The sequence below is a fragment of the Urocitellus parryii genome, chromosome Y (genome assembly GCF_045843805.1).
Source record: "Urocitellus parryii isolate mUroPar1 chromosome Y, mUroPar1.hap1, whole genome shotgun sequence".
Taxonomy (NCBI): Eukaryota; Metazoa; Chordata; class Mammalia; order Rodentia; family Sciuridae; genus Urocitellus; species Urocitellus parryii.
In genome coordinates this window covers 33,141,415-33,213,503 of record NC_135548.1, presented here as the reverse complement: position 1 = coordinate 33,213,503, position 72,089 = coordinate 33,141,415, and the positions used below count along the sequence as shown (strand labels likewise).

General features: G+C 45.0%; 1 pseudogene; it reads left to right on the top strand.

The window, feature by feature from the left end:
- The first annotated feature begins 13,854 nt into the window (after positions 1-13,854).
- LOC144251016 (ruvB-like 1) lies at positions 13,855-35,208 on the top strand (annotated as a pseudogene).
- The last annotated feature ends 36,881 nt before the right edge of the window (positions 35,209-72,089 follow it).

The following is a 72,089-nucleotide window of genomic DNA, read 5'->3' as shown; positions in this document are numbered from 1 at the left end:
TCAACCAAGGAGCGTTAGATCCATGGTATGACCAGCTCTCCCCTCCTCTGGGCAGGCCTGACACTCTTCTTCCTCTTGGCTACATGCTCTACAACCTGGAATGCACCTTCTAGGAGTGTCTGTCCTCCTGCCCACTCTTCTCGGGGCTCAAGAGACACCTCCTCCCCTGGCGTGGGCTGCAATGCTACCTCATTCTCTGTGAGCTCTCACTGAGTCCCCCTAAGTAGCGGTGGACCTCTCTTTTCCCATGAGTACAGACCACATCTCTGTGGCCCTGGGGGAGGACAGGGAGGTGTAGTGTGGGGGGATCCATTGTCCCAGGTGCTTTCCCAGAGGACCATGACTACCTACAACTCCCTGCATTACCCCTCCTACTAATGAAGCCCCACACCTTACACTTCAGGCAGAACACAGAATTGGGGAGAGCAGCCTTTCCTCAGCCTTCCCAAGTCAAATCACCTTGCAGGTCCCTATTCTGGAAACAGGAGCCCACCCTCTTGACTCCAAGCCCATTCCATGTTGAAGTTGGTCCAGGGGTCCACCATAGTCACTGAAGAGGACAAAGTGCAGTTATGCCTCATGGAGTCAGGGATGCAGTCACATGTAGGATATGTACTCATGGCACCTGCGGTTTTAGGCTGACCTCCACGAAAAGGGACACAATGGCAGTCATTTGCACCCCATTTTTCACTGAATTATGAAACGTGACTGGAAACGTGTCTTCACACAGTGGGTGCTTTCTCCATGTTCATCAGTGAATGAGCCCAAACTGCTGATTCCCACATATCTCGGGGGGTGGGTGCTGCCATGTCCAAAGCCCCTGTCCAGCTATGTCCCAGCTAGGACGCTCTGTCCCACTATGTATACTAACATGTCTTTATTAACCCAAAAGTGTTTTTCCCAAGACCCGAGTTTTGAGACGCCTCTGGCACAGATCTACGTTCTTCACAAAGCCAACATCAACCAGAAAGACCACCTGGCCTCGCTGAGTCCACCTGGGAATGAGCTCAGTGCACACCATTGAGCTGTGGTGCCCAGTGTGTGGGGACTGCTCCACGGACCTCTGTGGATCAGCTGGAGTCAGGATGGTTTCTCTGCCTGAGAGGGAAAGTTCACTCCCCTTGCAAGGCTGTGGCAGGCACCTCCAGGACTCATCCCATTCGGGGCTGACATTCCACTATGAGTGTGGTCCTCTATCTCATTAGGTATCACAAAACTTTGGGTCCCTGAGAGGTACATGGCAGCCCCAAGACCCAGGCATGAGGGGGCTACACACTTGGGCTTGGTGGTCTGGTGCTTACCTTGGGAACAAGAGATCCAGCACCTGCTGGGTGGGGATGGAATCCCAGGAGATTAACCCCATGTTGCTGCTGAAATGTAGGTTCCTCCCACCAATGACAGGCAGGAGCTCATTCCTAAGCTGGTCCTGCCTGTAAGGTTCAAGGCTCTGTACCCTGATGGGCTCCTCCATGTTCTCATCATTTTCACCCTGGGTTGGGACCAAGAATGGTGGGTTCAAAATGGAAATGTTAACAAACATAAAAATGACTTGTGCCAATACACTAGAGTCAAAGCACAATGGGACAGTTCCCATCAGTACAAACACACACACACACACACACACACACACACACACACACAGTCAGAATAGGAGTCCTTTGCCATTCATCAGGGATCAGACTAGAGGGCCTGCTGGGGTCACCTGCCCTGTGCTACTCACTGTTACTCTTGAGCTCCTCTGCGACAATCGCCAGAGGCTCTGGCATCTAAGTTAAAGCCTCACCCAGTGTAACCACAAAAGTGCTAGTTGGCCCCTCTGAGATTCCTGGGAGCCTGAGGCTCGGCATTGTTTGCAAGGACAGGGGAACATCCTTCTCACTCCAGTGTCTCCAACCAAGTGAGCTCGGATGGCTTGGTCAGTGAAGTGGGTGCCTGGATACCAGGGTTCCATGTTCTGTTTGATCCATTGTCAAGGCAATGATGTCATTTCCTGTGCCCATACCTGAGCCTCTTTTCACATAAGACCACTTTCAAAAGCCCTATGGGCTGCTGATTTCTCCTCCATGCCTACCCATCTCAGGTGCGCAGGTGTTCACCAACAACTACCCAAATATACCCACCAGCATCTGCCCTGCTTGGTGCCACTAGAGTTCCAGCTTGGCGCCTTCAAAAATGCATTCACAACCAGTCCTTCCCTCTCAGCAGCTTTTGGACCCTGGTCCCATCATTGTGAAACTCATGGTGTGCCCAGTCTTTTCTGGAAAGTAGGGTAGCATCTAATCTCTAGGATTTATTGTGTCTATTGGCCCATAACACCCTCTATTCTCTCTGAAACCAGGGATGGGACTCACAGGTGGCTAAAGCACAAATGTAGAGATGGGACAATCACAAGAAGGGGAGAGACAAAGAATGCACCCTAACTCAATCAGGCCTGTGTCCCACACAGGGACATGGCCAATGTCCGTCCCATCGTGGCTGCAGTTCCCACTCTATACCATGGCAAGTTGGAGGGGACTGAGATGGAGAGGCTGCTCCCCTCTGCCATACAACTTCCCAAGGCTTCTCCTAAGATTTCAAAAGGGCCAAGTGTGTCTAGTGTTGGGGTCTCACAGAGACTCAGAGGTACCACAGCATCCTGCTGCCCAGAACCAGTTCACCCCTCACCTCAAGGGGGCTCAGCCTCTGGATTCATGGGAATTGAAGTGGGTACAGGTGATGGGATATCACCTCCAAGACTGAGTTATGCCAAGTCCATGACCCCTGTCTGCATCCCTGTCTCCAGCACCACTCCCCCCTCTCTCTTTCCTCCTCAGAGCAAACAAATCCATTTAGCAAGTGTGTCCTGTGATAAAGACATACAGTCACCCATCCTCTCATTACAAAAACACTGACGCTCAGCCAACATGGATCCTACCAGGAACACAGGCATGAACTCAGACTCCGATCCTCCCAGCCGAGCCTCAGTGGAGCCTGGACTCCCAGCCTCCTGAGTCAAGGAAACAGAGGTGCCTAGCCGAGCCACCTTGGATGCAGCCGCACACAAACTGAACTTATCAATGCCTCTTGCTCTCAGTTGTGAGTAAGAGGGGAAGTGGTGTTTCACAACCCTGGACATCAAGTGCAGCCTCCAGGCTTTGGGGTGTGCCCTGGCCTCTCTCTGTCTGCCCAGGCCCTCCAACTCACACTGGCCTTTTACCCAACCTCCTCCTAGGGCCAAACTCAATCCTGCCTCTCAATTTCTGCTGCCTTCCCCAACACACTGCTCCCCAAAATGAGCAGGGCTGGCTCTCGGCTATCATGCTGATGCCAGCAGCAATGCCACCCCACTGACATAATTCTGAGTCCCAACCTAGGCACTCCAGCTGTCTTTGCCACACCTGGCCTGTCTGGGCTCTGGCTCTTGCTCTTTTCTTTCATGTGCATGTGTTTTGAGGTTTTGAGTTTCTCCCACTGCAGAATTGCAGCTGTAGCAGGGTAGAGCTCACGAGGGTGACATTCTGAGCCACATCCAATCCCATCAGGACTGTTGACTGGGGTGATGCTGGAACACAGTGATGAGTGAACACATGGGAGGTGGTTGGACCCACCTTGTCTCTGAGTGGCTTCCTTTCAGGACAGGAATGTAGGGATGGGAGCCCCTGGCGTGGGATGCTTTGGACAAGGCGTGACCATGGGCTCTTTCCTGGCAAAAATGGCTCCACTAAGCATGGAAAGCACTGTCATTCCTGGTGGCTAACAACAGCCCTGGATCCCAGAAAGGAACCCACACTCAAGACCTACACCTGAGTGTACGTGTCCTCGAGGAAATGAGGTCTCCTGATCCCAGGTGCAAAGGGGTAAGTCCTCTAACTCCAGGGGCCATGAACGGACATCTGAGTTTCCCTTGTCCTTCTTTCCCTCTCTGAACCCATGGTGTCCTCACACTAACCACAGTTAGGACCCTGGCTTCATTCCCCAATGAGGATCATTAGGCTCCATAAAGGACAGTCTCTAAGATGCTCAGTGGACCAACACCCTCTGCACAATGCATAACCCTATTCATCCAAGATGCAAGAGGATTTCTATTCAGAAAACCAGGAAAGGGAGAGCCTTTCTCAAGGACACAAGGACATTAGTGAGTGAGGGAGTGATTAATGGATGGAGAACTATTTCCACCACCAACTTCCAAGAGCATATATGGCCCTTTGGGCACAGGTCCGAACCCATTTTTTCCAATCAAGTTTTTCAGAGAAGTGAGGCTGCCTTCTAGATGGCACCTCCACACTAAGGGGGCCTCCTACTTCTTCCACAGGTACGTAGTGGGCAATGGGCCTCCCACTATGTGCATCCTAGAACACTCTGTGGGCATCTGTAGCCTTTCAAGACCCCAGAAACCATGCGGGCACCCCAGCACCAGCAGAGCATTTGTGCACATCACAACAATCACCCCGAGTGAGAACTCTCCATTCCACTCTGTACTATGCCCTGCCATCTGTACTGATCAGTCCAACCCCTCTCCTTCCTGTTTGTTGATTATACTACCATGGTTCCCACACATGGATGCCAGGGTGCTTGTGGCCCCCCCAACCATTTGAGTTCCAGGAACAGTGGAATGTGTTTGGGAACTTCTGGATGACGGGAAGTTCCACCCTCCAGGTTTTCATCTTCAATGTAATGAGTGCAGAGGGAGCCAGGAGGGCTCTGTCAGGTAGAGAGAGGTGGGAGCTCATGGAGCCTCAACTAAGTGCCCAGGACTCTGGGTTCAGAGCTGGCGTTATGTGGAATTGTTGAGAGACATGAAGAAAACCCAGCTCACTGTACGCAGAGACAGCAGATGCCCTCATGTGGTCAGGCTGCTGTGCTTCTCAGAGCCCCAAGATGTTCCACAGATGTGGAGGTGGGGAACCCACGTGCCAGCCAGGCTGCTCCCGAGCACCTCTACCTGGATTCGAAAAACGTGACTCTGCATCAGAGTCATCACATCAATGTATCCCGGCCCCCCACCCCAAAAGTTCTCTCAGAGACACTGAGGTTCCACTGGCTCTGGACTTGCCCTTTTCTCTAGGATTCTGGGGGCACATTAATTAGGAGGTCACAACAATTCTCAGCACACAGGCTGAGCCCACTGAGATCCCAGGAGTATCCAGGCATTGCTTCTGTTTATAGTCCATCATGACCCACAACACTGTGGACATATATTGCACTCACCTAAAGAAACCACCAGGCCCAGGGCCTTCGTGCCACTGGCCTGCAGAGACCTGGAGGAGCAGGCAACCTATAGGCTGCGTGGAACCAAAGACCCTAGATCCTGGGATCTGAGCTGGACACACAGCTCATCTGCACACAGTCACCACTGTCACTGAGAGTGCAATTGAAATACCCGCAGAGTTGGCAGTGGACCTGGTATGCCCATGAGTGGGGGTGAACTGCATCCCTTGAAAATGATCGTATCCAGAGAAAGGCAAATTTTGTAGGATTTCACTTTTCTCAGATTCTTAATTATCAGGTTCGTAAAAAGATAAAGTACAATGTTCTTTTCCTGGGCCTCAAGGGCACTATAATTCAGCATTGATGGCAAGAGTATGTCCACGTTAGTTCTGGAGATGCATGGTGGTGATGCCTATACACCAACATGAACATGCTTAATGCCACTCAACTGTGTACTCCAAAATGTTTTAATTACAAAACGGATGTTTGGTGTCAATTACCACAATGTAAACACTTGGGAGACTGCTGATTGACTTATCTTAGCATAGTTTGTGTTGTGATGGCAGAATATAAGACACTGGGTAATTTATAGCACAGATTTTATTTCTCAAACTTGGGAGACTGGAAGACCAAGACCGGGGGCCAACTTGTAAGAACGTTCTTGTTGTGTCCTCCTGGGGAAGTAGGTGAAACAGGGACAAGGGCTGATTTGAGAAGCCCTTTCCCAGGGAAGGAGAATCCATGGCCTAAGCAAGTCTTCAAGTTCCCACCCACTAACACATCATAATGCAGAGACAGAATAGAATGACAGCCCATGCTTCCCAGAACATCCCAACTTTTGGCATGAGTCCATTTCTGCAACATTTCACAACTCATGATTTTGGATAAGACAAGAGTTAAGCTGAACACATGGGGAGAGGGCTCCCTTCTCGTTTGCTGCTTACAGTGTTGCAGGTGGCCTTACAAGGCATCACTGAGGTTCTGCACAACAGCTCCGACTGCCCCCCATCACATCCCCATGAAGCTGACTCACACACAAGTCCTGAACACTTCTAAGACCAGAAAACAGAAATGTTACAAGAAATCCAAGGGAGATTTGTTCATAGTCTGCCCAAAACACCAGTCCACACAGGCTCAAGTCTCTTACAAAAGTGCCCAAGATTTGCATCTAAATGCTCCATATCTTCTTCCTGTACCACTTCCATTATCTCTAGATGACTTCTGACACCTAATACAATGAAAGGGCAGTGTCATTCTCTGTAACACTGTAAGATCCAGGAAACAATGAGGAGAGAAGTATCTGTCCAGAGAGACACAACTCCTTTCCTAATAGTTTGGATTTCCAGCTGGTGGGGATCATGGATGCAGAAGAATGGGTGCAGGGCCAACTGCACTTTCTTGCTTTGCATTGAGGGTAGGAAACACTGCAGCAAGGATGAGGGCTTCTAGGAGCTGATATCCTTCAATTCAACATCTGGACACATCTGACCTTAAGGCTGGAAGACTTTCTAGCAGGGGATCCAAGAACTTGCCTACTGTGGAAGGAATCCAATAGTGTAAGGGTAAAATTTCTAAGCTGATTCTAAACTGCAAAATTAAAATGTAAAAGACCCAGGCATCGCAAAGTTCCTCTGCTACTCCCAGATTCCTGAGATAGATAAGACAACGCCCTACTGGCCATTTAGCATAGGGCCCTGTGCAGTTTGTCACAGGGCCCGAACCAATCAGTTTGAATGTGTAACCTGCTTAGGAATGACCAATCACCCCCGCCCGACCTGTTCCTGCCAAGGAATGCGCTAACCACGTCTCAGAGTTGTTCAATTTTCCTGCGCCTCATGATGATTTGTTCCGATGTATGCAAAGCCCACCGCCCTCTCCAGAAAGTGTACTTAAGCTCTGCTTGACCTCTGCTCTGGGCTCTGGGCTGCTCTCCCTTCTTGAGTGAGCACAGAGCCCCAGCGCGCTGGAATGGATCCCCAATAAATCCCCTTTTGCCAATTGCATGGAGCCAGTCTCTTGTGTGGTCTCTTTCTCCAACGCTCCACCTGACCCTTACAGTAGCCTTGTGAATCCAGCAAGAAGAGCTGACCAGATTCCCTCTAAGAGTGGAGGAATGTAAGAAAAATGTTCTCACATGTGTTGAGAATTAACTTCTGAACTATTTAAGCAAACATTGGCTTATCCTCTCCTCGTATAAGGTGTATCCAGCAAAGAAATGAGAAAATTGGGAGGCTATTATTTTAAATTACATCATGAGGGGGCTTGTTTCTGCTGAAGAGCTCAGAGGGTTCTGTCTGAAAAATCACATCACCATCAGCACACTCAAAGACAGAATTGAGTGCTTTCTTCTGACTGGAAGTTCAGGAATTCACAGGGATGGATAGATTATATATATATATATATATATATATATATATATATATATATATATGAGAGAGAGAGAGAGAAATAGGTAGGTGGATAGGTAGATAGATAGATATATAGAGAGATTGATACATAAACATATATAGATAGATAGATAGATATATAGATAGATAGATATAGATATAGATATAGATAAAGCAAGAGGTATTTTAAAATAGTGTGCATGCATTGCAGGCTGTCTGACCCGAGCCAGGCCTATAGCAAGGATGATTATGGAAAAAGAAATGGTTTGTGTCACCATCACACAGAAGTTTCTAATGGTTCTTCTTTAGGGACATGACCTCTTATTTTTTCCAGAGACCCTGTGTGAAGACTTCCAGAGGTGTTGAGGACCTCCAAGGACATCCTGCCTGCCCCAGCACCCACTTTGAGTGCAGAATTACTTCTTGGCAGGATGGGCCAGGAAGAATTCTAGACAGTTAGGGCTGGCCAGCCAGCTTCCACTGGCAGATCAGAGTTGTTGCAAGGCCACCAGGCATGGACAGAAAAGTTGGGGTCCAGGCTTTGGATGCTGCCAATGGACCCACCTTCTTTCCTGTTCCTCTTCTGACCACCAAAAGATAGAAGCAGGTTCAAAGTCCCTTTCCATGACACAGGTAGGCCCTCTTCCAGTTCCACCCAGGCTGCATTGGAGGTGTCATAAACACTACAGGGAGTTGGAAGTCTTCCATGAATGCCTTCTATGACCCCAATACTAACCTCTTCTTTTTGTGCCTCAGTTTCCACATGGGTCAAAGAAGCTGGATAAGATGATCTTCAAGGCCCTATCAACTCTGCACAAAACAGTGTTTGTTCCTAAGATTCCCTGGATTTTTTTCTTGTCATAGATTTTTTTCAATAAGCAACTTTCCCTTCTTCTCCCAGGGAAATCTTAGCAACATATTTCTGAACTTTTCCACACCACCTTCACTGGACTCGTCTCACTGAATCTTTGCTTTTTTTCAGGTTCCTGGTGGCCAGAGCTAGCCTTGCCTGCCTTCTCCCTGAGACACACTGATCTTATATTTTCATGTAACTTCTTCCGTGGAGGGGGAAAGACAAAGGTGCCCCCTCTATTTGAGCATTGGCTCAGTCCTGGGCCCCAGGCTGGGCTCTTTCATTTGGGTTTGTTAATTCATTAAATTTTCAAAGCATCTCAGAGCCTCAGAGGAGTCAGTTCAGATGAGGAAACTGAGGCTCAGAAACCATGGCTTGTGCAATTTCCCAGATTAAGAAAAGGTGAACCTGGGAATCCAGCTGGGAATCCAACAGCATCTATTTGGACCTAAAGTCAGATTTTATTTTTTGCACCATGTAACCACCTGGCTTCTTCCTGGAGGAAATTCCTGATTCAAGGACAGCGTTGCCAAATAGCAGAGAAGGCAGAGCACAGAATGTTGCTCTGAAGACACAAATACATCTCAGGTAAACAGGAAAGGGAAAAGGAGACACTCAAGTTTCAGAAACTGGCAATAATCCACTTAAAGCCAAAGCTCCTGGCATGTGACATCACACCCAGACTGCTCCTAACCCAGCTTTGTCAATCTGACTCTTTAGAGAGGATTTTGTACCAAATCCTACAAGAGCCCAAATGGCAGAGTGCAATGTGCCATCATTTTCATTACAGAGGAGCTGTGGGAATTTGGATAGGTTCCTCCCATGCTCAGAAAACTTGTTTTATTTTCATGAGTAATGAGTGTGAGACTCTGCACCTATCTAAACAGAATATGGTGGGCAGCAAAACTGAATAGACTTCTCTGACTCAGATGGAAAAATATATTATCCTCTTTCACTCACAACTCCCACACATCTAAAGTATCACCTGTAGCAAAACCCGGCAGACATTTTTGAATCTCTCCCTGTCATCAACTTTGAACAGTCCTTTAAAGCTTCATGAGTATTTCCATACTTTCTAGTCTGTAATTCACCCAACAGACCTGTCTGTAGGCAGGGCTGCTCCTGTCCTTGGCTGTAGTTCACAGATTTAGAAACTAAGGCCCACCATTTATGGTTCCCAGCTTGTTGAAGTGTTGACATGGAGTTGGAGACACTTCTCCATCTTCTTGTCATTTGGAGATAGCAGGCTAGTAAGGATATCTCTACAGCCATCTGTAGTACAGATGTGCCCAAGACCCTCCTTGGCCCCATGTACCTCCACAGCGGCCACATGCCTGAGTTCAAAGCCAGCCTCGGGACTGAGTATGGAGGCTAGAACACAGGTCAGCCCTCCTGAGGCCACCCATGTCCTGAGGGCTGCTGGTCTTCTTTCCTGTATTTTTTTCTTTTTTTCTGTGTACTGGGTACAAAACCCAGGGATGCTTCACCTCTAAGCCCCATCTTCAGCCCAATTTTGTATTTTATTTAGAGACAGGGTCTCGCTGAGTTGCTCAGGGCCTCATTAAGTTGCTGAGGCTGGACTCCAACTTTTGAACCTCCTGCCTTAGCCTCCTGAACCGTTGAGATGACAAAATGCGCTACCCAGCTCTGAGTCTGCATGGACACCTGTAAATATAGCATGACCCCAACTTTAGTAGGACTCACCCCCAGAACACTAGTCTATATAGGCATTTTCCTCTACAGCACACTCCCGAGGTCCCCTTCAGTCCCACACACTGGTCACAGTCCCTGGGGACATTACTGGTGGAAAAATGCCCACAGAACTGGATGATTTGGAATATGTTCTTCATGGTCATAGGATGCTGGCTTATTTCTGTGTCTTCAATGCCATTTTGAAACCGAGGTGGTTCAGAGTTCTTTACAAACAGCCAGTCATGAATTCAACTTCATTAAGGCCAATTAATCCTGGATTCATTATAAATTTGCCCAGAGGAAGTTATTAGACTTTCCCCTTTGATTGTAATTTGTGTTTTAAAGATGCTTTCAGGAGTATAATAGAAATTTCTCTTTTCTCTTTTCTACCTTGCCAGCAATTGCCATTAATGCTGTGTGTTCATTAGTGGGTCATACACCAACCTCAGAGCAGACTGTCAGGCCTCCAGCTGAGCTCCCTGTCACCCCCAGAACTGAACAGATCTGCTAATGCCACACTGAATCAGAGGTGGAGGAAGTCTGATGCAGTGGCAGAATCTCATTCAAACAGGGCACAATGGTGTTCATCTGTCATCCAGTTGGCTCAGAAGGCTGAGGGAGGAGGATGGCAAGCAAGTTGGAGGCCAGCCTTCACACTTAGTAAGACAGTGACTCAAAATAAAAACACCAAAAGAGTGAGGGATACAGTACAATGGTAGAGCATCCCTGGGTTCCCTCCCTAGGACCGCAATCAATGAGCAAACCTGCCGCTGAATTTGGTTTACTAATACCAGATTTTTGTGAGAAATTTTGTGTCTATGTTCATGGGGATATTGACCTGGGTTTTTGTTTTGTTTTGTTTTTCCTTGTAGAATCTTTACTTGATGCTGTTACCAGTATGATACTTGCTTCATGGGAACATATTAGAAAACATTTTTTCTTCTTTATTAATTTATTTATTTATTTATTTATTTAGTAAGAGTTTGAGATGCATTTGGTTTCATTCTTTGTTTTGGCACTGGGATTTGAACCCAGGGGCGCTTATCCACAGAGCCCCATTTCTAGCACTTTTTTATATTTTATTGAAAGACAGGGCCTCACTGAGTTGCTTAGGCCCTCGATTTTGCTGAGGCTGGCCTCTAATTTGTAATCCTCTTGCCTCAGCCTCCCTAGCTGCTGGGATGACAGGAATACACCACCTTGCCTGGCTGGTGTTTATTCTTTAAATATATCATAGAATTCACAGTCGAGTCAAGCCATTGGTTCCTGAACTTTGGTTTTCTTTTTTGGAAATCCCTTGCAGCTAGCCATAACTTTTTTGTTGTTTTTGTTACTGGAGCTTGAACCCAGGTGTGCTTAACTACAGATCCACATCTCCAGCCCTTTTAATGTTTTATTTTGATACTAGGTCTCACTAAGTTACTGAGGCTGGCCTCCAACTGGACATCCCCTGCCTCAGCCTCCTGAGCTCTGTGATTACAAGCATGTGCCAATGTGCCCAACTGAGAAAAATAAATAATTTCTATTTTGCTTTATCCACCATTATTTTGAGTCTCTCTGTTAATGCAGTTATACTAACATTCTAACTAATACAACATTAGATCATCACTTGCACAGTTGTGAGTGTTCAGCTGAGGTTGGGGGCCATGATGACCCAAAGACTCCTGGGGAACCCTGGGTGATTTTCTCCTCCTGAGCACCAGTACAGAAGAAAAGGCAGGCTTGACCCCAGGCTTGGGGGTTCAAAGGTCAGGTGCAACAGAGGTCAAGGCAGGCTGGGAGCAGAAAAGTTGGGAACCAAGTGACTGAGGGCATTAGTCTTGGGCTGGAGAGAAGAGAGGTTGAAGAACTTAAGGTGAAAGTTGCTGGGACTGAGAAACTGAGAGGCGGCAGAGATGGGATTGTCCAGTGCATGGTTCTGGAAGGTAGTTCTTCATAGGATTATTGGTGTATGTTTCATTGTATTGATCTGGAATTTTAGTACCTATTAGTGGATAAAAATATAATTGAAGCCAGGCACAGTGGTGCTGCGCCCCTCCCCTGACTCAGGCAATGGCAAGGCCCTACTGAGGTGGATGGCGCAAGGCGTCCATCCTCTAGAGGAGCACAGTATGTTTCTGGGAATGGGCTGATTTGTTTTTGTATTCCTTTAATAAGTATAGTTGTGATTTCTCATATGACCATTAAGTATGAAGGAAAAATCATGACTTTCCCAATTAATGCAACTACTTCTAAAGCATAGATCTGTTTGCTCTAAATGCAATGATTCAGCTGTGGAGCGTAAATTGTTAATGTCTAATGAAAAACTCCCTGTATTCCTGTCAGGGAAGTTTTTGAGAAATTAAATTAAAATCTAGAGAAGATAGATTAGTGCTTAGTACTGGGCAACTTGTTCTTGTTCCTGTGCACAATGGTTTGTGCTCTTACTTTTGTTTGATTAAAAGTAATAACAAATCAACCACTTGCCATAACCATGGCACCGGTTCCAGTCAATAAGTCAAGAAACAATAGTCAAGGTATAGGCCAATAGTTTGGGACATTTGTAACTATTATTAAAAGTTAACTAAGCAGAAACAGCTCAAAGCAAAACTCAACTGAAAGTACAAATGCTTGCTTATGCATAAGTCAAAATACATTCTTCTATTCTAATTGTAACTATGTAATATTTTGTTTCTTTGAATAATGATTACTGTTTTGTAACCACAAAGTACTGTAAGCCTGCCAAAATGAAAAGTATATATGATCAACTTCACAAGTAAAGATTGGGATCAACACCTTCACTTTGGTGTCTGTGTTGTTTCTCCACCCCCTCTTTCGCCGACTCCTCACCATCCATTCGTCTCCTGAGACCCCCTGTTGGAGCTGGTCTCCGACACAGTGGCATATGCCTGTTATCCTGGTGACTTGGGAGGCTGAGGCAAGAGGATCGCCAGCTGGAGGCCAGCTTCAGCAACTTAGTGAGGCCCTAAGCGACTCAGTGAGACCTTGTCTGTAAATAAAATATAAAAACAAGTGGGGATGGGGCTCAGTGGTAAAGTTCCCCTGGGTTCAACACATAGTATAAAAATAAAGAGCATGGATTCAACAGTGTGTGTGAGTGTGCAGGGGGGAAGGTGTTTCTAGAACCTTCTTTGAATTCATAAAAAGTCTTATCTAGAAACTGGTTTGTAGACTGTGTACCATGTTCCAAAATTAAAATTAAAATGGGAAATATGTGTTCTCCACATTCATAATGTAAAGCAATAGAGGGAAAGAGGCAAACATGGACTCAATAATGATGTCAATGATCAGAATAAAATAATTAGATTTAAAAGTCAGACTGGAGAGGACAAAGAAATCACATGGGCATCAGCAATCCCCGCAGCTGGATTGGACCTCAGGCATGTCTTCACCCTCCTGTGAGCTCGCTTATCTCTGAAAGTTCTGTTTTCCTCTGGATGCCTTTTCTTCATCTGCAAAATGGTAGAATTCCATTTGCTTCTGACAAAGTCTCAGTCATTTATTAAGATTCTGAGTATGTGCCAGGCATGGTGGCACACAACTCTAATTCCAGTGGCTTTGGTGGCTCAGGCAGGAGAATTGCAAGTTTGAGGCCAGCCTTAGCAACTTAGGAAGGCCCTAAGATACTTAGTGTGACACGATCTCTAAATAAAATACAAAAATGGGCTGGGGCTGGGGCTCAGTGATTTAGAGCCCCTAGTTTCAATCCTGGGTACCAAACAAACACCCAGAATAATGCTCATCAGGGCCACCCACCGCCTGGGCTCAGCTCCTCAGCCAGGGAGCAAAACTCCAGGGCTCCATCTTTCTGCATTCACACCCCAGAGCGCCAGAAGTACTATTGCCAGGGAAGTCAATTCAGAGACACAGTGGGAAGTGTGTCGGCAGAGCTCTACCAGCAGCTTCGATGAGCACATGCCTGAGCCAATGGAGAGTGGCGGTGTTCCAATATCTTCCAATGGGGCACCAATGGAGGCCGGTTCTTGTGAGCTTCCCTAGTGATGGCTGCTTGGTAACCCCTGGGCTGAGGCAGGGTAGTGATTTCTGCGTGGGTTGGGCTCCAGCTTGCTCCTTGAAAATTGAGGAGGTGGAGGGCATGACGAAGATGCCCCATATTCCCTCACACAGCCACGAGAATGGGCTGGGGCTTGATGAGAGTGCCCTGGCCAAGCAGGCGACCATGGGGCTCCTTGGCCAGGAGAACACTCGAGAGGGGCGGTGGGCGGGGATGGGGTTCGGGAGCATTGGGGTGTGGAGACTATCCTGGTGTTTGCACCAACTCAGTGTCACTTTGGTTCTCGGAGTTGACCCAGGGGTGCTGTCCGCGAAGCCATACTGAGGCCCTTTTTTGTGTTTATTCTGAAACAGGGTTTGGCTGAGCTGCTGAGATGGTCTTCACCTTGCAGTCCTCCTGCCTCAGCCTCCACGTGCCCTGGGATGACAGACCTGCACCACCGCGCCCAGACCAAGCATCTTTTTACCAGTCAGGTCTGCTTTTGTTAAGTGGAAACTCTACCAAGTCCCAGCATTTATGGTATTATTATTATTATTATTATTATTATTATTATTATTATTACAGAAAAAATGGCACATACATTGGCCAACCAGTTTAGAAATGACAGCTGGGGGTTTGCACTCCATTGCCTCTAAGCTGCTGGACTCTAGAGTCATGGCCTGTGGTCTCCCTGGAGGTTGAGCAGCTACAGAAACCTGCAATTTATATGAGCTTGGGACTGTGGCCTCAGATCCTCCTATTAACAGAAAGTGCCAAAGAAAAGTCTCTGGTTTCATGTCTTTGTCTCATTTTGGAGGGTGGGGGTGCCAGGGATTGAACTCTGGGAGGCCTCGACCCCTGAGCCCCTCCCCAGCTCTATTTTGCATTTTATTTAGAGACAGGGTCTCTCTGTGTTGCTCAGGGCCTCACTTTGGCTGAGGCTGGATTTGAACTGACATCCTCCTGCCTCAGCCTTCTGTGTCCCTGGGATCACAGGTGTGGGCCACTGTGCCCGGCAGTCCAGTCTTTTCTCTCTCACCTCCACTGTCGGGGCATCCAGAGCAGTGCCTGGAGGGCTCTGGCACCCAGGGTTGGTTGGACGTGTCTGTGAATCATTTGGACCAGGGACTGCATTTTTTTCCCCACTGAAACACAGTAATAGTGACCAGGGATGTGACATCATAGAAGAGTTAATCAAAAGCAAGAAGATGGCAGGAAGAGCCATGCTGTGGGCTGGACCGCTGGGAATTGGAAAGGTCCTTGTGTTCTCATTGATTTCTGATGCCCAAGAGCATGAACCTCAGGTCAAAGCCAAATGGAATATACATTTTATACATTTTAACTTGTCTTTGTTTAGTTACATGGTCATATGTGTGTTTAAGAAAAGAATCTGATCTCAAACTCATACTTCTAGAATGAAAATCATACTTGCCAGAGGGAAGGGAAAGTCCTGAGAGGGGTCTGGTAACTGGGGTTGTCCTTGAACTCTTTCAAGTCTCTTTTGCTTGGGAAATGCATCTCTTTTATCTTTTCTTTTCTTTTTATTTTTAAGCAGTGATTTAACTTGGGGGGCACTCAACCACTGAGCCACATCTGTTTTTGCTAAAGGTCTTGCTAAAGTTGCTAAGGGCCTTGCTAAGTTGCTGAGGCTGGCCTCCAACTCATGATCCTCCTGGCTCAACCTCCTGAGCAGTAGGATTATAGGCATGCACCACATGCCCAGCTAAAAATCTGTTTCTTTTGGTCCAGGGCCTAGAAAAATTTTGTGACAGGCTGTAGCTCAGTGGTAGACCACTCACCTCACACGTGCAGGACCCTGGGTTCGATCCTCAGCACCACGTAAAAATAAATAAGTAAAATAAATGTATTGTGTCCAACTACAACTAACAAATAAGTATTAAAAAATAAAAGAAAGATATTGTGTCCATGTACAATTAAAAAAATATTTAAAAATCTTCTGTGGCACATTATTGGAGAAGGAAAATTGAGTCATCCAGTATTTTTTTGAATGCAAACTTTGCCCACCACTATTTTGGCTACATACATGATTGAAAAATAACAGAAACGTCCTTTTGATCTTCAAGGGGCTTCTAGTGTTTTCCAGACAGAGAACCAGGAAGTCTCCTGATGGCACAAAATGGCTCAGTTGAGTGCTGAGCTTCAAACTGTTGACTGATTTTAAATGCTGGAATTGGGCAGAGGGTTTGGTAATTCCCCTTCAGAGTTGGGCTTTCCAGGGGACAAAGGAGGACACCTGGTGGAGCTTGTTGGGATTTGCAAGGGGATTGGCCAGATCCTCAGGCTTCCCAGAGCTCCTGGTCTGGGCGTGGCTTGTTCTCTGGAAGGGCCTCTTGGCATCAGAGAGTAGGAGCCTACGCACTTGTATGTAAAGAAGTGGGCTCTTACCAGGGATGGTGGCCCCTGCCTGTCATCTCAATACACTCTGGAGGCTGAGACAGGAGGATCACATGTGGGAGGCTAGCCTCAGCAGTTTCACCAGGCTCTAAGTGACATAATGTGACCCTGTTCAGAAATAAACAACATAAAGGTCTGAGATGCATCTTGATGGGTATTGACTGATCAGCTGGGAGGCCTGGGGCAGGCTCCTGACCTTTCAGAAGCAGAAACACAATCAGCTGTGAAGTCAAAGCTTGAATTCTTATTTTGAATTTGTACATATGGAGTTGCCAGGGTGTGTTGTGTGGTGTCTGATGATAGATGAAGAAGTTCTGTGTCTGGGGGAAATTTTGTGAGGCTGCCATGCCATACAGTGTGCACTTACAGGAACATTAGCTTGTCCAAGTCATCTTCCATTTTTTTTCTGGAGGGGGGATTTACCAAGAATTGAACCCCAAGAATTGAACCCAGGAGCTCTCAACTCCTGAGCCCCATACTCAGTCCTTTTTACATTTTATTTAGAGACATGGTCTAATTTAGTTTCTTAGGGCTTCACTTTTGCTGATGCTGGCCTCCAACTCATGATCCTCCTGCCTCAGCCTCCTGAGCTGCTGGAATAACAGGCCTGTACCACAGCACCAACATAATAGCTGTTTCCTTCAGTGCTATTTCTCTCAGTGTTATTTAGTACTTTTTGTCTTCCAGTGTTGCTTTTAAGAAGTCTGATTTTCAGGGTTGGAACCTTTGTTTCTGGATGTTTTGGAGGTACTTTTGGATAGGGCACCCTCCCCTGATTTTCCTTTCTTAATGTCCATAGAGCTTTCTGAGTCTCACTGTTTTGTGTCATTGGTGTGGACAGTCGCCAGCTCTGAACCCCTGAGTGGTGACCTGTTCCCGTTCTCTGTGTGGTCTTTCTGGAAGTCCAGCAAGGTGAGATTAGTTCTGCAGTGATTTTCAAACTGGGCTGGTTTTGCCCTCCAGAAGATCTTTGCCAGTATCTGGAGAGTCGTCTCTTGTGGTTTTCAAAACATGATGGGGGGACTCCAATGTTAGAGGCCAGCAATGCTGCCAAAGAACCTGCACTGCAAGGCTGTCCCCAAAAAACAGAGGAAAGAATGAGAAATTCTTTTTTTTGTGTGTGTGTGGGGGGATACCAGGGATCAAACTCAGGGGTGGTTAAGGACTTCAGTCCTTTTTGTATTTTATTTAGAGACAGGGTCTTGCTGAGTTGCTTAGGGCATTGCTAAGTTGCTGAGGCTGGCCTCCAACTAGCCATCCTCCCACCTCAGCATCCCAAGCTGCTGGGATTATAGGCATGCACCCCAACACGCAGCTCTCAGTTTCTTAATCCATACAATACAAGTTAGCGGGCTGGGATTGTGGCTCAGCATTAGAGTGCTCGCCTAGCATAGGCAGGACCTGGTTTGATCCTCAGAACCACATAAAGATAAAAGCATTGTGTTGTGTCCATCTACACCTAAATCAGTTATATCAGTTCAGTCACCTATATCAGTTCAGTATTTATTCCTATGGGGAGGGGAGCTTAACTTTATAATGGCTTGATTTTTGAGCATTTTTATTAATATTTAAATTCTTCCCCTAATTTAGGGTTTGTTTTGAAGAAAAAAATTAAAAATAAAATAAAAAATTAAAAATTAAACTTGTTTTGAAGAAAAAAAATTAAAAATAAATATAAATAGTGTAACCCTGTTTAAAAAACAACATAAAAGTCTGCGATGCATCTTGGTGGGTATTGATTGATCAGTTGGGAGGCCTGATAATATTAACATATAAAAAAGATACAAGTTAGACTTTCAAGATAATAGGCTATGGAAGGATCAGTGATATATATACAGCTCCATAGGAAAGGGTAGGTATATGTGCCTTTCTTCCATGAGTTTTTTTATAATATTATATTTTTTTTAATTGTAGCTGTACGCAATACCTTTGTTTTATTTATTTATTATTATGTGGCGCTGAGGATGGAACCCAGGGCCCTGAACATGCTAGGTGAGTGCTCCACCACTGAGACCCAGTCCCAGCCCAGCCCCTTCCATGAGCTTTTAATTGGAGAAAGCTGGACAGCCATGGAGCTATTCTTAATCAAGTATTGGTACTATTTGAATGGAAGGGTAATGGTCACCCCTTCAGTATTAGGTCAAGTGAGGCAGGGATGCTGTTCAGTGGGACATGGTCACTGTTTTGACACTGGAAACTGATAATGGGGGTTGGGGGCTGGGAAAGAACAGGGAAGAGACATTCTGGGTAGTAGGTGGACATAAAAACCAGGCACAGTAGCTCACAACTGTAAGCCCAGCAACTTGGGAGGCTGAGGCATGAGGATCTCAAGGTGGAGGCCAGCCTCAGCAGCTCAGTGAGACTCTGTCTCTAAATAAAAAAATGCTGGGCCTGAGGCTCAGTGGTGGAGCAGCTGCCTGGCACATACAAGGCTCTGGGTTCCATTCCCAGAACCAGCAAAATAAAACAGGTGGGAAGAGCTGCCTATGGCCTCCCCTGGTTCATGTGGTGTTGGAATCACATCCCTCTGTGTTCTGTTCTAGACATTTTCCCTTTGCTATTAGAACACATGCTTTGGGCTTGCCAACTCAGGTCCCTAAGCATTCAGGCAGTGAGGTAAGCAAAGTGACTGGCTAAAGCCCAAGGATGTGGTGCTTTTTCACTAAAAGAGGGCCACTGGGTCCAGACCTGGTTTCTCAAAAGAAGCCAAATAGTTGAATTTCTACAGGAAAGTTCCTAGTCAAAAAAATGGCAAGAGCCGGGCACAGTGGCATATGCCTTTAATCCCAGTGGCTGGCTCGGGAGGCGGAGACAAGAGGATAGTAAGTTTGAGGCCAGCCTCAACAAAAGTGAGGCCCTCAGCAATTCAGGGAGACCTGTCTCTGAATAAAATACCCAATAGGGCTAGGGATGAGGCTCAGGGTTTGAGAGCCCCTGGGTTCAATTCCCCCACAATAAAAGCCAAGTTTAAAGGCACATCTAAGACTATGTGGTCCAAACCAAACCATCCTGTGGGCAGCTTGTTGTCTCCTTGTAATCTAGGCAGTATTTTAATTTGCCAGATGAGGCCATCCAGCATTAGCACTACTGTGTGCTCAAGACCACACTGGAAAACACATAGAATATCAAAACTAGAACCAGCCTCTGCCCCACGGGCTAGTGGATTTTGCCCAACAGTGTTCACTGATCATCCCCCAGGTCAGCTGCACAGAGGTGAAACCAAAATGGTATTGAAAAGAAAATCTGGGCCATCTTTGAAGAAATAGCTCCACTTTGCCTTGTCCCAGCAGCTTGGGAGGCTGAGGTAGGAGGATCAAAAGTTGGAGGCCAGCCTCAGCAAATTAGTGAGGCCCTCAGAAACTCAGGAGGCTCTGCAGGGCCCACACACTGGGGGTCTGAGCTCATTCTCGTTTCAGAGATGAGGAAGGATGAAATGGCACTCAGAGTCAATGGCATTTCCCAATCCTGGACCCACGTGAGAGCATTTGCTTTCCATAACTTGCTATTTGACGAGATGTCTGTTCCATCTGGTCTCTTTAGCATCTGTCAACCGAAGTTAGGGTACTGAGCATCAATTTATAGTTGACCACAGGGCACGGTCATGAGGAGCTTGTGCAGACCACCCACCACTTCCAGATTTGGCCTCACTTATCATCCACTATTTGCTGGCCTTTTAACATTAAATGAGTGTCATGTAATAAATCCTTCCTGATTTGTTAGTGTTATTTATTTATTTGGTCCCAGGGATTGATCTCAGGGGCACTTAACCCCTAAGACCCATCCCCAATCCTTTTATATTTTATTTAGAGACAAGGTCTCACTGAGTTGCTCAGGGCCTTTCTAAGTGGCTGAGGCTGGCTCCACCTTGCCATCCTTCTGCCTCAGCGTCCTGAGTCTCAGGGATCACAAGTGTGTGACACCATGTTCAGCCTCTTGAATAAAATTTTTATAGATGGCTTTGAATTATATTTTCAAGACTATAAAATGAAAACCTTTCCTTTCTTGCCTCTGTAGACAACCCTGGCCCTTGCAATTGCTCAGGAGCTTGGGAGTAAGTTGCCTTTCTGCCCCATGGTTGGGAGCAAAGTTTACTCCATGGAGATCAAGAACACAGAGGTGCTGATGGAGTACTTCCACAGGGCCATCGTGAGTGTCACGTTGGAGTGACAAATGGCTGTTGCTTCTCCAGTGCTTTGAATCCTTTCATCTTAAAAATGCTTCTGTGGTGTGTTGATTGTACTGCTCCTGTTCTTTTGGTGCTGATGACAAGACAGGCAAGAGCAGCCAGCCATTCCATCAACTTGGGAGGCTAAGGTAGGAGGATCAGAAGTTGGAGACCAGCCTCAGAAACTTAGTGAGGCCCTGAGCAACTCAGCGAGACTCTGTCTGTAAATAATATATAAAAATGGCTGGGGATGGGGCTTGGTGGTCAAGGGCCCCTGGTACCCAAATACATACATACATACATACATACATACATAAAAAGATAAAAAATTCTACTTGGGGAGCTTTTGATTTAATGCTGAAGGAAAGAGAATGCAGTGGAAGTGTGCAGCATTTGGAAGTGGGGAGATGTCATGGGACCCTGTTTCTCCCCCCACAGCCATCTGATTTTCTTGTGGCTGGCACTCTTTCTTCCTGCAGTGCCTCTCTGGGGGACTGACTCTACCCTTGATCTTCCCCAGCAGGTCCTCGTAAGCACTCAACTATGGTCTCTTGCTTTCTCTCTCTCTCCCCCTGTCTCTCTCTCTCTGTCTCTGTCTCTCTCTCTTTTGGGTCCATGGCTGCTGAGCCACCCCCAGCCCCTGTATGACACTAATGCTGAACAGAAGTGTTCTAATTCTGAACTGTGTCCATAAGCTAAGCTTTGTGTCACATTGAACTTAGGCTTTTTATTTTTAATTTTTGGTACCAGATATAGCACCCAGAGGCATTTAACACCTGAGCCCTGTCCTCAGCCCTTTTTCTATTTTCTTTAGAGACAAAGTCTTGCCGAGTTGTCGAGACCTTGTACAACCACACCTGGGTTTTATGTTTAAAATTTTTCTCTCCATTGTTTTTCCTTCATTTCTCCTTTTCCGTTTTTATTTCCTATTTTCAGGGTCTCACTATGTTTCCCAGGCAGTCGTGGAACTCCTGGGTTCAAACCATTCTCTTACCTCAGTATGCTGTGTAACTATGGCTACAGATGTGTGCTATTATTCCTTGTTTAAACATGTGCCAGTGATTTTATTTAACTCATTAATTAAACATATGAACAATATTCCAGCAGCTCAGGAGGCTGAGGCAGGAGGATCACAAGTTGGAGGCCAGCCTCAGCAACTTAGCCAGACCCTGAGCAACTCAGTGAGACCTCGTCTCTAAATAAAATATAAAAAGGGCTGGGGATGGAGCTCAGGGGTTGAGGCCTCCTGAATTCCATTCCTGGTACCAAAAAGAACCAAAAAAAAGTGTGACCAGTAAGATAGGACAACCTTTCGAATTCCTGAATATCATTATTTTTAAGAACCTAAATTAAAAAAAAAACAAAACACCATTTTTTCTGGGCTGGGGCATGGGCTCAGTGGTAGAGCACCCACCTAGCATGTGTGGGGCCCTGGGTTCAATCCTTAGCACCACATAAAAATAAGAATAAAAAATAAAATAAATGTATAGTGCCCATCTACAACTTAAAAAAAATAATAAAAAAAAAAACATTTTTTGTGAGACTGAAACCTGATAAAACTGGCCTTTACACAGTTGCTTGTGTTGCAATTGCTCAGCAGGAACTAAAATGCTTTAAAATTTGAAAAAGTAGAGGTCACCAGGGTCCTTTGTTGGGATTGGACCCTGGGGTTGGGTGGGGAAGGAAAACACAGCAGGGGCTTTTGAGGGCAGCAGTTGAAGAGAAATTTCTAGATTCTGCCACAGAATGAAAAGGCAGGCTGTGACCTCCCCTCAGACATGAGCCTGCTGTCCCTGCACCTTTGACTTCCTGTGAAGCTGAAGAGGGAGGAAGAGAGGGTCATCTGTCCTTGTCTGTGTCGCTCCCTTGACATGATAAAGGTCCCTGTCAGGGACTTAAAACCTGAACCAGCAGATGAAACCCATGTCCTTTGTGCTGTTGTGGCTAGAGACACCACTCTCAGTCCACCCCCTGGCCCACAGCTGGGCCCACTGTCCGTGGGGCCTTCCCCTGTCTGCTGGTCACCACCATGAAACTTCTGGACAAATATGAGTGGCTGAGAGACAGGGAATCCTTTCTTCCCCTCCTGGGGGAATTTCATGTCACTGTCCCCTCACAATGAATATGGGCAGACATTCCATTTGGAGAAATTTCCTCTTTGAAGAATAGAAAAGGTTCTATAAAAAAAATAAAAGTAGACTTGAAAGCCCAGAATTTTCCAAGCAGGACAGTTTTCTGATACCTTCATGTTATCTGGGAAATTTCTTTTTTTTTTTTTTTTGTACCAGGGATTGAATCCAAGGGCCCTCGAACTCTGAGCCCCATCCCTAGCCCTATTTTGCATTTGATTTAGAGACAGAGTCTCCCTGAGTTGCTCAGGGCCTCAGTGTTGTAGAGGGTGGCTTCTAACCAATGATCTGCCTGCCTCAGCCTCCAGAGCTGCTGGGACTTGGGGTGTGCACAGCTTCTCCAGACATTGTTTGGGAAGTTTGTCTTGGGGTTCAGGAGATGGAAATTTGGTTCATCAAACACAAAATGAGGCTTCTCTCTTGTGTGTTTTCCAAAAGCCCCACTTACAGGCTCTCAGGTGGATCACAGGCAGAGGAGAGCTGACCCTTAGCTTCCAGTCTTGAGTGTCCCTGTCCTTGTTGGGTTTCTGGAGAAGAGAAGGCAAGGGATGGTGTGATAAGATAACGCCCCCCTTGAACACTGGGAAGTGGCCTGAGTGTCTGATCCTGTGGCCGTGTGTCTCTGCATTTGGGACATTTCCATATCAGCTCACAAGGAGCCCGATGGCTGCCTGCAAGCAGAAGTCCTCTGTGACCTCCCCATTTGTCAGGAGAGCAGCGACCCTCAGCTCTTCTATTTTTTTTTGAGGAGGGGCACCAGGGATTGAACCTGGGGCACCTAACCACGGAGCCACCTCTCAGCCCTGTTTTGAATTTATTTGGAGACAGGGTCTCATTGAGTTTATCAGGGCCTCACTGGGTTGCTGAGGCTGGCCTCCAGCTTGCCCTCCTGCCTCGCCCTCCCGAGCTGAGATGACAGCCATTGGCCACCACTCCCTGCAGTGTTGCTCTCCAGCCATGATGGTGTCACTGGGTTGTACTGTAAGGTGACTTGTCAGTTCTTGTGCTGTGGTAGTTTTAGGTAAGAAGGTTGTTGGTGGAAAGGAGATGGATGTGGAGAGAAGGATGGTCCCATTTTTCACCATGTCCCCATTGGCCATCCCTCCAAGAGCTGTGTATAAAGGAGGCCAAAGAGGTCTATGAGGGGGAGGTGACCGAGATGATGCCATATGGGACCGAGAACCCCATGGGCGGCTACGGCAAGACCATCAGCCATGTGATCATAGGGCTCAAGACAGCCAAGAGCATCAAGCAAATCAAGGGGAGTCTGTCCTGAGCCCTGTCCTCAGCACTGTGGCATGTGGCAGGTGATGTGACCTCTGTGTCCCTCTTTCCTTGGCCTCTGCATTGTCGATGCCATATGGGACACTCAGGATAACATCGTGTTGTACAAAGGGTCACCTCGTAGAGGGCATGGACGTAGTTCCCTTCATGAGGTAGCTCTTTCTTTTTTTAATACTCCTGGGAGTTGTGTGATTAAGTCAAGAAATTTTTTCTGCCATCTCGTCTGCCACATGATTACTATTGGCCAGCTAGTCACAGTGGAGCACACCTGTCATCCCAGCCACTCAGGAGGCTGAGGCAGGAGGATCACAATGTGATGCCAGCCTCATCAATTTAGTCAAGGCCCTGAGAAGCTCAGGGAGAGCCTGTCTCCAAATAAAATAAAAAATGGGGCTGGGGACGGGCCTCAGGGGTAAGTCACCCCTGGGTTCAGTTCCCAGTACTGCCCCCCCACCTCCCCAAAAAGTCAAAGTGGACTTAATTTTGTGTAGTGAGCCGTTTCTGTGTACTGTGGCTGCCATTACAAGATGGCGCTGATAAGCGCCGTGGCCTGTGATAAACAACTCCTTATTTTGGGAGAGTCGGCATGTAGCTGTAAAACACCCTATGAGAAAGATCCACGTGGCAGTTGTGCATTGGGGCTTTATCTGCTTTATTAGGGCTGGGGCACGTAGCAGGAGGAGTAGTAGTAGGAGTAGCAGTAGAAGTAGCAGTAGGAGTAGAAGTAGAAACTAGAAGACATGTCAAAATAAAGGCCTGAATAAACTGCTGAAGAAAGAATCCTGTGTCGTGTTTCCTTTGCTGGCGAGGGGACGCGGCAATTTTGTTTTATTTTTTCTTTCTTTTTCATAATATTTTTACTCATCCACTGTTGTTATGATTGACTCACACTAGCTCTGTATCTGTCCCCTGCTGCATAGTCAGGTCCCCTGCTGCGGGCTTTTGGAAATATTTTACCTGGGGCTCCTTGAAGCTTTGTGCCTGTGTGTGCAGGTGCCATGAATCTCATTTCCCTGTTTTCCAGATCAAGGCCTTAGGCTCAGAAAGAGGCTCCACAGTCATCCTGCATCCAGTGCTTGCTGAGGGGCAGGGTGACTGTGAGTCCCTTTTTGCTGCGTGACCCTTGTGAGTCCTCTGAGCTCTATGTGGCTCAGTTTCTCATCTCTAGACCACTCTCTGTTCACCATAGAATCTCTCCATCTTTCCCCCTTTTATAATTTGATGGTTCTTTGATTCTCTGAGGTGGTTTCTGGGTCAATACTTTATGGAGATCATGAAAATGTCACTTCTTCCAAGGGCTATTTTTCTGTTTCCTAAAGGGGCCTTAATCTCAGGACCTTAGCTCAGCAAACCTCTCTCTCTCTCTCTTTAATCCCTCACCACATCCTGTTCACCCTGGATTAATGAAGTTCTGAGAAGGTGGCCCCTTCTCAGGAATGACACGTTGAGCCAGTTCATCTGAAAAATCAACCATATGAAAGTGCCTGAGATAAAAAGAGAAAATTTGTCCTCTTCCACGTAGGAGAGAGGACACAGGAACACAGTGGAAATTTGATACATCCATCGGTCTTCATCATCCAGCTTCTCGAAGAAAATAGCCTAATGGAGAAGAGGAAAATTGTGTTCCAAAACAAAGATGGTACCCACTTCTGATCCCAGCAGCTCAGGAGGCTGAAGCACAAAGATCGTGAGTTGAAAGCCAGCCTCAGCCAAAGCAAGGAACTAAGCAACTCAGGGTTACCCTGACTCTAAATAAAATGCCAAACAGGGCTGGGGATAGGGTTTGGTCGTCAAGGACCCCCTGATTCCAATCCCTGGTACCACCAGTCCCCCAAAACCCAAGTCCTTCTGGGCAGTTTTCCCTCATGGATGAGATATTGGGACAGAAGGACCTCAGGTGCATTGTGTGGAGTTGTGAAGTGTCTGAGATTGAAGGAGATTTATGAATCTTGGCCTGGGGACTCCCCAGCCCTGGTCCTGTTTGCACAGAGCCCCAAGGAGGCCAGAGAGGCTGAACCCTGGTGAGCTTCTGGCAGCTCTTTTGGGATGCATTTGGAAACAAGATCCACCCATTTTAAGTGTGTGTGGCCCACAGGATTTTGATGCATGACATAGTTTACACTCCCCATCTTAATTCTAGAACATTATCATTACCTTCCAAGGGACCTCATTCCCAAGAATGGCCACCTGCTCTCCCTCCCCCTGGCCTTTGGCCACCACATACCTACTTTGTTTCTGGATTGGACTTTTGGGTGTCCCCTCCCCCTGAGAGAGCCCTGCAGTGGGTGTTGACTCAGGACTCTGTCTGGAACAGAGCTCAGGTGTGTTTCCACAGGGTGGCCTTCTGTAGAAGCTGCCCTGGAAGCTCAGCCTGAGGGCCTGTCTGCCAGCTGGGGTCTGCAGAGGCTGCTGTCCTTTCCCAGTGCACACCCCTGGGGAAGAGCAAGGCCCTGTAAAGCACTGTCACCCCAAGATTTGTGTGCACAGCCCCAGGGGCCAAAGGGTGCTAGGATTTGCTTTTTTGTGGTCCTGGGGCTCAAACCCAGGGCCGTGGCCATAGTGAACTAGCGCTCTGCCACTTAGCCGTACCCCAGCCCTACGGCCTATCTATGTGGTCTAGACTGGCCTCCACCTTGGTGATCCTCCTTCCTCAGCCTCCTGACCCAGAAAGTTTGTGGGGATTCCAACTTATGTTTCCCCTTCTGGACTCCTCTGTGGGTTCTTCTAGGTGCTGTCACAGAGAGGAGGAGACCGAGGCCCAGAGAGTTGGAATCACGGGCCTCATCAAATGCAGACTCAGGTCGCTAAGCAAGAAGCTCTGATGTCCCAAACCCAAGGACTGGAGCTGTAGTGGTGATCCTGGAGGGTGCCATGGGGCATGGCCAAGGACACATGTCCCCCTCATAGTAGACAGGTCCCTGTGAGAATGCTCCTACCACTTTGAAACCCCTTAAGTCAAGGCAAGGAAGAGTAATGGTGACATTCTCTTGTCTCCTGGAGGCAGACATGGTCACCCTCAGGTTCATCTCCTGGTGTGCTTAGCCCCCACTCCAGGCTCTTGTGCCCTGCCAAATACGCTCATACCACCCACTCCTAGGGTCGCTGGCTACCTCAGGTGTCTGTCTGTCTATCTCTCTCTCATGTTTAGCCCTGTGAACTGAACCCAAAGTGCTTAAGCAAGGAGCCAGAAGCCTGCCCTTTTTATTTTGCTTTGTATTGTTTTGAGAGAGAGTCTCCCCTCGCTAAGTTGCTGAGGCTGGCCTCCAACTTGGTGATCCTCCTGCCTCAGCCTGCTGAGTCCCTGGGATGACAGGTGTGCACCACTGTGCCTGGCCCCCCAGGTCTGTTACAGAAAGGAGCCTTCCCTCGGGGTCAGAAGGAACTGGAACGTGCTTCATGGTTGTCTGAGTCCCCCTTTGTTTCGTTTGGTTTGGTTTTAGGTGGACCCCAGCATTTTTGAAAGTCTGCAGAAGAAGCGAGTTAAGGCCAGGGACATCATCTACATGGAGGCCAACAGTGGGGCTGTGAAGGTATGCTACCCGGGGGACGTTGCCACATCTGAGGGTCTGCCAGAGGGAGACCTGGGTGACCAGGGCATCATATTGCTCAGCGGGTTTGGGTGGGGGAAGGTTAACAGCTGTCCCTTTACCTAACTCATCTTGGCTTTTCTCTGTCTTTATCTCCTGGTGACTTAAAGCAGGCAGAGTGTTCAAGACCCAAACCCTGGGGGGACAGGGACCAGACAGCCTTTGTCCCTTCCCGTTGCACCAGGTGGCATCTTCCATCTTCCCTTGTCTCCCTATGTCCGTCCTTGAATCCTGAGCCTGGGGACTGCACCAGGTGGCTCCTCCTCTATCTGCTGCTGTGTCCTGTGGTGGCCGCGCCTCCAAGGTTGATGGATGAGCCTCAGGCCTCGTGTCACCCATAAATCACCACCTAGAAGAGCCCGGGCCCCCGGCTCCAGTGAGTCCCATGGATGCTCCTTTAACAGGAGTGAAAAGAAAGGGGAGAGAATCTTCCAGAAAGTCTCAGGTGTTGCTCGGGTGAGTCTGGGAACCCAGTGTGGCACCAGGCCGCAGGGTGCAGGTGGAGAGCACCCTTGGGGGCCCTCAGTGGGCAGCAGGCGCATTTCTGTCACTGAGCTCTGTATGGTCCTAGTGCCCAGTGGTCTGCTGGCAGAGGCAGGGAGTTCCTAGGCCATGGAGATTGCCCTGGAGGCCGAGGAGGACATGCCCTGCCCTAGGGTGATGTGAACAAGAAGAAGAAGGTCATCTAGGATGGGACATTGCATGACCTGGAAGTGGCCCACGCCACGCACCAGGGACAGGCCCTGCTGGTCCAGCACATGACCAAGGCTCTGGGAACCAGTGGCCAGGGCCATGCTGTCCTCCTGGAGGCCCTCTGGGATGCTCAGCAATGAGCATGACATGAGCTTTGGCCCCTTTGTCCCAATGTCCAGATGCTGTCACAGCTGATCTCTGGGCATTGTCTGCCCCTGGCCGCCTGCCAGCCTGCTGGGGGCTGCTCTCCAACTCTGGCTGGGGTTTCTTTGTGGGAGCCTTCACAGCACTTCAGACAGCCTCACGGAGGCTCCAGCCACTGCAGAGCCCGAGCCCCAAGTCCTCCAGCTCCCACCTGGTGCTGTTCTGAGCCCCACTGGACAGAGTCAGGTTTGCTCTTCATCTTGAAGGGGGCCTCCTCCTCCCCACCAGGAACGGATTTTCTGCTGGGAACCTGGTTTTGCTTTTTTTTTCTCTTGGGATTGGAGTTTCTTCCTACCTTGCCAGAGTTTTTTTTTTTTTTTTTTTTTTTTTTTGAACTGAAGCTTAAACCCCAGGGGTGCTTACCCATGGAGCCCCGTCTGCAGCCCTTCTTACATTTTATTTAGAGACAGGGTCTTGCTGAGTTGCTCAGGACCTCACTAAGTTTCTGAGGCTGGCCTCCAATTTGCGGTCCTCCTGTCTCAGCCTCCCAAATTGCCAGGATTTTTAAAGACATGTGCCACCATGGACAACTCTGCTTGATTCTTGCAGGTCAGGGAAAACCTCGAGGGGATCCCTCTGAGTTCAGGAGCCCCTCATCCTTCCCAGGGTAGCTGTGCTGAGCATTTCCAACTTAGGCTTTCAAGTTGAGTGACATCAAGGACCCGCAGGAGGCAGGAGCATGGGCCTTGGTAGCAGCCTTAGAAAGTCCTCTCTCCAAAAGGGGGGAAAGACATCATGTCCATGATGGGCCAGTTGATGAAGCCAAAGAAGACAGAGATCACAGGGAGGACAAGTGGTGAAACCTGAGCCCAGAGCCAAGTTGAGGCCCTGCCTCTGACATGCTCCCGGTTCTGAGCGCTCCCCACTGCGCTGCTCTGAGTCTTTACTTCATTTAGAACCCGTGGCCACACTGTATTCTCTTGCCCCACTGAGGTCAGCATCTGCTTCCTTTGAGGTCCCAGAAAGGTGCCGACTTTGACACCAGGCACTGGGTCTCCCTTGCTCCTTTGTGAACTTATTGGTTTTTTTGTTTGTTTGTTTTTTTTTTTTTTTTTTTTTTTTTTTTTGATGCCGGTGATTTAACTCAGGGGCCCTCAACCACTGAGCCCCATCTCAGCACTTTTATTTTTTTATTTAGAGACAGGGTCTGGCTTAGTTTCTTAGGCCATTGCTAGGTTGCTGAGGCTGGCCTTCAACTTGTGATACTCCTGCCTCAGCCTCCCGGTCTGCTGGGATGAGAGGCATGTGCTACTGCGCCTGGCTCTTCCTCAATTTTATGTCCTTATCTGGCCAATTACCTGTTTACTCCCTGAAAACATAAGTTCAACATGAATCCACTATTACCTTGAGGCCTTGCATCAGCCTAAGCTCCTCCATGAGTGGCCAAGAGCAGATCCATCTCTGAACTTGGTTTTGACAGCCCTGCATCATGGCTCTTGGCGAAGACAGGCTTCAGATCCTGGTTCTTGGGAACAGCTCCATCCTGATGATAGGAGGCTCTGGTTTGGAAAGTGAGGGCTGCGACCTGAGGCAGGTCTGCCATTCTGCAGGGGCTAATGGTTCTGGGGCCGAGGCTGGGCCTATTCTGACCCTCTTTGCTCAGGTTTCCTGGGGAGAGGATTCTAACTGCACTTGATGGAAACCTGAGCATTGTCATGCAGGGCCCCCAAAAGGGCTCCTTGACTGAGTGAAGCAGAGTACAATTCATGTATGAAAACCATCTCCCTGGGGCTTCCAAGTGGGGAGTCTCAGCATCAGGCTCGGGGCTCTTTGTGGCAGTTCCTGGATACTGCACCCCACACAGTTCCACAAAAGTCTTTTTGTGGCACATTGGGGCGATGATGCCTGCTTTCTTTTTTTTTAGATGAGGGTACAGGGATTCAATTCAGGGGTTCTTACCCAATAAGCCCTGTCCCTAGTCCTATTCTGTATTTTATTCAGAAACAGGGTCTCAACTGAGTTGCTCAGGGCCTTACTAAGTTGCTGAGGCTGGCCTCCAATTTGTGATCCTCTTGTCTCAGCCTCCTAGGATGCTGGGATTATAGTCATGTACCACCATACCTGGCATGATTCTTGTTTTCAAATGATGACACCAAACTTGGAATGGGTCCTGTACCCAGCCTGGTGTCAGAGAGCTAGTAGGAGAACCAGGCTGCAGGGTTGGGTCTGGAGGGAATTGAGGTGGGGAGAAGAGAGCAGCTGACATTTCTCCCCTGGCAGGGACCCTGGCCGAGGTGAGATCAACTAGGTGGTGAACAAGTACATCAACCAGGGCATGGCTGAGCTGGTCCCAGGTTGCTGTTCATGGATAAGGTGTACATGCTGGACATAGAGTGCTTTACCTTGCTCACTGAGCTCTGGAATCTTCCATTGCCCCCATAGTGATTTTTGCCTCCAACCGAGGCAACTGTGTTATCAGGTAGGTGCTGCCAGCTGTCCCTTCTCCCTGGGTCTGTTACCACCCATGATGTCATAACTCAGGATGGGACTAAGGGAGTGCATGTTGCCCCTGGGAGGAAACAGCAGAGTGACTGAAGGCCACAGCTACCCTGTCCCTGATGGGCAGGGTTTCCACTGGCCTCTGAGGCTCCTTGTTCCTGTGGGGAGCAAAGGCCTGAGGAGGTGGGGCTTCTCTGGTGACCTGGCTCCAGAGGCTCCCTCACACTGGCTCCCAGAGGCCAGAAGAGCCCACTTCATCTTTAATGAGGATACTGAATGAAATTGCACCTTGTCCGTTGTCATAGGTGGGAACACAGGTTTGTCTGTGATTTTGTTCTTCTTAGCTCCCCATGACAGCAGTGTGCAACCTGCCATGTCACTTACATGGGGTGTGACTTTCATTCCTGTAGCTGGCCCTTCTGTGGGGTGTCCCTGGTCGTGTGTTCCTATGTGAACATGGGAAAGGGACGTCCACTCATTTCCCTGTCTCCCAGTCCTGGCTCTCCGTGCCATTTGTCTCGTCGAATGAAATTCTATTCTCTTCCTCCACCTCTGCCCACCATCTCCTGGTCCACTCCGGCCCATGTCCCTATACCCTGACAGCTGATGTCCTGCCCGTGCACACTATGCTCAGCCTATTGGGGAGGAACCTTCTGGACTGGCCAGCTGTCAGGTGCTTCCCCCTCCCACTCACTCAGTGGCCCTCTAACATTGAGGTGCTCAGTGATGGGGACACTCTGAAGGGACCCAGGAGCCAACAGAAGGCTCTCAACTGCCCAGTTGGTCCAGCCTGAGCAACCAGAGAGAGTCATTCTGGGTTTTCACCCAGTGCGCAGTGACATTCTCGAGTCCCGCTGATGTCAGAGGAACTTGGTCAACACAGGGGACTGAGCTCGGCCACCTGCGGGTTCCAACTCACTGAGGTAAATGTGCAGCCATTGAGCCCAGGACACCACCCTTCACAGGTGGACAGGAGAGGAGGGACCGGGTGGGTCTGAAGCATCCCCTCGACCCAGCCAGGAGTTGGCACTCAACGCCAACTGGACGCATCCACAGCAACCCCTCGGCAGACACAAGGGTACGGTGGACTCCCCATACCCAAGGTCCAGGTCAGGCCATGAGCTCAGCTTAGGGACATGAGCACAGCACCTGACCAGTCCTCCCCCAAACTGTTGAGGTCACCAAGAAAAAGGGCCATTGAAGAAAAGGTCACAGCCCAGAGAAGCTTCTAGAGATGGGACAACAAGGTCCCTGGCTGGGATATTAGGACACAAAAAGGGGAATCAGATAAAACAGAAGGTGGTTGGTGCAGGTGGTGACTAGGTGCCAACTACAAAGGATGATGGGTGACACACAGTAACGCACTGCCACCGTAACACTGTTCTGCAAATCTAAAACTGTTCTAAAATTCTATGTTCCCCCCTTGTGGCACTGGGCATCGAACCCAGGGCCTCACATGGTCGTCAAAGTTCCAAGAAGGTGTGCGCAGTGGGGCTGGCCTGACATCCCAGCAGCTCCGGAGGATGAGGCAGGAGGATCGCAATTGGAGGCGAGCCTCAACAATTTAGCCAGGCCCTAAGCAACTCAGCGAGACCTTGTCTCTAAATATTATATAAAATAGGGCTGGGGATGGTGCTCAGGGTTGAGTAACCCTGGGCTCAATCCCTGATACCCCCCAAAAAATATGGAAGCCGACTGGCCATGAGAGCCCAGAGCACCCTGGGCTGCACCCCCTCCCTTGGTGCGTGGAACTGGTCTCACTTGAGTCCTGGGTATTTATAGGTCGCTGCGTGTCCTCAGATCTGACCTCTAAGGGCAGGTTTCGGCCTGGCCCCTCCTCTGACCCAGGCTCCAACCTTTCCCAGGAACAGACGAAAGGCGGCAGTGACAGCAGGCCCCAGCTGTGGGTTGGGACAGAGGTGCCCTGGTGACCAGAGGGGTGTATATTCTTCTGTTCCTGCTTCTCAGGTGGCCAGCTGGCTCTGGTCAGAGATGGCGCTGGGTGGGCAGGTTGGGTGGCCTGGATCTCCTCTGACTCCCCAGCCGCTGGGCCTGATGGTCACATTCATCTCCCAGAGACAGTTTTTCCAAGCAACCCTCGCCAATGGGGGAAAGTCTCTCCCTCCATTATGAAAGGGACACAGCCCAGGTGGAGCAGGGTATTTGTCACATCTTATTGCGCTGACACGCCATCTAGCGGCCATGACAGCACTCCCATTTTTTGCACTATTTCAGCTCCAGCCTGAAAAATGGTTGTGATGTTTAGGTGAAGAGGGGGGGATGGTCCCCTGAAGTGTTTGAATTGGTCACAGCTGGGCCCAGGCTCTGGGGTGCCTCCCAGTGCAGGATTGGGTGGCCCATCAATCCCAGTTTCCTGCCAGCTCCCAAGGGTCCCTGTGGGAGTGAGAACCCAGGACAGGAAGGGCTGTTTTTTTAGCATCACGGACTGAACCCTGGGTCCCTTACCCACCGACCATGTCCCCAACCCTTTATTTATTTTATTTAGAGCCAGGGTCTCTCTGAGTTGATCAGGACCTCTCTAAGTTGCTGAGGCTGGCCTCCAACTTTCAATACTCCCCCCTCAGCCTCCCAAAATGCTGGAATGACAGGTATTTGTTACCAAGCCATGCTCCTTTCTGTTCTTGAACCTCAGATTCCCCATCTGTAAGATGGACCTCCATCTCCTATCGCTGGAGGTGTGTGACCATATCCCATGGACCTGGGAGGTGATGTTTGATCAGCCACCCAAGCAGCCCAGATTGAGAGGTGCCCCCTATCTGAGTCCCTCCAGGAAGAGTCCTTGGCAGTCTGTCAACAAGGAGACAACCCCACCCCCCTGCCAGTTCCACCATGCCCTCCCAGATGCTGGGCTTAGAAGAAAAATCTCCTTTGGGGGGATAGGAAACCAAGGTCTGCAGAGGGCCTCAGAGCCCATAGGATCAGACAAGGTGAAGTTACTTGCTTCACCCAGTGTCCCCACTGGGAGAAAGATCCAGGGCTGCTGTCCCAGGGCTGCACTGAGGGAATGGAGCAGCGGCCTCCCTTGGTCCCAGGCCTCAAGGGAAGCAGAGCCAGGGAAGGAAGGCAGCGGCCACCCTTCTCCCTGCTTATCCATCGGTCAGCACTGTGCCTTCTCCCCTCCCCAGGGCGATTCACCAAACTGCCACCTCCAACTTGGAAGACAGCGGGCCTGCAGCCTGGTGTAGGAGGCCTCTGTTGCCCTCTACACCGCCATAGGCGATAATCAACAGGTGGCGCGGTAAGATGGGCCAATGGGCGCCCACCAATTGTCCTCTCCATCACCTGCTGTCACCGCCACCGTCATGCTGCCAGCGTGCAGGTCTTCGCTGTCAACCTCATGTGATTAATGGGGACACCAGCAGCTGAGGGGAAGGACATCGAAGGACGCCATGCGGAACACAGGGGATGCAGGGCAGATGTGGCCCTGGGGATGCGCAAGGGGACCACTAGGGCTCGGCTCCTGCACCAGGCTCACCCAAGGACCAGAGGGACTTCAGCAGGGGTGGGGGCGGGAGCACAGTTACAACCAAGCAGGCTTCCCGAACCCACCCCTGCCTGCAACAGACTCAGCCTCTAGGGCCACCAACATTGTCCCTTGCGAACCCCTTTCTGACTTTTCCAGCCATTGGAGAAGCCCAGATCTGAGCCAGGCGCCTGTCATTCCATGCTGGAGGCTGAGGCTGGAGGATGGCAAATTTGAGGCCGGCCTCTGAACTTAGCAAGAAGACGCTGTCTTAAAAGTCAAAGGACTGGGAAGTGGAGCAGTGGCCAGCGCCCCTGGGTTGAGTTTTGTCCCAATCCCAGGGGCGAATCCCAAACCCAACACACCAGTGCTCAGCAGCCTAGGGGCAGCTCTGGCCGCAGGCCACCTGCACTCTTCACGCTAAGCGGGAACTTGTTGCACTCAGGACGCAGTGGCGGTGGCAACAAGCTGCCAGGGTCCCCGGGCTTCTGCACACTCCACCCAACTCGGATGCATTCCTGCAGGTGACCAGGGAGACCCCTGAGGTGACCTGTCCTCTGGGCAGCGTCCCTGCAAACCAGAGGCTCCGCGGTGGTCCTCAGCCTAGCAGGACCAGCATGGGTCCACAGAGGTCGGGGGCGTCCCGCAGTGGCAGCGCCAGCCACTGGGCAGGGGGACAGCCACGCCCTCCCTAGAGGAGCCCAGCTGCCAGCGGGGACTAGGTGTGGACTTTGGCTAGGTCGTCTGGGCCTCACGAAACCCACAGCGGAGATGCGTTGTCGCCTCCTCGCGGTTCCTGGGGGCTATGCAGTGGCCTCAAAGCAAATTGTGGCCAGCAACAGGGAGGCTGCAGCGTCCCCACGCAGATGCAATTGCACTGCAGGGTCCTGGCTCCGCCCATTCCCCAGCCCATGCCTCTCCCCAGAGGCATAGCCACGCCCCCAATTCATGCACCGCTCACTCCCCCGCCCCTGGGTTGTGGCCACTTCCGCCCCCCACTCCTGCGCTGCCCACTCCCCGCCCCTGAGGCGTGGCCATGCTTGCTCAGCTCCTTTGCGGCCAGCTTTCTATCAGAAGAGGAGCAGAGCGTGGGAAGGCGCCCGTCCGGGAGCCATCTAAGAAGGCAAAGCTTGTGGTAGGTGTTTGCTGGCACAGGGGAGGGGGATGGCTTGGAAAGTCCGAAGGAGCATGATGTGGTGAGGTGTGTCTGTCATTCCAGTGCCTCAGGAGGCTGAGGCATGAGGCTTGCCAGGTGGAGGCCAGCCTCAGCAACTCAGCGAGGCCCTGTCTCTAAAGGGCTGGGATGGTCAGTGGGTAGGCACCCCTGGGTTCAGTCCCTGGGACCACAATCCAGGAAGGCACAGAAGGGGTTCTCAGTGGAAGTTGCCCCGAGGTGCCCACCCTTGGCCTCTGGTCCCTGACCAAAAGCTCCCAAGGCCTCCTCTCTGGAGATCCCCAAACCAGATGAAGGTGTCTGCCTGACATTGACTTTGAGACTTATCAAGTGCAAGGCTGAATGGCACTATGAGGGTGATGGGCCTGGATGTGGACCTGGAAAGGACGTGCATTCTTGGTCCTGGGGTGGAGTTCTGTGATTCTTGTCTTTGCCAAAGGGTAGGTAGACACTCTGTCCCAGAGGACAGGATACAAACAGATTTAAAATCAATCGTGTTGTTGCAGAGTTAGTCAAGATAAGGTCACATTGCCGCAGGGAGTGCCCCTATGCAGGGTGACCATGTCTTTATGAGGGGCTGACTGAGTGAAGAGGACACACAGGGGCCCTGTTATGACAGAAGAGGAAGCTGGAGCCAGGCAGCTGGGAGGCAAAAGTCTTTGAGGTTTCTGAGGATCACTGAAGCTGGGAGGGCACAGGAAGGCAACTGGAGGTGACCTAAATCATGGCCTGGGCACTGGCTCAGTATTTTGGCCTCCAGGCCACAGAGGATAGGTCTTTAAGCCACCCAGGATGTTCAACATCACTCTAGCATGGGGAGCAGAGGCTTCCAGTGTGGCCATTTGCAGATGCCCAGGCTGGCCAAAGCTGAAGGTGTGGCCACCCAGGGGCTGGACCCTGAAGTGCACCTTTACAAAAATCACCTGCATGAACATTGAAGCTGCTAAAGTTCTTAAATGTCCCATCGGGCAGGACACATCAACGTGGGCAGCGAACCTAGATGGGGAGGAATGAAGGGACAAGAGACAGGAAAGGTGACAGCAAGACAAAAGTTCTGATCAAGCTGCAAACTTTTATTGTTCACACAGGGGTATTTATATGCTGGGGATGGGGAAGCTCTCTAATCAGCAATTGCTGGGTGGGTATTCATATGCTAGGGATGGGGAAGGTCTCTGCAATTGCTGGATGTGGGTGGTAAAACTGCCAGCTGCCAGATGTCTGATGATCCTGATAACCGCAGGATGTTCCAGGGAGATAGGTAGCTGCAGGATGCCTTCTGGGCAGGGTAGGATGTCTCCCAGGGGGCTGTCAGGCTAATCTTTGAAGGAGAATGTCCTTCTAGTTCCCAACATTTCTCCCTTTCTTATATAAAATATTTGACCATACCTTACCGGCCATGTTTTTAGGGGGTGATAGAGGCTCTGTTCCTCTAGAAGGCCTTCACCAGAGTGTGTCAGAGGTCTTGGGTTTTGGGATCTGTGGATCCATCCTCCTGCAGTCCTTCCTGCATCCTCTGTTATTATGGCCTAATGTCTTCACTCCATGGGTGCCTCCTCCCCCAAGCGGAGGGGCCCATGGAGGAGCGAACCCTTATGGCAAGGGCAGAAGATGGTTGGTCAGAGCTGTTACTTATACTTTTATATAAGAAAGAGAGATCTGTGGGGATGTAAACTTAAGAAATAAGCCTTAAGGATATTTGTCACATTGCCAGAAATGTCAGCGATGTAAACACAACATTTAACTTTTAGGGTTACAGATGTCCTTTTCCTTAAGATACAGTTTAATAATTTAATGTCATCTGATCTTGCAAAATCCTTTTATTAGTATGACCTCTGTGTCTAATAGAGAGACCTTTAATTCTATTACTTAGTATGGATAACCATACTAGCAAACACCAAGCCTAGCTGTGTAGGTTAGGGATATCTGTGGGCCTTAAACTAGAACTACTCTGGCAGTTTCTTTTGATAGTTATCGGGCATTCCTACCTAAGAATCTCTTTTGCAGCCTCCAGTTTACTTATTTTTGGAAGTTACATTTAACTATTATTATCATTTAAAATGCCCAGGAATAGCTGTGTTTTGGCTTTGACTGCCTTTGCTAAGTGTTTAAGATGAACAAAGTCAAACTGACTTTTGTTTCTACCTATTGTTAACAGTCAGCTGAGTCTCTAGGTGTCCTCGGGAACTTCACAGCAGCTTCTCAGTTCTGCTAGTGCCATTTGCGCTCATATATCTGCCAATTGTCATATAACTGCATGATATATGGACATACACACATACAGACATACAGACATACAACACATAACACAAGTGTGCACACATATACAAGGCCTTGTAGCTTTTTTTTCAGGTGAAATCTCCATTGCAATGTTTAAAAACTCCACAGTTGATCAAAAACAGAACTGATCAGAAAACATTAACTTCTCTGTAGGATGAAAATCATGAGCTCAAAAAAATATATATAGAATCTAAGAAAAAGCAAGAGTCCTAAAAAAGATGACCGGCCAGTAATTAGTAAATACCATACAATTTACTTTTTGGTTTGGTCTAGTTTGAGTTCAGGTAAAAAGACACTTTTACTCTATCTCCTACTGAGTGGTCTCCAGGCTTCTTCTATTTGCATATCAACGTAAGTCCTGGCTGAGGTCTGGAAGGAACTGGTTAAACTGACTAAGCAGGGTCGGGCCTGGTTAGGCAGGGGAAGTGGGGAAAAATATCTGAGTGGGCAGCTGGCCCCTGAAGGGCTGGAGCACAAAAGGCAGGAGGGATATAGGAGGGAGGTGGATGTGTAAGTCCTATAGGGTGTGGCAGGGTCTCGAGAGGTGGCAGGTCTTCTGAATAGTAGCAAGCTGCTTCCTTCTCCAAGGTAGCCTCCTCCCCAGGGGTCAATGTGTCTCCAGGATTTAAAACTGGATAAAGGTGGTTGGTAATTTTTTAATTAGTGCATTAGTGTTGAACACAACAATGGACTTGGTTTTGAAATAATCCCACAAGCAAGGAAGATTGTTCTCTCCACTGCAGTCCCCCTTGCCTCCCCCTTACTCAATCCTCTTGCCCTGCCCCCTCCTCTACTTCTCTTCTGTAATTTATAGTGTTTTTTTTTTTTAGAGAGAGAGTGATAGAGGGAGAGAGAGAGAGAATTTTTTAATATTTATTTTTTAGTTATTGGCGGACACAACATTGTTGTTTGTATGTGGTGCTGAGGATCGAACCCAGGCAAGCGCGCTACCGCTTGAGCCACATCCCCAGCCCTAATTTATAGTTTATTTGTAGTGGGTTTTCAACCTTTAGTAGGAAGCTGCATATGTTCATATTTAGAAATTGCTTTCTTCATCACATTTCCAGATCTGTGATTCTAAATATTGACCTTTTCAAAAGCAAAGGATGCTTAAACAATTTAGATTAAAAATAAATAAATAAAAGAGTTCCACCCTCCCATTCTGTGCACTCTCTGCTTTCTCCTCTGTGATAGACAGATGAGGTCCTACAGGCCACCAGGGCTTCCTCTGTGAACCTGAGGGGCTCGAGCTTTGAACTGTGCTACTTTGCTTCTAATTTGGGGGGTTGTCTCTGCACCTGCAACTACTGTATATTTCCCAGAAGAAGCAAGATCTGGCAGTGGACCTAATTTGGATTTTTTCTGTGTCCAAACCCTCAGAAAGCCCAGTTTTCAGGGTAAGTTGTAACCACAGCCCTTGCCTTCAGGTTTAGTCGCCTAATGGCTAGTGACTTCTCCGTGCTTAGGTGACAGCACCCCCATCCTGAACCACAGTTGAGGCCTGAGTCATGGAATCTCAGGCACTGTAAATCATTTTAGAAAGGGCTTTCTGGGGAGTCAGTTTGTAACAGCCTTTTTTTTTATCAAAGACCATTGGTCCTTCTAATTTCCCATTTAACTAAAATTACTTAAAGAAATTTCTTTCAAGATAGTAACATTTTTAAATGTGATTATTTAATGAGAGTGCTGTGGGAGAGACAGATAAGCCTAATAGCCAACTTTATTTCATGAGTGATCCCACCTGGAGCACTAGCAGCCATTCTTTGTGGAGACAGTGAGAACAACCATGTCTGCCCTTCTATTTTTAGGCTGAGTGCTCAGCCAAGCCTTCCACCCAATATTCACTCTCTCTTTTTCTTCCTCCCTTTCTTTCTTCTTCCCTCCCTCCTTCCCTTCCTTCCTTCTTATTTTCACGGAAACAGATGCTGTTCTACATAGTTGAAAAACCAAAAATTGCAAGATAAATTTTCCTGAGTCTATGAAATATATCAGATTGTTATCTTCCTTTTGCAAATCACAGAAAATCCAATTAAAATAGGTTTAAATGAAAAACAAAGAGCAACATTGTGTACCTAAACTACTCAGGGGAAAAGTGGACTGCAGGTCCAGTAGCATCCAGGGGTTCATCAGGATATAGTTTACCTTACGTTTCATTTCTTGCCTTCTGCTGTGCATTCCCCATTGTCAGACAGGATTTTCTCTCACAGAGGCAGGCAGTTCATTCTGGGTTTAAATCTAAAAAAAAAAGAATTTTTTCTCAGGGAGTAATCAAGCCCTGGATGTGTTATAACTGCATCCTGGATAGAAGTGGAGCAGCCTGCCTGGGTCTTCTGGATTCAGTCCCTCTTAAGCATTGATCTGCATAAATGGGCTGCAAGGCAGCTGGCAGGTCCAGTGGACATGGGGAGGCTGGCACTGCCAGTGTGGGAAGCAGTGGGTAAGAGGATGAGGCACTGTGTCCAGCTGACATCAGGTTTTTCAGATGTCACCAGAAAAACCATTTCAGGGTTGTAGACTGATACCACTAGGGAGAACAGGAGAGTAGTGAAACATCACTTACCACTAAGAGACCATCAGGTGGATGGGCAGAGCCAGCACCAGACCTCTAGCCTGAGGTCTCACAAAGCACACATGCTGTGTGTTCTGCCATAAGCTTCACCTTCCAAAAGATTTGTGCATGTCAATGCCATTTTCCAAGGCCACTGAGCTTATTTTCATTGGGTTTCAAGGTGACACGCCCATTCCCCTAACAACTCCTCTGGTTGGCAGCTGTGACTGACTCCCCAGCCTGCCCTCTCCTCAATTTCCATGAAGCATTACTCACTGAGGATTTGCAAATGTGCAAGTGGAGACACCATGGAGAGCAGTGTGGAGGTTCCTTGGAAGAATAAAAACAGAATGACCATATGGCCCAGCAAGCCGTCTTCTGCATATATTCAAAAGAAATAAAATCAGCATGTGGATGAGATATGTGTCCTCATGGGTTTGCTGAATACCCTTCAAAATAGCTAGGGACAGAATCCATTTTAATGTCCTCTGGATGGATGGATAAGCAAATCAGTGGTTTTATACTGAAATATTATTTAACCTGAAAAGGAAGGCGATGCTGATACTTGCAAAAACTTGGATAGACCTAGAGGCTGTTGTGCTGAATTCCATAAGTCTGACACAGAGAAATCCGGCATGACCTCACTTACATAGAAAATCCAAAAATGTGAACTTACAGAGGCTGAGAAATGATGGTCACCAGGTGGGGAGTGGTGAGGAATAGGTGTTGGTCAAAGCTACATGCTCACATGTGTGCCATGTGAGTGAGACCTAGAGATCTCCTGTATCTGAACTGCCCATAGTTCAGAATGTGGTAAATGTGGCATTTTGCCCTTTAGCTCTCAGGTTAAGTATTCTTACAAAATGAAGCAAAGCACACAGGGGTGTAAGAGAAAGGCAGGAGACCTGTTTCTCACTAGGGTATTCCAGAGGTATGCATTTGTCCAGCTCACTGAGCTGTGCCATCAGATATGAGTAATTGTTTCTGTTTCATCTGTGCCTCCCAAGTAGGAGGAAAGGCTCTGTGTTCAAGAGTCTCTACTGCACATTGGAGGGAGTTGGAACCACAGGGCAGGGGTCATGATGTGTCAGTGCAGGTGGCTTCTCCCTGGGCCAGGAGGAATCAATTTGGCCTGAGTTCTGAAGTGGATGCAGCTGCTCAGGCTGGAGCCTTTTTACCTGGCCACCCCATACACACTGACTGTAGTTGTGGGAGATGTGAAGCAGAGGTGCACATGGACAAGGGCTGGGAATGCAGCCCCACCCTGCTCCCCAGGCCCCTCTATAAGATGCAAGAAGGGTCCAGAGGATGGCTGCCTCCCTTCCTCTTCCCCTCTGCTTCCTCTTTTCAACTTCTTTTTATGGTAAGTAGATTAGTTACAAATCCTTCAGATTTTCTTTTTTTTTTTTGAGGGGGGAGTGGCTACTGAGAATTGAACCCAGAGGTGCCTAAACCCTTAGACACATCCCAGCCTTTTTAATTTTTTTTTTGAATTTTGAGACAGGGTCTCACTAAGTTGCTCAAGCTCTTGCCAAGTTGCTGAGGCTGGCTTTATAATTGTGATCCTCCAACCTCAGCCTCATGAGTCTCTGGCTTTACTATTTTTCATAAAGAGGGGTAAGAAATTAATTTGTGGCTTTCCTTTTTATTTGTTTCTTCACTATCAAGGTCCCTCTCTCTTTATACCAGAAGCTGTTTTTTTCCAAGACACTCCCACTGGGGATATTCATGAATCAGACACTTGAGTACTTTGGGGATGGTGGGGAAAGCCCAAGGGTGTTTCTGCAGAGCTGTGAGTTCCACACTCCCTCCACAAAGGAGCAAAACTAGGTAGGGGGATGTGACCAACCAGGGCCACCAAAAAGAGTTCCAGGTGAATCTGCCCATTAGGAGAGCATGGCCACAGGTGCCTGGCCTGGATTCACCCTGCAGACAGCTAGGCCTTGGTCACTGTGCAGTGGGTGGCTGCACTGGAGGGGCAGTGGAACAAGTCATCTCCTGGGCAGGACAGAATTGTGACTCCTACTGCTGCACACACAGGTGAAATGTTGGCTGGATGGGGCAGTTGGCCAGGGCAAGAAGAAGTGAGTGGTGTGAGGTTCTGCTCCTCTGCCAGGTACAGATTCCAAGAAAATAGGAGCAGGAAGCAGGAGCGATGGCCTTCTCTCAACAAGGCTGTGCTGTTTGGACCAAATGCTCATTAGAGAGTCAGCTTTGCACACCTGTCAGGACCTCTGAGAGTGAACTATGAACCATGGAGAATTGGTGCCTATCAAGTGAGACCCACTGCTTCCCTGACCAGCTGGGGTCAGACAGTTTTGTTAGGACCCTAGGGGCAGGTGAAAAACTGCTTAAGGTGGGAGACAGAAAATTTGGAATCTGACCCCTTCCGTTGTTGAGCTCCTGAAGACAGCCAGCACCAAGAAGTCCTCATGCTGTGTAAGAAGGGACTGTATGTCAAATCAATGTGAATTTTTAGGATAGTGGCAGTTGTATTTAAGAAATAGAACTCCCACCATGTGGTATGAGGAATGATACCAGAAAAAGAAAACCAACAACTCATTTTTTTGTGCGCCATCTTAGAAGTTTACTAAGTTGTTGGTCAGAACACGAGCATAATGCATTTAGAATAGGCTTTGGAAAAGAAATCCTGACTACCATATGGGTTCACTTTTATTCTTTTGGTGACCAATCCTTTTTTCTTCAAATTCAATCAGGAATCACCCCTGGACAAAGGACTTTGTTAAAGGTGTTCCCACAAATGGGCTTCAAGGTCTTTTACATTTGAAATAGGCTTTAATGGTGCTCATTAACATATCTTTCAGTTAGCTGCCAGGTGTGGTTGAGTGAGGCCCATTATCCTGATTACATGGTCATTATACTATCTATTCTATTTTATACTTATTCACTGTGAAAAGAAAACCCTAGTTTTGGATATGTGAACAGAGAGCTAGAAAACTAGGGGTTTATTCTGAGACCTATGGAGAGCTAAACTGAAGTTCTGGATTTCAGATTTTTGTTCTGGATTTGAGATACTGCTTCATCTACATTCAAAAATCTCAGGACTCATGAAGAGAATGAGTTAAAAGCCAGCATCATCAAATTTGTTAGGCCCGAAGAAATTCAAAGGGACCCTGTATCTAAATATAAATATAAAAAAGGGGTGGGAATGTGAATCAGTGGATGAATGCTCTGGGTTGAATTTCTGGTACCAAAAAAGAAAACAACACACACACACACACACACACACACACTAAAACAAACAAACAAACAAACCCTCATGAGTAACAAGCCCTAAAATCAACAGCCTATCTCATGCATGAGTACAACAAATGGATTTGTGGTTCTCTCCTGATAATTATCTCAGTCTTCACTATGCAATCTGGAGACATGTTGGACTCATGGCACATGGAAGCCCACAAAGGGCTTTAGAAAGAAGCTGAAAACACCATACAATTATGGAAAAAATGTCCAGGTTTTCAACTGCCGATCTAAGCCTCAGTAAAGTAGTCAGAGGCAAGTGAAGGCTAAGCTGCCCAACAGAGATCCTCTGGCCATAAGATTCTGGAGAGAACTATAGCCATGACTGCCAGTTTCCACCATTGCCACTCCTGTCAGCTTTAAGCCACCTTCCTACCCCATCTCAGATCCCAAGGCACACTTACCATTTTCTGGTTTTCAGGGTTCTCAGCATTCTCTCTGTGATTTGTTTACAGATTCTGCATAGCACAGACACCTGGGCTCCAGATCCAGGACAGAAAGCCTACAAAAGATTTAAAAAATGGTGGGTTCCAGACAGGAAGGGAACCAAAAATTGTGGAAGCCCTCCCCCTCATCACCAGCTGTGTGAGGATTGGACAATTCTCACCTAAAATACTGATTAGTCAAGGCTTCAGGCCCTGCCTCCAACCTGAGTCAAGTGGATGCAGAATCAAAGTCTAAATGGCAGGCTGCTCCATTGTCATTTTTAAAAGACTACAGATCAGGCTTCAGAATATAGCTTAGCCAGTAGAGTGCTTGTTTTGCTTATATAAGGCCATGGATTCAATCCCCCTGCACTACACACATACACTCCTGCCAAAAAAATAAAGTAAAGGACTTTGGGGACTAGGGGTATAGATCAGTGGTAGAGTGCTTCCCAAGCATGCGTGAGGTACTGGGTTGAACACCCAGCACCACATTAAAAAGCCAACCAACAAACAAACTACTAATGGTATTGTGTACATCTACAACAAAAAATATTCAAGAAAAAATAAAGACTGTGTATTGGACTTGTGCACCCTCACTACAGAACTCATAAACACTTTTTAGATATAATTTATACATATATGTATTCAGACAGTGTATAAAATTCCCCCTGATGGCTTTTCAAGTAACTTATATTACAGGTATGCTTCACAACCCTGAAATCACCCCCACTTCAATTATTATTATTATTATTATTATTATTATTATTATTATTATTATTATTACTTGAGGGTCTGTGAATGCCATTATTTTAAGGCAAAGTTTTCTTCCAATACTAGGACCTATCCCAGAAGGAAATGCATTGACATTCACAACTGTTTATAAGGTTAAAGCAATTTGGGAATAAATATGTCTATATTTATATTTATAAAAATGATATCACAATTTCTTTAATTTTTTTCAACTTCTCTGTTCTCTGTCTCATAAAAAACAGTATGAGCTTTAAACTCATTAGCAATGTCCCCATATCCTTTCTCCCCAAAAAAGTGACTCACAAGTATAATTTAAATCTTTGAGACTCATAAATTTTGGATCCTTTATTTTAACTAGTGAAATCTATAGATTTTCTTTTTATTTTCACCCTTAAATGAAGCCCAATTTTTATAGCTTTCTTGTTGTGTAACTGATCCCTAATATTCTGCATATTTTAGCCCCAAATATGATCACTTTGGACTATTGATGTTTTCATGGAGGGGATCTCAAAGTGGTCATGCACAAGGCAGAAAATGAATATAGTAAAATGTAAGACTGGAGATTGCTGAGTATGTAGATTTTGCATTACAAAATAAGTATTGGTGGACTATATGGAAGTAGGAAGAAAAAGAGCAATGAAAAAAATTTTAAAAACTTGAGCAGTAGACAGGTTCATATGCTACAAGTCTACAATGATGGTTTGAATGTAGAGGGCTAGTGTTCTTGGAAGCAACAATAAAATTTGGAGGAAAAGAAAAAGGTAATTTTATGTACAGTTCCCAAGTGAGAGAGCCAGGTGAATGGGTTCTGTGTTCAACTCTTCCCACCTAGGAGTGGAATTTATAGTTCATAGGGTATATCTCAGTAAGCAGTAAAACACCATTTCCATGTACCTTTACACTTTTCATGGCTACAAGCTGAGTTTGACAATTCCAGTCACATTACATCTTTGAACTTGTCAGTTATTCATTAATTAACTAATTGATTCCATTATTTATTTGTTCATTAATTCATTTTTTCTTTAGTTGTCATTGTTTTTACATTACTGATGATTATATAATTTCATAAATATTCTGAATGTTAACTTTTTCTTAAATATTGTTATATGTGTTTATTCATATACTTACTTTTCATTTAAATTTTTTTTCTTTGCCAAGTCTGATTTATATTAGATTATATAAATCTTTGTTTTTGAAGGCTAGATAAAATCACATTATTCCAAATGACTCAAGGATCTATCATCTTGGCAGAACACTAATCACCCACTAAAGTTTGCCCAGTCTGGGTAAACTAAAAGCTGTGTCAAAACTCCTTTTTTTCTTATATAAACTTTAATAAATAATTCATCTCTCACTTTTATATGTTGGAGAGCAGACTAACTTTCCAAAGCAGCAGTTAATAACCTAGATGTGTTTTCCAACTAGCTCATTATTATTTTTAAATTATTTACATCCTTGACACTAAGAGTGTCACTGATAACTTTTTTTTAATTTTGCAAGATCTCTCTCTCTCTCTCTCTCTCTCTCTCTCTCTCTCTCTCTCTGTCTCTCTCTCTCTCATATTACAAATTGAAATCAGATGTGCTTTTTTGCTAGGAAACACTCTCAGACTTTAATAAACTATTTTATAAAGAAAAATGGTTTGCTGATTTTCTTACAGCTTCACTAAGTTGCTGAGGATGGCAGACTTTAATGTTTTAGAAAATAATATTATAGATGTTAGCATTATATATATACCATTGTGTCTATGTGTGTGTGTGTGTATCATTGAATACTCAGCAGTTGTATATACACAATAACAGTAAAGCAAAAGTGAATGAAAAAAATGGAATGAATGAATGAATGAATAAAAATAAATAAATAAAACAGATGAAAAGTACAAAGATTTTATGTGACTGGAATTGTCAAATGTTGATTGTGGCCCCACAAATTTGTAAAGTTACTTGGAAATGGTTTTATACTACCTACTTAAACATACTCTGTGAATTATCAATTCCACTCTAAAGTGGGAAGAAACAAACACTTAATCCATTCATCTGAGTCTTTCTTTTGGGGACTGTGACAGAGTTACCTTTTTCTTTTGCTTCAACCTTATTTCTGTCTCCAAAGAAAGTACCTTTTACCCTCATGCTACTATTCATCTACCACTAGACTTTTAAAATCTGAATCCTTGAGCTTGTTATTCTTTTCCTCTTTCCTTTACAGTACTTTTTTCTCTACCCCTATGTACTCCACCAATACTTTTTCATGAATGCTCACTACTACATACTCAGCAACCACCAATCTCACATCCTGACCATTCCCAATCCTGCTTTTTCCATGGATCACTTGAGATCCCCTCCACTCAGATATCAATAGTCCAGAGTAAGGTCAGGTTAGGGTGTTATATGTACAGGTTTTTAGAAGTCATTTACATAACAATAAGCCTATAAAAAGTGGGATGTATTTTAGCTGAGGAAAAAAAGAAAATCTACAGACTGCACTGTTACACTGAAGGGTCTAAAATTCATTAATCTTAGTAATTTGGAAAAAGAAATTGTATAAAATGGAGAGTAAAGAAAAGAACATAATTCATAAAGTGACAAATTTGAAGACACACCAAGTATATATATCTAAAGATTGTCATATATTGGTGCTTTCAAAAGACAAATTAATTTGAAATAAATGTGGCTAATGTGAGTTGTAGTAATCATTTATTAATTATATATAATGGTAGTATATATATATGTATATGTATAAAATGCATCTCAAATAATCATGAGTATATGTTGAAAGAAATGAACTCTACAGATTTTTTAAAAATTTTGCTGAACCACTAGAAATACCTAAATCTGGGTTTATGTATTACCAATTATTCAGTTTACATTTTATACTTTATAAAGTTTATCACTAACCAACAGGCTTTCTTTTTCAAGTTTTAAAAGGAGTAGTATTTATTTCCAATTAGAACATAATGCCATCATTTATTTTTCATTTATAATTATATACAACAGCAGAATTCATTACAATTCTTATTAAACATATGGAGCACAATTTTTCATTTCTCTGGTTTTATACAAAGTATATTTACACGAATTCACTTCTTTATACATGTACTTTATATAATAATATGCATCATATTCCACCAACATTTTTTAATAGAGTTTTTTTTGAGAGAGACAGAGAGAGAGAGAGAATCTTTTTTTGTAGACGCACACAACACAATGCCTTATTTTATGTGGTGCTGAGAATTGAACTCAAGTCCGACCCATGCTAAGTGAGCACTCTACCACTAAACCACAATCCCAGCCCTCCTCCATCATTTCTAACCCCAATAACCCTCCCCTCCCAACCCCCAACAGTCATTTTGATACACACTGAAGTATGCTATGAAGTTAAAGAGTATATACCTTATAATAATATGAACAGATAAACTTTTGTAAATAATACATATAATAATAATAATAATAATAAACTTTCCATTTAGAAAACAATAAAGTATACATCTGGTAATACTGATATCTTTTCCAAAAAAAATGACATCTTTTCCAAAAGAAAAAAAAGGGGGTTATTTATGGGAAAAAATGATATTCTATGCTTTCTTAATATCAAGAATACATGTTTTTCAGAAGTAATATATATTTAAATATAAGAATAAAATAGAAAAAGGTTCCATGGCACACACCTCTAATCCCATTAGATTGGGATGCTAAGCCAAGATAATCCTGACTTCAAAACCAGCCTCAGAAACTTAGCAAAGCCCTAAGCAACTATGTGTGACCCAGTCTCTGTGTGCCCCTGATTTAAATTTCCAGTAAGAAACAACAACAACCAAAAGAATACGGAGTATTGATGAGGACACAAACAAATTTTCATGAAGTAAAGATAGAGTAGATAGAAATTGCTGTTATTTCTTCATGAAAACTGTTTATGTATGTATGAAATATTCCTCACCAAGCAGCATAGACCTGTAGAAATTATAGTATGTGTGTACCATGACAGTGTACAGTTACATGATAGCATAAGGCTAGAGCTGTAATGGTCAACACAGTAGAAATCTGGGGCCTTGGAGGAAAGAGGAGGTTCATTAAAAAAATAAAATTAATAAAGCTTGAGAAAAGTCAGTAAATAGAGCTCAGAAAGATTTTTGATTTAATTAGAGTACAAAATACCACATAAATGTATTATACTGAAGTTACATCTGTTAAATACACATGTATAATAGCTTTCTTGGAAAATATGTAGAACTTATCACAAACTAAATAAAAATTACAAAACACATAAAATACCATGTGTGTAAATAAAACTAATCATTACAAAGACAATTATTTTAACTCAATTTAACATATAATATTTTCCCATCAAAATTTTAGCATGTATTTTTTAATAAAATAAGAGTGCTTGATGTGATGGTGCACAATTGTAATCCCAGCACCTTGGGAGACTGAGACAGGTGTATTGTTAGCTCAAAGCCAGCATCAGGAAACGTGAGGCCCTAAGCAATTCAGTGAGACACCATCTCTAAATGTCATACAAAATAGGTCTGGGGATGTCGCTCAATGGCTAAGTTCCCCTGAGCTTAATTCCCAGTAGCAAATAAAAGAAAAGAAAGGTTCAAAAAAATCTATCTTGGAAATAAAATATGTAAAATACTTCAAAACCTTTAATAAAAAACAAATAATATAGTTATTTTTATGTGATACATTTAATTATATTGCAATAATACAGAAGAATAAATCATAACATGAATCAAATCTGAAACCATATGTATATCAATAGTAGTGTTAAGAGCAATAGAAAGGCATATGTAAAACCAACCATATGAAAAATAACATTAGATTGAATGAATGAGTCTATCCAACCTAAAGTTAGAGTTGGGACCTAGTGGCAAAGTTCATTGAAAGAGTGTGAGTGCACAATGTGCATGGTAGTCAGTTCCACCATTTGCAACACTATGAAAGACAAATGTTAAGAAGGAATGATGTTGAAAATAAAGCAGAATATTAAAATGAGACACTCTCTCTCCATCTATAGATACATTTAAGAAAAAACTGCTATGAGTGTCTCTTTGGCAAAATTATAATGAGTAGAGAGATTTATATACACTGGATATTAGTCGTGTCTTGAGCAATGTACCACATTTAAGACAAAATTCCCAATTACCATCATCACTTATAGTAAACAGAAATGTGAGAGAAGGGCTGAGGATGTAGCTCAGTTTTTAGAGTGCTTGCCTTTTATACACAAGGCCCTGTATTCAATCTCTAGCATCACAAAAAAAGAAAGAAAGAAGGAAATATGGGAGAAGTGATAAAAAAAATGTGTGATAGCTAGGAGCCATAAAAGCTTTTTCAAGTGTTTCATCAGCTGTGATAAAGACACAGAAATACCCAAATATCAAAGCTGTCAATTTATCTCAATAAAACATCTGCAAGCATATTTTCCCAATTGCTGTTGCTAACAGATGAAGTTCATTCTAGCTTGTATTTTAGGGGAAATAGGGAGAAATCCAGTAATCTACTCTTAGCTTGAGTGACATTTTAGCATTTCCTGAATCCTGCCCCAACACTGACACACTAGTAATAATGCCAGAACTACCAATTGCTCCTAGAAAAAGTTGTGTGTGTATATGTGTACTGAATACTTTAATATATTGTTTACATTACTATGTTTCTGATACACTAGTAATAATTCCAGAATTACCAATTGCTCCTGGAAAAGCATTTTGTGTGTGTGTGTGTGTGTGTGTGTGTGTGTGTGTGTATGTGTGTGTATGTGTGTAGTGAATGTCTCAACTTTCATATATTTTATGTTACTATGTCCTGAAGTTCCAAGCTCTGGAAAAAAAGGTGACTGAGCTTATGTAAATCTCTGTAGATCTCAAACAAATTAATTTACATCCTTTCCCAACACTTTTATGAACTATGATACCAAAGAGTAATTGAGAAAGAAGGTTAAAAACCAATGATCCCTGTTTATTCCAACAAATCTTTACAGAATAGTCCTATATTGGCTACTTCATATAAACTTTCCTCAGGGATAAATTGCATCAGTCAAAGAGATTTTTTGTAGCCTGATCAGTGTTGTTGAAAAAGTTATTATAATAATCTGAAAGAGCTAGGTGTGGTGGCAAATATACTAGTGGCTGGAGAGGCTGAGTCAGGAGGATTGTAATTTGAAAGAAAGACTTAACAACATAACAAGGCTATAAGCAACTTAGTGAGATATTAGTAATATATCACCCGTCTCAAAAAAAAAAAAAGGACTGGGGACATAACTCAGTGGTTAGCACCCACAGAGTTTAATTCCTAGCACCAAACCACACCAAACCAAACAAATATCTGAAAGATAATAGGGACTCTAGAGTATATGTGTATATGTATAGATAAAAAGTTTGGTTAAAATATAAAATGAATACAGATAATTTTGAAAAAAACTATCATTGTTCTTAAAAGCTCAAAATACAAATGCCATATAATCCACCAGTAGTAATATTTTGGAGCAGAGTATTATTGTGAATGTCTGTACTCCCAGTGGCTTTGGAGGATGAAACAGGAAGAATGTAAGTACAAGACCAGCCTCAGAAACTTGGCAATGGCTTAAGTGACTCAATGATACACTGTCTCATTAAAAAAAAATGGATGTAATACAGTGGTAAAGTACCTAAATAAACAAAAAAAATAAACAACAATTCTTGGGTAAAAAATGCCCTATAACCAAACAATTATAATTCTGGATATATAGCAAAAGAAATTGGAACATTTTTGTTGAAGAAATTTCTTTATTTCCATTTTCATTGTAGGTTTATTCACAGTATCTAATAAAAGGAATCAAATGAAGTGCATTTTAGATACAAGGTATTGATGAAAAGGGTCCTTTTATCTACTTGCCTTAAAGGCTGCATACTTATAATTCAAACTGCTCCCTAAAAGGCAAGACTGAAATACTGATTTTTCTGAATACTCCAAGAGATTTTGGTACCTCTGGGCAAATTTTGTAAGACTTTTCTAAAACTAAGGAATAGGTAAATATTGGGTTTGTAAGGTGGACAACACACAGCAAATTCCTCAAGGGAGAATCTTAACTCAGACACTGTGATAAGGTGTCTGAGTCTGTAGAAGAAAGAGGAAGTAAAATTAGAGTTTGAGATAAAACTAGGCTCTCAAATTCACTGATTTCTAAGTTATTGATTTAATCCAAATAGATATTGGAAAAGGCTTAAAGCTACTAATTAAAATTTATATAAAACTGGTATTTAAAAAGTAGCAGGAAAGAGCTGAAGGTGTGGCTCAGTGGGACAGTGCTTCCCTACCATATATGAGGCCTTTAGTTTAATTCTCAGCACCACATATAAATAAATAAAATATAAGTAAATATTTTTAAAAAGCAGGTAAGTGTCCAGGGTTGTGGCTCAGTGGCAGAGTGCTTGGCTAGTATGCATGAGGAAGTGTGTTCAATAATGGATCCACATTAAAATAATAATAATAATAATAATAATAATAATAATAATAATAATAATATTTTGTTCATCTACAACTAAGAAAAAAATTATTTTAAAAAAGTACAATAGTGCCATGGCCTGTGACCTTCTAATTAACTGTGTTCTAATTAAGCCTTGCCAATTGAACTTGCTTGTAATTTAAATTAAAGTCCAGTTCCACTTTTATTTGCAGCCACACCAGGACAAAGGAATTTGTGTGAATATTAGGAATCCTACTAAATGTCATTTTAATAAACTTGTCTTACATATTTAAAAACTCACTTGAAAGCAATTTGGTAGCACAGGCCGTAACCCCTGTGGCTCAGGAAAATTATATATGGGTATCATGAGTTCAAAGCCACCCTCAGCAAAAGCAAGGCACTAAGCCACTAATTGAAACCTTTTCTATAAATAAATACAAAAAATAATAAATGGGCTGGGGGTGGTTTCTCTGTGCCACTGAGTTAAATACTTGATATTAATGATAGACCCAACCTGATCTTTTCTCAAATTTGGGAGCCATCTCGCCACAAAGCCATGAAAAGATAATTTTGGCTTTACTATAAATTACTGCAAATTCTGAACCTGCTTGGAATGCCTGCCTGTGCATTGAACTCACCCATGCCTGGCTCTCTGACCAGATAGCAGCCCTCTCTGAAACTTTTAGTGATGCCTCACAAATCTTGGCCTTCCCTGAACAGAAAACAATCCTCTCTCAGGATCTAATGACCTTCATAAATTCTGATGTTGGGGCCAGCAAAAATGTAAACTAGCATTAGTGTTATGTTTGTCAGAGTTTTGTTATCTGTAACCCCCCTTTGTGTAACTTTCTGGGATATAAAGCTGGGCTGCAGGAAAGCTGCTGCTGCTGTCTTGTTCCTGTGGTTTTGGGTGGGAGAGGCAGACCGGCTGGTCAAAATAATAAGTTTGCTTTAATTTGATTTTAATTGGAGTCAGTGGTCTTTTCTTGCTTCCCGGTCTAACATTAAAAAAAAAAAAAAAGAAAAGAATAGAAAAAGAAAAAAAAAAACTCAATTGCGGACAAATACATTAAAGAAACAAACAAACAAACAAACAAAATAAGACAAAACAAAAACCTTAATTTTGAACAAATACACTACACTATTGTGAGGATGGTCTTATGCCTGGCCTAAACAACTCCATTTTAAAAACTTCAGTTTGATACCTGCAGTCTCACCAGGCATGCCTTAAGAAGCCCTGCAGTATTGCCTTCAGCCATAAACAAATCACTTCCCCTCAACTTGCCAGAGTGATGCCTCTGGCAAGTTGTCAGCACCTAGTAAGAGGGAAGGATGAGAAGGCCAGGGTACAGACCACAAGACCAGATGTTTCTGGCCCTAGAGTAAATTATGTTATGGAAAAATCTGGTGGTAACTAATAAGGATTGAAAAGGGGGTAAAAAAGCCTCAAAATTTAGTATAAATAATACAGCAAATGAACAGATTTTCAGCCAACTCAATGAAAAATGCACTTGAGCTCCAGAGGCTAATGAGGACTTTCAATGACATCTCATTACTTCTCATAATTTGCATTATCTTCACCACTCTTAAACTCTATAGAAACATAATGATCTTAGTGAAAGGGGGAAAGGTAAAAGATTATGTGATGTTCTTCTCATGTGATAACTTGATTTCAGTGGGAATAAATCCAATGGCGAAAATAAAACCATGAGGCAAGATTTCTCACACACCCAACATATATATTTTTATGAATAAAAATTTCATCACAATTACTTTAAAATTTTATTTAACTTTACTGTCGTCTGGTCTCATGAGAAAGCAAATTGTATTTTTAACATCTAAGCAATGTCCTAAGGCAATAATATTTCCCCAGATGGAAAAACAATAGAACACACGAGTACAATTTAAAAATTTCTATTAAAAAGTAAGAAGAACAGTTTAAATCAATTGCAATAACTTAAACCACTATATACAAAATATTATTATTATTATTTTTTTAAAGAGAGAGTGAGAGAGGGGAGAGAGAGAGAGAGAGAGAGAGAGAGAGAGAGAGAGAGAGAATTTTTAATATTTATTTTTTAGTTCTCGGCGGACACAACATCTTTGTTGGTATGTGGTGCTGAGGATCGAACCCGGGCCGCACGCATGCCAGGTGAGCGCGCTACCGCTTGAGCCACATCCCCAGCCCCAAAATATTATTATTTTTGACAATATAAATTAACTAATAAAAAATGTATTTTTCAAGCTTCATCCTAAACTTCACTCTTGACCTCTCAGAGATATCTATGTTCACCACAGCTATATTCCATGTTTGAGATCTATGAATACCCTGACCTCAGCAAGGTGAAAAAACTGGATAACTTAGTTCTGTGACATAGGTTATGAAATAAACTTACCAAACAACATTCTCTCAGGGTCAAAGAACAGGAGAGACTGTGAACTTTAAGAGAGCTGCCATCTACAACTCAGAAGTGTAGAAAAGTGGACACTGTTTCTCACAGTATTCTGGGCAGAGATCCATTTCCATTTTACATATCATACTGTAACCAAAAGAGATGGGCATCACTGTTGAAAAGACTCTAGGTCATCACATCATCAGTTATCCAGAAACTAGAGTCTAAACATTTTAAAGAAAAACTTATTTTGTAGTTTTGTCTTTAGCCTAATGTAGGGTTGTGATTTCAATTTTCTTCTTTGGTATGGGGTACTGTGAGAACATCATCAAATATTAAAGCATTGAAGTCTACATACATTTCTTTATAATTCAATAACATCTGTCAAGAGATTTAAAGTTTAAATTTAAATTAATAAAAATTTAACCACTCCCTATAAGGCATGATGTGTTTTTCACATAACTTCAGTTCCATGTGTGATTGAATCCTGGCACTCAGCCTGTGGTTAGTGGATTAGTTATCTATTACTGAATAAGAAGAAACTATATAAAAATTATTGTCTCATGTGTGGAATTGTCATCAATTAATGCTGGTTTCATGTGGGATCTTTTTACTGCATGTAATTAGGTGATAGTTGATAAGGTTACTAAATTTCAGAGGGAAATAAGATTGCCAAAAAAAAGCATCCTTCATCTCAGAATCAAATAAATTAAGGTGGACTCATTCTCAAGGAGGTGACATTGTTGTGAAAGCAAAAACAAAGTATTCAAAATGTTTCCTGACTAATACACTTTCATAGTCACATCTTTACATAAGTCACACACAAAAAATAAGAGCTCAGATCCAAAGTTTGGGAAAGATACTCTGCCCTTTGGCTAGAAGAGGAGTAAGAACACATTGTCAACTTTATGTGTACAGATAAGGCTAAAGAATTGCCTTAGAATTGCTAAAGAATTGACACTCAGTATCATTTTGCCTGTTGTAATAGATGAGGTATACATAGCTTTTCAGTGTGAAAGAATATTTGAAAGGTGTCACAAATATTAAGCAACTTAACTGGAATTCAGGATCAACTGTAAGTGACCCTCTAGACTACATGAATTATCAATATTTCATTATTGTCTTAGAAGTTAGATGGTGGCATAAAAAGCAGGATTTTTTTTTTGTACCAAGGACTATACTCAGGGCACTTTATCACAAATCACATCTCCAGCCCATTATTTTAAGACAAGCCATGTTCTTACTAAGATGCTTAAGGCCCCACTGAGTTGTTGAGTCTAGTTTGAACTTAAAATCTTTCTTTTTCAGCCTTTTGAGTCATAAAACTTGCAGACATGCATTAAAATATTGGCTCTTGTTTTCAGGTTTATGAACAGGCAAAATTGAAATTTAAACAGAGTAACCATTGTTATAATCACCCCTTTGTTAATTATGGCTTATTTCTTATGGTTTAAATATTGAAATCAATATTTAAATGTATATTGAAGGTAACATTATCTATTATAGTCATCAGTCTGTTGATCTGCATTCTACCCAGACACTTTTTTTTTTTTACTGACTAAATTTTGATTTAATTTGAAAATGTTACTCAATATTTTTGAACTTCTGTTTTTTCTGCTGGCATTATTAGGATACTAGGTTCAAATCTTACAGCTATGGAAAATTATGGTGTGGTCATAGGTAAAGAGAAGGCTTTATGATACATAAAATTTTAAACTCATTTGGTTGAGGTATTTTCTTTGTTTTTTTATGTATCCTTGGTGAATACAATGCAGAGTACACAGTAAAATCTTAAATCATACAAAGCAGGCTCTATCTCTAGTTAATAAAGAAAGATATTAAATACAAAAAGTTTTGTTGCAAAATCACATGGCACTTTTTTGTTAACAGCAGCACCTGAATGGATTTCTGCCATATTCAGTTGTATGTATATTCTAGATCACCAAAATAATATCAGTATTACTTCAATACATATTACATCTTTAGTTGCAGCCCCACAGCAGTTGATCAATGATAAGTTGAAAGAATGATGAACTTCTCAGGATACTATCTGGAGAATGCTTTTCATAGTCCTAGGCAGGGGGATTGTGTTCTAGTCAGATCACAATACTGTGTATTTTTTGTGGCCTGTGGATGCAGAGCTCTTACTTCCTTGCTAATAGATCATTGCAGGAGACTTCAGGGGTGTAGATTTTTTGTTGATGAATCCTAAAAGGGTGGAACATTGGAAAGGCCATACATGGCTATAGCTACTCTCTTGCTGATGCTTCCAACAGGTAGTAATAATAATAATAATAATAACAATAATAATAATAATAATAATTCAAGTAACAAATACTCTGATTTAGTGTATGTATTCATTGTCATAAACATTTTGTTTTGAGCATGTGTTCACTATGTAAAATATTGACCATTCACCTTTGTTTTCTGGCGTATATATGAAAAAGCCTATGGAACGATGCAGGAATCTAAAGGTTGAAGGCTCTGGGATACCTGGGAGCTTTTTTTTTTGCATAAGCATGACTACACTGCCAACTCTGCCTAATATCTCTGAATTGCTAGAGATCCAAATTTTACATCCTGAGTCTCAACATCCACACAGCAAATGGCGTAGTCTTTAGGATATTTGCAGGTGAGAGATATCTCAGTCCTGATAGATTAATAGAGGTTGTTAGGGGAGTGATGGCACCTATGGACACCAAGAAGCATACAACACTTAGTTGCCTCAGTCCTATTACAGTGGACTCCTATGGAGAGTTGTGATATAATGGAATTAGTTCCTTGTAAGCAGAAATAAGGATTCTGACATCACTGTGGGCAAACATGAACCCTGCAAGCTGAAGTATCAATGAAGTGTTGAGGCCCAGGCCTCAGCCCCTGGCCAAAGAAAAAAAGTGGCAGCAGTGGCATAGATGATTTGGAAAAGTGGTCAAAGGAGTCATGTGCAGCTGCTCTGGCCATGGGATGAATGGATTCAATAGATCTGACAGCAAAACCTGATGCAAGTGTATGAGAGAGTAGCAGAATGAAGAAATGCAAGATAATCAAGAGGTCTAGGAATCCAAAATGTATCCAGTAGAGTAAGATCTCTGTATTTTGAAAATACCTATCAACCTTCCCCATTGTGATATTGAGTCTATAGAAAAGAAGAAGGATGAAGGCCCTCATGTCCAGTCATTGGATGATGCATAAAATGAAACAACAGCAGCCAATGGCTCCAGTGAATAACTGGCATGGCCAGCCCAGGTATCCAAGTTTAACCTATTTTACCTGTTAAGCAGAACTGATGGGCTTAAAAAATAATTTACCCAGGTGTCAAGAGATCAAGATTATTATTTTTTGTCTGTAAGAATTAGAGATAAACAGCATTCTGTATTGCACCCTAAAAATGGAGAGGTTAGCATTGCTCCTTACAGTAGAAGTTGTAAAATGCTCAATTCCAAGAGGCTTTTAGGACCAAAAAAAGACCAAGTGTGTTAGTACAGCTTCCAGAGAGCTATGTTTTTATCAAGTAGCCAAGGTCATAAACACTCAGATTCAAGTACTCAAGGTCAAAAACATTTGTTTGTGAGCAAGCTCTTACATCAGTCAAATGATGTTGATGTGCCTTCTTTGTCTGACCTTCATAAAAAAGTTTCTATTTAATAACTTTGGGTGCTGAGAAAAAGAAGCATGAGGCTGGTTATGGGCTATTACTGCCTTCAGAAGTAGCAAGCCTACCATCTCAAAAGTCTCTCACATCTGGTGAATAAGGAGCCTACACCCTGGAAACAAAATTTTTACCCCTCAAACATCAGATAAAGCTCTAATCTCTAGAGTATACAAAGAACTCAACAACTTAAACAACAAAAAAGCAAATAACCCAATCAACAAATGGGCCAAAGACTTGAACAGAAACTTCTCAGAAGAGGATATACAATCAATCAACAAATACATAAAAAATTGCTCACCATCTCTAGCAATCAGAGAAATGCAAATTAAATCTACTCTAAGATACCATCTCACTCCAATAAGAATGGCAGGCATTATGAAGTCGAACAACAATAATTGCTGGCAAGGATGGGGGGGGAGGTACACTCATACATTGTTGGTGGGACTGTAAATTGGTGCAGCCAATTTGGAAAGCAGTATGGAGATTCCTTGGAAGGCTGGAAATGGAACCACCATTTGACCCAGCTATTCCCCTTCTCGGACTATAGACAAAAGACCTAAAAAGAGCATACTACAAGGACACAGTCACATCAATGTTTATAGCAACACAATTCACAATAGCTAGAATGTGTAACCAACCTAGATACTCTTCAATAGATGAATGGATTAAAAAATGTGGCATTTATACACAATGAAATATTACGCAGCACTAAAAAATAACAAGATCATGGAATTTGCAGGCAAATGGATGGCATTAGAGCAGATTATGCTAAGTGAAGTTATCGCACCTTTCATTATTAATGCATACTCAGCATCTTATGGTTAAACCTTTAACAGGATCCTCCTGCCAGAGGCACATAGTTATCTTATTTTATTGCTTATTAAGTTTTTGCAAGGAAATAAGATGTAAGAATCTAAACAGCAAATACTAGACATAAAGAATGTTTCTAGAATGAAACAGGCTCTTCCAAAGCTAAGAATAGGTAACTTAATTGGGGGGATTAAATATTACAATTAAATATCAGTTACCCCAATTCACATAGAAAGCTATGGAATGTACAAAGGATTTGTTTTGCCCTTCCTGCAAGATCATGTACGTTTAGCGAAACAAATGTCGACAATTTACACTTGTATGTGGTCTCAGATGAATCAAGAAACCTGTAACCTCAGAATGCCTCTATTTATTACATCTCAATTATTTCCATGGAAACACTAGCAATGGCAAGCTACACTGTTTCCAGATCCCTAGACTACCAAATTTATAAAATGGACTTTGGAGGAGCTTGGGGCTGCCAAAAGAAGACAAAGAAGGGGAGGAAAGGAGAGAAAAGTTACTGGGGTTAGTTTTAAATGTTGGGGTGGGGTTATGTGGACACAGCCTGAATGCTAATTAATATTAAGAACTGTAATTAACAGGCAGTTGCTAGATGGAGAAAAACTGACAGCAGTACAAATTATTCAAAAGTTTTAAACAGAGGCTGGGAAAAAAGACGTATTCCTTTTCCATAGAAATGAGAGAAGCTATTGTGTGGATTTGAGAAACCCAGCAGCAGCCAGCCGTAGGGTAAAGGGAGACAGGGCTCCTTGACATTGAGTGACAGAGGGAACTGCGAGGTAATCATTACCAAACCATCTGATATCATCAGCCAAAATCATCAGTGAGTGAGATGGGAACATCCTGTAGAATGAGGCCAAAATTATCAAAGGGAACAAATCATTTCAACTACCACGCTCACCACCAGGACTCAAAAAAGGGGAAAGGGGTGTAGGAAAATAAGTCAGAAAAATGTGACTTTTGTAACATTCATGGACTTTTTTTTTAACAAAATCAAAAGGCTTTGGAAAACCAATGAGGTTGCTCACTCCCTGCCCTACCACTCCAGCCCCTTCTCTATTTATTGGGTATCCTCCCCCCCCTGGTAAATCTGGGTTTTCCAAAGAAGGACAAACATCCTGAGGGGGACAAATGAACCCCCACTCCAGAGGGAGGCTGTGTCCCTGAAGTGGGAAGTGAGGCCCCCCCTGAGGCCTGTTTGATTTTCAAAGCAGCAATGCCTATGCTTTCAAATCACACTCTCTGAGCATCCATTCAAAATTGTTACATTTCTGTCTTTTCTTCCTGCTTCGGGCTTTCATATTTCCAAGATCAATTATGAATTACATGCCTCACATGCACAAGGACCTGGGTTCAATCCCCAGTACCACCACCACCACCAAAAAAAAAAAAAAAAAGTTCAGTTACAATTAAAAAAAAATTAAGAATTACGGTCAAGTGATTTCCACTGCAGAATGCTTGAAGCTGGGGAAATCCACAATGCCTCCACATTAGCCCTGACACACAGCCGTGGAGGCAAAATAAAATAAATTAAAATGTAAAAGGCACCACTGTTCCTTAAGAAGCACCTTCAAGCATCTTTAAAGGTGAAAACCTTGCCATTTCAAACACTTGGTGCGGAGCTGTCCACACTTATGCACACACTTTTGAATATTACTTGCGAGAAGGGGGGCAGTTCTTGAAAAGCAATAAATCCCACACCTGCTGTAACTCTTATCTATTCAAATAATCTACTCTCTTAACTCCTCCTTTGATAAGTGGCCACATCTCCACCCTATGCACTCCAGTAAACTGAATAAAAGGCAAAATGGTGAGAGACAAAGGTTGTGGCTCCTTTTAGAAAATGTAAAGCTCCATGGGAAGAATCAGGGGACTTCTGATGCCAAGGTTCTGCAGAAAGATTGTGTGGCTGGTATGTACAACACTTCTCAAAATGCCTTCACTAGTCTTCTCCCACATAGCTATCTTTCTTCCTTAATTTGCTTGAATTGTCAGCTACATATACACACATGTACATGTAGATTCATTTAAAATTATTTCAAGGTTCATTTTGTGAAAGGCTAAAGACCAATTCTTGAGTCTTTCTCTGAGATCCACAGCGTGGTTTTAGAATTCGGTTCAAGCAACTCTGAAACACCCACCCATCTGTTCACTGCAAACTGTTCTACCTTTCCTTTCTGTGGCTTGCCTTCTAAAATAAGGAGATATGAAGACACATTACCAGGTTATAGGTTAGCAAGCTTTGCATCTTTACAAAAAAAAAAATCTGCAAGTTTAACCCCAAATCAACTGCCTGATTTAAAGAAAACTCTTTATGCATCCAGTAGTTCCAATTCCAATATCTTCTTCTTAAGTGGCTCTAGAAGGAGTGAGCAATGAGCCAGGAAAAGAGAAAAGAAATCAAATATTACTTAAAGCTATCGGTGCCCTTCTATTCAGTAAAAGGACAAACATCGACCCTTCTTCCCTCTTCTGTTCTGGGAGTCTCTCTTCTGGTTTCCTTTTCTCGATCAGATCACCCTTGGTACCCCCACCTCTGTGGGACAGAACAGGCTATTCCGAATTGGGATACAGGACAAGGAGCAGAAGTAAGACCAACTTCTCCCAAAGCATAATAGAGGTGCAGTCCCGCTGCTGAAAGTTGAACTGAGTTGGTTTTCTTCTAAGATGACAGGGAGCATCTCTTCAGGCTGGCTGCCACTGGCTTTCCTGAAACTTTAGGAGGAGGGAGGTGGCTAGGGTATCACCAGAGTTGCCAGATTCAGTCTCAACCACTCCAGCCAAAAAGCAAGGCTGGCAGGAAGAGAGCGGGGTCCCAGCGCCTTCCCCCACAGGCCTTCAGAAAATGAACTTTTCAGAGCAGAACTGGGCTTTGGCCAGAGATCATCAAGGGACTTGGAAGAGGACAAGGGCCTCAGGACTTTAAGGCTCTAGAGGCATATAGCCACTCTCATCTTGTTCCTCAGTCATCCCTCAGTGTGCCCAGGAGGCTAAGCACCCATCCCAGGGCCTTGAATTGGGACAAAGCAGCAGGCCAGGCCAGGAGAGGGTGGCCTGTTAGGGGAAAAGGGCAGGGGAGGGCCTCAGCCCGCGCATTGCCTCTCCCCAGGGCCTCTGCTCTGCAGAGGCCCCTAGAGCGACACCCTCGTGTAAATAGAAAGCAAAGCAAGGAGAAGGAATGCGTGTGTGTGCGTGTGTGTACCTATATATCCATATCTCATCAGAAACCTGCGCACCCTGGAAACTCAGTGCAGGAAGCTGGCCGGAGTGCGGAAGGTGAGTACTCGGCACACTGTGCAGAGAGCCACAGCACTCCCTGATGGACCTGAGACACACCGGAGCAGAGCAGACAATGAACTCCTGATGGAGGCTCCCTGCCTGATTGGCCTCTGTGGAGCAGGCAGGAAGTGCGGAGGGGGGGGGGCGCCAGCCGGGAGCACAGCCTGGGCAGGGTCGGGGAGGGGGCCCCAGGTGACGGGCCGGATGCCAGCTCCTGAAGCACCTGCAGGCAGCGCCCTCCTCTATCCACATTCCAGGGCGACAAGGAAGGGGCTGGAGAAAGCCAGCGAGGCCCCGGGCATCAAGGGCTGCCTTGAAGCTGCCAGCTTCCCAGGTGCCCGGCCTCGCCACCTCTTCCTTCTTCTTGCCGGCACCGAGATTCGCCATCCCCGCCAAGTCCAGCTGCACGCCTTGATTGGCCACGCTGGCCAGGGTCCGCAAGGAGGGAGCGGAGAGGGCCCCTTGTAGGCGACCCCAGGCAGGGTTCCCTGGCCAGCGGTGGCTCCAGGCTCGGAAAGTGTCCAGGTGGGTAGGGTGTGCGGGCCCCCTCCACCTCCGCCTCCCTCTCCTGGCATCCTCCTCCCCCTCCTCCTCTACCTTCTCCGCCTCCTCCTCCTCCTCCTCTTCGCCTGCTCCAGCGGGTCCCAGCCACCCGCCCACTCGCCAGTCCCTCCTCCCTCTCTCTCTCTCTCTCCTAGCTGGATCGCGCCTTGCGTGCTCACCTTTCACCAACTGCGGCTTCGCCTGCTTCTGCCTGGACATGGCCGGGCCTCTGGGAGCTCTGTTGACCTCCGTGGCTAGCTCCCCCCCCCAGCCCCCGCTGCTCCAGGTAGCCTTTCTCCCCTTTCTCTGCCTGCCTCTGGGAAACATTTTATTTTTTGCAGCCTGGTCCGAGGCTTTGGGGAGCTGACTGCAGGTCCGGGGCGGCCTCCCTGGTGGGGTCCGCAGGGCTGGCCGAGGCCGGTCGGGGATGGGGGGGTGGCCCAGGGTGCACCCTGGGGCCCTGCCTGTTGCAATGCGGCAGCCTGGGGCTCCGGGTCTTGGGGAGTCCGGAGGCCAATTGGCAGAGCCGAGTTATGCAAAAAATAAATAAAAATAAAAAAGCCGCCCCCTCCTCCTCCCCACCCCCGCCGGCCCCAGACCCCTGCGGCCCATTCCCTCCCTCCCCCACTCTACCGCCACCCTCACCCTCCTCTTTCTTCTCCTCCTCCTCCACCCCTCACCGGATTTTGCAGCCCATTGAGGAGCTCACAATGAACCCAGCTGGGAAGGGGGAAAGGGGCTGGAGTCCAGAGGATCTCAGGAGGGGAGAAGATCAGGAGGCCGTCGGGAGCTCAGTACCCGCCCCCCCCTAAAAAAATGAAGCTTCAAATATCCCCTGCCGCACACACAGAAAAAATAAATGAATATTAATGGCTCAAAAAATGCCCAAAGGCACGGTTTGGATGGCGAGGGGGTACCTCAACTCAGCCTACTTGGGGGTGGGGGCTCAAAATGGCCACAGTAGCTCCGAAGCTGTGGCTTGGGGCCCCTGGCTCAAGCCTCCTTCTCTGGCTCTCTACTAGGTCCGTCTCTGGTCCCCCAGAGGAGGAAGGGGTGCGAGGGCGCCCTCAAGCAGCAGTGGGCAGGTGCGCCCTTGCCCCAGGCATCACTCAGCCCAGTGCGGCAGCCACTGCTGCCTGCCCTTGGGCTGCGGTGTGCAGATCCCCAGGACAGTGCCAAGTCACGGCTCCGCTAGCTGCCTCTAAGGGCCAGGGGCTCAGAGAGGGGAGAGGCAGCGGCTCCAGTGGCCGAGGAGGAGAACGAGCAGGCGGCGGCTGCAGCCAGCTCCAGTCCTCCGGGGCAGCGGTGGCGGCGGCGGTGGCGGCGGCGGCGGCGGCGGCGACTGAGCACCGGCTTCTCAGCGCTCCAGCTAGCGCTGGCCAGCCAGCCAATCTCCCTCTCGCTCCTGTCTTCTTTGTGGTCGCTGGCTCTCCTCCTCCCGATCCGGCTGCTGGGGTTGCACTGCAGAGACACAAAATAAAGCCAGGCTTGGCTGGAAACCCAGCTGGAGTATGTGAGGAGCGGAGTCTGGCGGGGGGGGGGGGAGTGCTCTGATCCCGTGGGGCACCCCGCACTGCTCTGGCTTGGATCAGACATTGAGAGAGCCAACCAACAGCAGCCGGCAATGGACAGCCGGGCTCTGGCTGCACCAGGGGCAGGAGGAGGGAACAGAAGGTCCACATGGGCTGTCAAGCTCACCCAGATGCATTAGCATTACAAACTGCAAAAATTGAAAGAATGGGGGAGCAAACAGGTTAGCTACCCTAGCATTGCTTCTTGTGCCCCACGCATTAGAATTATTTTCAGACCTAGCTGTTCCCTCTCAATTGACTTTTGAAGATGGGTTGGTGTTCCAAGACCATTCTTACCCCATGTCCAACAAACGCTTACAGCACTGGGCTAGCCTATACCCTCATTTGTAGGGTTCTTAAGTCTGGTGTGCACTTCCAGGCTATGACTCTAACAACTTATCTCCAGAAAACTGCAGTAGCACCCCTTCTCTCTGAGGTTGCCAAAAATAAACCAGTTGCTACTTTCCACAAAGTTTTGCCAGAGGGCGCCTCAAGTCCCTGTAGTTCTTGAACTAGTTGAGGCTCAGATATCCTAGCAGGCCCTGGGGTCCTGGAAGGGCACATGCTTAAGGAAAGTCTTCCCTGGGCAGCTCCCCTAAACCATTACTTTGAAGCGTCCCCCTTCCCAGCCAGCTGCAGGCATCCAGGTCCTGGGTAGGGGGGAGGCCCCCCATATCTCCCCCTTCCAGGCAAGTGACGCCACCTTGGGCCAGCTTGCCTTGAGCCTGGAGAGCGGAGCCAGTGTGCCAAACGATGCTGGGGGTTATCAATCTCGCGGATTGATAAGTTGCAACTTGGAGAGAGGAGGGCTGTGTCCCCTCAGAGACGAGTTACACAGGGCAACCTTTCACTGAAAAACCTGCTGCTCACCGAGAACAGAGCTGGGCCAGCCCAGCAGCAGCGCCCGCCCCAAGCAGGGTGCCCATACCCTGTGGTTCCCCCGCCTGCCTCACAGCCTGGCCCTAGCTCCCCTCAGCTAGCTTAGCAGTCCCTCTGAGCCCTGGTTGCCAATCCTGTGCTGGGCTGATTGCCGAAGTAGATGCCACCCCCGCACCCCTGCTGCTAGGGATAGCAGGCTAGCCGATGCGGAGAAAGGACTTAGGCAGGGGGGCTTGCGCTTGTGCCCAAAGCCGTCTCGAGGTACAGTCAGGTGACTGGAGAAATGCAGTGCCCAGGCAAACACGGTGACAGTAGAGACCAAGCATGAGGATACCCGGACAGGCTAAGGCCAGGTCATCCACTAAGTAAGAACTAGGCCCCGAGGTCCTCCCCTTCTCCAGAATACGGTTGACACCCTCAGCCACCACCCTCCCCAGTTCATGAGTCTGAGAATGTCCTACATCCCCAAGGAGCCACCTTCTGCAGCCAGGGATGGCCAGAGTTAGAATGAAGAGTGCTAAGGGCCCACGCGAGGGCAGAGTCCCCGCTATGCGCCTGGGAAAGAGCCAGGAAGGAGGGGCCGAACCAGCCGCCCCCCCACATCCCCACCAGTGCCCCGGAGAGAGGCTGACAGGCAGCAGATGGCACACACTGGGGGAGGGGGCGATTGGCCTCAGCTCTGGGGTGCCCCTGTCATGGGCTGCCTCTCCTTGGGAGGGGGGAGAACAACCCCCAGCTCGCCAGCCCAGGCTCTGGGGACGGGGGGCCAGCGGGGGTGGAGGGTGGAAACTGCGGATGTACCCATCCAGGAGAGAGGGGGCAAACAAAAGAAGCGAGGTGGAGATGGGTTGTGTTGGACGAAAGGAGGCGGTCATCCGGTGGGAAGGGACGCCAGTGCCTCTGCCCTTTCACTCTCCTAAGGGAACTGCAGGAGGCTTAGAAGCCGGAGGTGAAGGTAACAGAATGGACTGGGCGGGACACGGGGAAAATTATGGGGGGGGGGCAGGGATGACCAAAGACCTTTTGGAACTAATCCTCAAGGATGAGGGTCTTGGAGCAGCACACAAAGTTGTTTTCTATTTTTTTTTTTCCTTTGGATGAGTTGCGTGCACCACTGTGAAGCATGTTTGCGACTAGACCCTCACTCGCCCCCACTCTAGACCTGGCTGCTGTGTCCCTGTAAGCTACAGTCAGGGTGTGGAGGGAACTTGACCTCCTTGTGCCTCATTTCTCCTGTTTCCTCTAAAGCTTGTTTCATTTTAAACTCTTTCCCGAAAAATGTTGTTACAAGGAAAATCTCAGAGCTGCAAAAAAACCAGTACTGTCCCCCTACTACCCTAGCCGTTTTGAGCTTGAATTCATACCAGAAGGGTCTCGAGGGACATTTGTTTAAGCCTGGGCCTTACTTCTCACCAATCTGGTGACTCTGTGTGAGAAAGTCATTTTCAGGTGATGTATTTTACACCATCTGCCCACCTCCAGCAGGGAATCCAGGATTTAGGGCCCCTCCCTTGTTAAAAAGGTTCCTTTGGCCCAAGGTGAATGCCTGATATTCCAGCAACTGAGGAGGTTGAGGCAAGAAGATCTTAAGTTTGAGGCCAGTCTGTGCAATCTATCAAGGCCCTATCTCAAAAATGAAAAATGAAAAAGACTATGTATGTAGCTTGGTGGTAGAGTGCTCCTGGGTTCAATCCACAAGGCTAATAATAATAATAATAATAATAATAGAAACAATAACTTTTTTGTACTGGAGACTGAACCCAGGGGCACTCTACCACTGAGCCACATCCCTGCTGCAGTCTGGCTGGGCACAAAATCACGAGCCACTCACACCTTGTAGATTCAAACAGCAACTCTTTATTCTCGAACTGTCACAGGCACTCTACACACATGTTCTGGGGAAATTCCACATTCTGGGCAAAATCCACACACTCCACCGGGCTCTGAGTCCCAAATACTCTCTGAATCCCGCAAGAACTCAAGGAACTCAAGGAGCAGGCGCGCCTGAGGCAGCAGGATACACCCTATTCCCAGCAGGGTACACCTTAAACCTGGAACCACCCTAAATCCAAGGAGTGGGATACTCCCTAATCCCAGCAGGATACACCCTAAACCTGGAACCGCCCTGGTCCTTGAGCAAGGTCACCTTACATGCAATGTCACTGCAAATGACCTGGGTCATGCCATGCGTCATACCTACTTGGCAATGGCTCTCAGCATCTCCCCCCTTCTGATTAATTAAACGACAAGCAATGTGGCTTAAGGACCGTGCCTGGTAGGTTGTCTAATTCAACATATGGTTCTTACCCATCATGGGAAAAACTGACCACTAGGTGTCAGCCTCCTGTCTTAGGTTGATACCACTGCAATTGGATCATACCCGTCACTGTCTACCGGTCCAGCATACAGCCATACTTGTGGATAGGCCTATGCACCAGTGGGGGGGTGAGGTTCTTGCCTCACCTCTGTTGGCCCCCAAATTTTAGACCATCACTAGCAGAAGGGAGGAGGATACAGAAATGCCACGACACCAAGCTAATTGATTTCTCCATTGGAAAAAATTGCATCACTGTTGACACCATCAGCAAAGATATGCCAGCACTACCACAATTTGCTGCAACAAAAGATAGTTCACAATGCATACAAGTGATACATAGTCCAGGCAAGATCTGCAAGCAGTTCAAAGTGGAGGAGTCTATCAATATGTCCATTTCCTCCCAATGGAAATCGACTCCTTGATTGAGCATTACTTGTTGAGTTATATTCATTGATGCATCAGTTTATACAGTTTACTGTGATAGCTATCATAGAAGCTGTAGTTTGGTTTTATCTTTGTCTTCACCAGCACTGGGATGAAGATAGGAATTCTGGCGATGATGCTAAAAAGACATTATCCTGAACAGAATTATTAAATATAATGAAAAGGAAAGGTGAAAGTAAACAAACAGATCTGTTAACCTCCTTTATAAACAATTCTTAACAGCTGTTTACCTAATTTAAATTAGTAAACAAACAGATCTGTTAACCACCTTTAAAAACAATCCTAACAGCTTTTTACCTAATTTAAATTACACTATTTAAATCACGTGAATAAAAAAAAAATTTGGATCCATTTTTTCATGAGCGCTCCTCATATATGAAATATGGACATATGCACACCCAAACATACAACACAAAACACAAGAGTGCACACAAATGTACAACACATAAGACAATAGTAAAGGCCTTGTAGCTTTACCTAGGTGAAATCTCCATTGCAATGTTTAAAAACTCCACAGTCAAAAAATAAAACTGATCAGAAAAACATTAACCTAGGTTTGTATGAGCTCAAAAAATAAAATAGAACTTTATGATGTGGGAAAAGGCAATAATAAAATAGATATTTAAAAAAGCATCCTGGTTAATCACTGTCGCAGATGTAAGAATAGCCAAGCTGGAGGTCTGGATATCAGCTGTTATGGATTTGAGTCAAATCATCTTCTTTTTGGTCTGTAGAAATTGTTTTGGTTAGTCTCTCTGAAATCCAAATTGGCACCTTTTCTCCCTGTGGAAACACACAAACAGAACCCTGACTCCAGAGAATCACTGGGTCAGAACCTTTCCATTATCCTGTTAGAATATCTTTCCAAAGTACCTTAGGCTTATGTACATTTTTGGGATACATATGCCTTTCCGCAGCACTAAATCGTGATGAATCCAAATTTAAAAAGTTTAGTGTAAAAAGCATTATTTTAAGTTTCTTTTTGGGGGATATATACCCCTTTCCAATTCCCTCTTTTTGCTTTAATAAGTACGTTTTAATAGTTTGATGAGCTCTTTCAACTATGCCTTGTCCCTGTGGATTGTATGGGATTCCTGTTATATGAGTAATACCAAATGATGAGCAAAATTGTTTAAAAGAGGTAGAGGTATAGCCAGGACCATTATCTGTTTTTAACTGTTTAAGAATGCCCACAGTGGCAAAATTTAGTAAGCAATGAGCTATAACATCTTTAGTTTTTTCTCCAGCATGAAGGGAGCCCATCAAAAATCCAGGAGAAGTATCAACTGTAACATGTAAATATTTTAATTTTCCAAATTCTGGCAAGTGTGTGACGTCCATCTGTCAAATATGGTTAGGTATCAGTCCTCTAGGATTGACTCCAAGATTAACTTGTGGTAAAAAGGTCACACAATTTTGACATTGTTTTATTATATGTCTGGCTTGTTCCTTAGTTATTTTAAAACACTTTTGTAAAGTATTAGCATTAACATGGAATCTTTTATGAAAATTTGTAGCTTCTTCTAGTGTAGAGAAAATATGTATGTCATGTGTAGTTTTATCTGCTAAATCATTGCCCAAACTAAGGGCTCCAGGCAATCCTTTTGTGTCCTAATATTGCACTATTTAATGTGAGCAAGGAAATTAAGAGAAAGTTAAATGACTTGCCCAAGGTCAAATATTCTAATGACATTGATGCCAGGAACAGAAGTTGGGTTTCTTGCACCTAGAACATGTAGCCTTTCTCAGTTTTGAACTTTGACATTAATGAGATTTTTTGCTGCTATTCAATGACAAAATAAGGTTTGGGGAAATCTGTTTCTCTATCTTGTATAGAGGAGGAAAAACTCAAATCATTTGACAAAAATATTGCTCTTCAGAAAAATGAAGTTTGTTTTAAAAACATCTCTTCCTTAAGGTTCTTCAGGCATCTTGGTTGCCTCCAGAGAATGTCAAAGGCTATTTCTTTATTCTTGCCTTGTCCTTTAATTTCCTAACTTTGTGTGTGTGCATTCTGATTTGTTGATTTGTTTGGATCATTTTTCTCTTTCTCCCTCCCTTCTCTTCTCCTAGTATCTTCTCCATTCCAGCAAATTAATCCCTATATTTCAGATGAGATTAATCATCCTCAGCATGGGGTGGCTATAGACAAATCTTCGCATTTCCATTTGTTTCATACAAAGAGAGATTGACGCATACCAGTCTGTATATCCATCCTCATTCATGTGCATTCATGATCTTTCTTTTTGTGAAATTATTTTTTTAATCGATTTAGTGCCAAAAGAGTGTGATTCTTATGTCAAAGGTATGTAATAATAATAGCAACAAAAACAAGATAAATAGCTAACCTATATAACAAACAAAATATAGCTAACATAAAAAATCTTACATACTTTTATTATGTTTACAAGGAATATTTAGTATCTAATCTATTTAAAATCATGTCATAGTCCATGTTGTTTGAAATGTTGTGAGGGTTAGATCTAACATATGTAAAGCACTTAGAACAGTGGCACATAGGTGCTGTCTACATGATAGCAGTAAGCACAGTTGTAATTACTACAGTATTGATGTTGCTCAAGTAGATTCCAGGAAAGGATTACTACTATCTTTTTATGATGATTAATATTGCTGCTACTTCTACCACTACTACAATTCCTTTGATCTAGCAACCTTATCCTGGGAATCTATACATTAGGAGTAAAAGCATCAGTACACATTAGTGTATGTACAATTTTTTTTTTTTTCTCGGCAAGAGATGGGAGTATGGGGATTGAATTCAGTGGCACTCAACCACTGAGCAACATCCTCACTGAGCCACATCCTCTGCCCTTTTTGGTACTTTATTTTATTTTTTATTTTAATTTTTGCATTACAGTCCTTATTACACATATAGAGGACTATTTTTCCTATCTCTGTACATACAGTATGTTCACACCAACTTATGCCATTATACATGTACTATTTTTTTGCATTACAATAGAATCTTGCTGAGTTGCTCAGTGCCTGCCTTGCTGTTCCTGAGGCTGTCTTTAAACTTGCAAACCTCCTGCCTCAGCCTCCTGAGCTGCTGGGATTACAGGAGTGTGCCACCGCACCCTGGGTATTTTGCTATGTTATCAATGTAATAATTTTTAATTTTTGACAATTTGAAAAGTTTAAAGTGTTGTCTCATTATTACTTTATTTTGTACCTGTTCTGCTACCAGTTTGCAGGAGCATCATTTTATATAGGCATACTCTTTGTGTATATGATTTCATTTCATTTTAATTAACCATTTTATATTTATTATTTAGTTTTGATGTTTATTTCTGATTTTATGTTATCTGCTGTACTCAAAATAGTTAACCACATTTTCATTCCTTTTAATATAATTTTTCCATAGAGCTGTATATGTACTTTTATATTCCTTTTCTATTTCTCTTTTCTTTTTTAGCACCTGCATTTTTTGTGTTGGTTAATATTTCTTTTTCTGCTAGGCACAGTGGCACATACCTATAATCCCAATAGCTTGGGAGGCTGAGTCAGGAGGATCATGTGTTCAAAGCCAGCTTCAGCAACTTAGTGAGGCCCTAAAAAACTTAGTAAGATCCTGTCTCAAATTTAAAAAAGGTCTGGAGATGTGGTTCAGTGGCTCAGTGGTTAAGTGCCCCTGTGTTCAATATCTGGTACAAAAAAATAGTAATTAAAAAAAAAGATTTCTTCTGAATGAAGTGGTACACACCTATAATCCCAACAGCTCAGAAGGCTGAGGCAGAAAAATCACAAGTTCAAAGCCAGTATTAG